At 46.6% G+C, this 60,948-nt stretch overlaps 1 protein-coding gene across 1 annotated transcript; it reads left to right on the forward strand.

Moving 5' to 3' along the window:
- Positions 1–21,967: 21,967 nt before the first annotated feature.
- C8B (complement C8 beta chain) lies at positions 21,968–60,582 on the forward strand. The gene is made up of 12 exons (XM_060626812.3): positions 21,968–22,155; positions 28,736–28,892; positions 32,208–32,349; positions 33,999–34,140; positions 36,722–36,854; positions 39,198–39,395; positions 42,975–43,215; positions 45,084–45,212; positions 47,900–48,063; positions 54,827–54,980; positions 57,025–57,093; positions 59,446–60,582. Exons 1-12 carry the CDS (start codon positions 22,064–22,066, stop codon positions 59,595–59,597), a joined length of 1,773 nt encoding a protein of 590 aa, XP_060482795.2. The 5' UTR covers positions 21,968–22,063; the 3' UTR covers positions 59,598–60,582.
- The last annotated feature ends 366 nt before the right edge of the window (positions 60,583–60,948 follow it).

The following is a 60,948-nucleotide window of genomic DNA, read 5'->3' on the forward strand; positions in this document are numbered from 1 at the left end:
CTTTTTGAAATGTTGCTGCACACTTTATATTTGCAATATTGCTAGTGGCCAAACATTTTTTAAATGCATACATTTTTGTAATAAATTCACATGAAAACAAGATAATTTTTGTCTCTCAAATTAGCAGTGACAAAAATGTATTTATCCCCAGGCTGGTAAGGATATGAGGATGCGGGCATCCTCAAATACTTGGAGTATTTGATTCAAAGAGATTTTTAAATCAAAATCTCTTTAAAAGGTGCATAATGTTCAACATGGTAATTCCATGCCTAAAACTGGAATTCATAAGATGAAAATTCCCATAGTAGTGAACAAACAGATATTAATAGGCCCTTCACTTATATAACGTATAATAGAGAAATACTGGAAGTCTAAATTACCAGTGCTATGAGAATGTCTAAATGTTATATCTGTAGAATGGGATGCTGTTCCCAAATGCCCAATGATAAGCTCCTTGAAGACAGGGGCCATATTTCTCATATTTATCTTTGCCAACAATAAGTAAGATTTATGAATGTGAACTATGCAATCATTAAAATAATGTTGTAGGGGTGCCTGGGTGGCTCAGTCGGTTGAGCGTCCGACTTCGGCTCAGGTCATGATCTCACGGCTTATGAGTTCGAGCCCCGCGTCAGGCTCTGTGCTGACGGCTCAGAGCCTGGAGCCTCTTCAGATTCTGTGTCTTTCTCTCTCTCTCTGCCCCTCCCCTGCCCACACTCTGTCTCTCTCTGTCTCTCAAAAATAAATAAACATTAAAAAGAAAAAAATTTTTTAAATAATGTTGTAGAACCTGTATTTTATCCCAGGGTTTCCTATGCCACTTTTTTTTTTTCAAGTTATTTATTTATTTACAGAAAGAGAGAGATCACGCATGAGCAGGTAAGGGGGAGAGAGAGAGAGAGAGAGAGAGAGAGAGAAAGAATCCCAAGCAGGATCCTCACTGTCAGCATGGAGCCCTACAGAGGGCTTAAACTCGTGAACTGTGAGATCATGACCTGAGCGGAAATCAAGTGTTGGACGCTAGCCTAACTGACTGAGCTGCCCGGGAGCCCTATCTCCATGCCACGTTTTTATTAACAATTCAGTATAGCAGAATATAAAGTCATCTATACATTATGATTCTAATTTGGTTATATAAATATATGCATTCACATACATTCATACAAAAAACCTACCAAAACCCAGGGAATAGGATTACATATGACTTCCATTTTATTCTTTGTGCTGAATGTTATTTTGTTTTAAATTTTCCCTATGATGAATATCTATTGACTATTTCATATTTATTTATTTTTGAAAAAGAGAAAGAGAGAGAGAGAGCACAAGCAGGGGAGGGGCAGAGAGAGTGGGAGTCACAGAATCCAAAGCAGGCTCCAAGCTCTGAGCTGTCAGCACAGAACCCAACATAGGGCTCAAACCCACGAACTGTGAGTCATGACCCGAGCCGAAGTTGGATGCTTAACCAACTGAGCCACCCAAGCACCCTAATATCTATTACCTTTTTAGGCATAAAGAAATAAACTTTATTTTAGGAAACAAGGAGCTATTAGACACATATGTCCAATGCAGATAGCATCATAATAGATAATATTTGTTGAGTTTTTCATTTGTGGCCAGATACTGTGTGAAATGCTTTACTTAAATCATTGCAATTCATCATCCTCACTACAGTTCTGTGAGGCTCAAACTGTTACTGTTCCCATTTTGCAAACTATGACACTAGGTTTAGAAAGCACCCAGGTCACAGAAGCAGCTGCTGGAAGGGCCGAGATTGACACCACGGTCTGACTCCAGAACCTGGGTTCTTACTTACACCAGGTTGACTCCACACTGAGCATCAGTACAGTGCCCACTGGACCTTCCAGAGGTGATTTGGTGATGTTGGATGACGGAGAGAGAGAAGAGGGTTTGGAATGAACACAACGGGCTCAAACACGTAAGTAGTGTTTCCCTCTATGCTTCAAACGACCCTGGTGAAGCAGTCGCTAGAGATCTCTTGATCCCCTTCTCAAAGGAAGCCAGTCTTTGGACCCATTTTGAATGAGTTGCTATCATCCTCCAAACAGGTTCACAGAGGACTTAGGAAAGACCCGGCACCCTGCCCCGCATGCATTCTTGGAAAAGGTGGGAACAGCGTGGGGAGGCCTGGGCCGCAGTGCATCTTGCACAGCCAGTGCATGCTGGCTCAGCGGGCACGACGTTCCTCTGGGGAACACCAAAGACGTTTTAGAGATGGCAGCAGCTGGGGAGTTGAAAGAGGGCCCACGGGTTCCTGTTCCCAAGCAGCCGCAATCTGCCTTTCTTCTCACGGCTATGGCAATACCATCACCACCCGCCTCCCCTTGCCTCAAAAAGCCATGATCAAGGGAAACCATCTAAGTCAGTCTATGAAACCCATAATTCATGATTCACAATTTCTAACGACACTTTCTTTATTTAGCATATACTTCTTATGTTAGCAAATATAAAAATTAAAAACACGGGGGGGGGATAAAATATAAAAGGTAAAATATATAAATATAAAGCTTTCCTAAGCTTGCTTCTAACTCTGATATCTCTGCTACCCCGTTTTGCCATTCGTTTTTGGATCATCTTGCTATGCTACAGCAATTATAAATACATTTGCTATATTTATATTTGCTATTTATAAGCACAGCTTGTATAGCTAAGCTATAGCATAGCACTTATAAATAGCAATACCACAGCAATTATAAATACAGTGTTAATATGACAACTTTAATATTACAGAGAAAACTAACTCTTGACCATGCCCTTCCGTCCTTGTTCCTTTCCTAGAGAAAACCAATGAGGCATTCAGGCTACTCTCCTAGAGTCTTCTAGGTATTGACACTCACAAAGGTTTACTACAAGAATACATAGTTTTATCTCTTGATGTTTGCTTTTTTAATACATAAATAGTATGCTGGGCATGTAAGTTGTTTGTCTTCACTGAACCATGGATTTGGAATATCACCCTTCATGTACACGTAGATCGATATAGATAAATGTGTACATACATGCGTGTCTCTAAAGCGGAGGCACAGTGTCCCTACAGTAAAGTGCACAAGTCTTCAGTGTGCAGTTCAAATCCCAGCTGCTCAGTTCTGTCACCTCCTGGCTCTGTGACATTGGGTGAGTTAACTTCTCTGAGCTACCATAGGCTCATCTGTAAAACACAGATGAGACTATCTTTGTAATGAGGAATAAGTGAGCCAGCATTCATAAAGTGCCTAGCATCTGTAAACTCTGCATTCGTGTCTCTTAAGTATTAATGACGTGTTGGAGGTCCACGGCCAGTGAGGAGCCGAGGCAGATTTTCTCTGGCAGGCCTACGTGGCTGCTGGTGCTCTTTATGCTCCATTAAAATCCTCTTTTGGAAGCAGGAGTGATCACCCAGCCCACCCTTCCAATGGGAAGCAGAGACCCGACAGACAAGTGGCTTAAAATTCAGCTCTGGAATGAGCTGGTGGGACTTCTCCTTCCCTCCCTTCCAAGGCTCTGCCTCAGCCACCCCACATGACTAGAGTGTCTCACCCTTTCTTCCAACCCCAGTGGGCTTCTCCACTGCAGGGAAGAGTAAGGTGGGTGTAGTATCCCGGCCTTTCTGCCGTCGAGTACCTGACTCGAGGGGCAAGGGAAGAAGTGCCACATGATGCATCGTCCAACCCCCCTTCCCCAGCCTTTACAAGACAATTTTGACAATTCCACCTTGAGCACGTATGTCCCTTCTCCATTCCACTGCTACTGCAGGTTAAGCCTTCTAAGTGGTCACCTTGACTTTCCTTTTAAACAATGTCTGATAAATACCCAACACAACTCTGCACTTACTCCATTCCTCTAAGAGCTTCCATGGTTCCATGTTACCTGTAGAATTAAGTCTGGATGACTCGAATATTTCCCCCCCGGGGCTTTCAAACAGACAAGGAAGGCTTAAACTTACAATGAGTGGCAAGGTTTCTAGAATTTCATCGTGAAGCTACACCCTGAGTGGTTGCTGAGTCTCCTCCAGAGGTCCCGGAAGCCTCCTCAAAGTCAGCACCACCCTGTTCGTCCCTGAGCCAGGTCTGACCACAGAGGCAGTTCATTAGCAGTCACGTGCCCACCCGCAAGCGGGGTTCCAAGCTGGCTTTGCTGTCCCAGTCAGAATGGATCTCCTCAGCCCCTTTCTGGTTAGATCCTGGCAGGGAGCACCCAATCCCACTATTCGGGTTTTAGTTCCAGTATTTGGTGGCTATCCCAGTGCTGCAAGGAGACTGGGGTCCTGCCAGAGTGCCAGCAGGCCTGCTTGGGGTTCTGACATGCTTACCTGAGCCAGGCCTCTGATTCCCCCCTGATATTCTGGATTCCATCCTATCAGGATGGAGGCCTACTTCAAGTCTCTCCTCAGTCTCCCAGAAATCTCCCTCTGACTCTTACTGAGCTAGGGCACACCCAGTTGCCCACTCCCCCTAGACATGGTTATTTGACCTTGGCCACCAGGCCCTTCGAGCTCCTCCCTTTTCCCCAGGCCCCCCTTCTCCACTTCTCCTATGACCAGGTCCTTTTCATAGATGCTGGTGTTTGCGGTGGGGGTTAGCCTATCCGCATGTTTGCTTTGTTGTCACACAGCCCTATGAGATAAGTATTCTCACTAGCATTTTATGAAGAAGAAACTGCAATTCAGGGGCAGGAAACACGCTCTGCAGATAAATAGGGCAGCCAGAATTTGAACACTGACCCACAGACTCCAAATCTTGCTCCTTCTCTACTCTCTGCTTCCTGGAGAAAGTGAAAGTGGGGTGACTGTCCTCCCCTTTCCACTTGGGACCCACCTGACTTTCAGGAGGCTCCTAGGCCACAGTTGGCTATGATACCTTTCTCTAGTTCTTTCCCTGTTTACTTGAGCAGAGGATGGAAAGATAATTATCTGTTACATTAATGTGTGAGACTCACCACTAACAATGCCATGTTATCTCAATGGAAACATCTGGCTTATGGATCATGAGGAACAGGTTTTTATCAAGCTCCGCATAAGCTTACCCCAAAAATAATATTCTACAAAGCCATCCATGCTCTATACTGATGACATTTTCGGTAGAGCAAGGATTGCATTTTGCAAACGGTGCAATAATTTGCAAACCAAGTGCTGCACTGGAAACCATCATCTCAAGAAAAATGTGCTTTAGCAGATTTGTTCTCCACTAAAAGAAAGCTAGCATTGCCAGAGGCCCCAAGAAAGGGGCCAATAGAAATATCTCTGTAATTGGGCCAGATTCAAGTTAATTTCATTATGGATGCTAGCACTAACCCAACGAATAGTGAGGAGTGTGGCAGCGGGGATTTGTGGGCCTGGAAACTAGAGTAGGGAGTCTCTATCAAGAAAGCAAGAGACAGATTGAGAAGAGCCTCAAGATCACACAAGAAAGCCTGAGGACAGGGGCGCCTTGGCGGTTCGGGCAGTTAAGCATCCAACTCTGGGTTTCAGCTCACATCGTGATCTCCCAGTTCGTGAGTTTGAACTTGCGTCAGTGCAGAGCCTTCCTGGGATTCTGTGTCTCCATCTCTCTCTCTCTCTCTCTCTCTCTCTCTCTCTCTCAAATAAATAAATAAACATTAAAAAAGAAAAAAAAAAAAAAAACAGAAAGCCTGGGCACAAAATGCCAGGAGGAAGAGTCAGACAGACTCCAAAACAGGGGTGAGCAGAGGGCAGAATGTGGACAGAAACAGCTGTCAAAGCCAGAGTACAAGGCGTAGGTTTCAGAATCAGGGGCATAAGGCAGCTCAACGCAAGTGAGAACAGAGCAGTGTACCTGAAGGAACATTAGTTGGCATCTGTGACCCGTTCTCAGGAGATGGTCGGTACCCTAGTGAATCAGTGGGGCTTATGTTCTCATGGGTGGTTTAGATGATGTCTTTGCTTTCCTACTCGGACTGTAAACCCCTGTAGAGTGGGAACCATGGCATGCTAATCCCATTTCCCTGCATAAAGCACAGTGCCCAGCACATAGTCGGTGAGGAGCAAGGCCTTACTGAACAACTAGGACTGAGAGAAAAGCACAGGACTGAGGTAGGAGTCCTAGAGTTGAGTGGGTCTGCATTGCTGGGTAGCCTTGGGTAAATTACTTTACCTCTCTGAGCTCCAGTTTCTAACTTAAGTGAAGAGGCTGGATGATAAATGTAATGTCTTTCCTATACTGTAAAATAATACGAGTCTATGAATAAGTAAATCAGTGACTAATAAAGGCTGTTTTAACAGGATTACTACCATTCTTACCAACAAGGCGGTATCCAAATAGGACTTCTCTACAGGTGTTCAGGATATCAAATGAATAACACAGCCCTCCCCTTGAAAGGGTGCACACTGGGGCGCCTGGGTGTCTCAGTCGGTTAGGTGTCCGACTTCGGCTCAGGTCATGATCTCACAGTCTGTGAGTTCCAGCCCCGCGTCGGGCTCTACACTGACAGCTCAGAGCCTGGAGCCTGCTTCAGATTCCGTGTCTCCCTCTCTCTCTGGCCCTCCCCCATTCATGCTCTGCTTCTCTCTGTCTCAAAAATAAGCATTAAAAAAAAAAAAAAAGGAAGTGTGCACAGGTGGAGGAAGATGAGGGAACAGGTAGCCAAGGAATTATAATTCGGTGTCACAAATTCTGTCGTAGAGATAGTGCTGTGGGTCCAGAACAGGAAGTGGCTTCTTTTCTTGGGATAGTCAGGGAAGGCTTTGCAAAGGAGGTGACATTTGAGGTGGATCATGCAGAAATGAACATAAGTTCCCCAGACAGAGAATGAAGAACTGAGCAGAAAGTCCAGGAATGACATGTACCAAGTACTACAAGTCAGGAAACGTAGGATTTATCACTGGAGACCCAGGATTTGACCCAGAAGATAATGCCTTTCTCACAGAAAGAAAGGAAAGGAAAGGAAGGGAGAGGAGAGGAGAGAAGGGGAGATGGGAGGAGGGCAGGGGAAAGGAAATGCACTTTGAGACTGGGGATACATCTGTTTCTGACCCCCGTTGTTGAGTAAGGTTCAGAGCGAATACAAAAAGCTGTGAGACAGCATGGCAGTGCGTTTCAGCTCTGGAGTGCTACAGCTATAGAATGTGAGTTCCAGAAGAAATTTCAGAGTCATCCAAACTAAGATTTCCTAACATGAGCATTTCTTCTATGCGTCCTCCTGCTGTTTCCTTCTTCCCCACTCTCGTTTCTGAGATTGGAAATGGGGTATGGAATTTAAATTGTTTTTTTTGTCTTTGTTTTTGTTTTTGTTTTTGTTTTTTAGTTTCTAGCTAAATTTGGGCTGGGGAACACAAATTATAGGTGAACATTCTCATTTTATGTCTTAAATTTTAAGTTTGTTTATGTATGTATGTATGTATGTATGTATTTAGAGAGAGTGCAAGGGGGGGATGGGCAAAGAGAGAGGGAGAGACAGAGAATCCCAAGCAGGCTCTGCACTGTTAGCACAGAGCCTGATGTGGGGCTCGAACTCACAAACTGTGAGACCATGACCTGAGCCGAAATCGAGTCCAGTGCTTAACCATCTGAGCCACCTAGACTTCCCTGAATGCTCTCATTTTAAAAATCAGAAAGCTGAGGCCCGGGTAAAGGAGACTACTCTCTCATGGCCTCAGAGCTAGTGAGTGGCATGGCTGGAAATAAAGTCTCAGTCCCTCCGCTTTCTGGTCTCAAGGCAATTACCCGGGTAACTTTTCCAAGCTACAGTGAGAACATCTGCATGCCAACCCATTGGCGTTTCATCAGCAGGACACAGGTATGGGCAGGATGCCTCCAGGGTCTGGAACTGTACCACCGTGTGCCAGTTTCCACACCCCTGGCTGGAATCCTGCTCTAGAAAGACTCAAGAGTGCTGCTATCATGAGGCTCTCACTCTTTACTCTCAGCCTTAAAAGAGACTTCCCAGTGTTCACCTGAACAGCCTTGGTTTATGTGTCATTCCCTGGGATTTTAAACTTTAGAGAAAGAAACAAGAGAGAGGGAAAGAAAAGGCAGACCCTAATTTTCCCACCAGCAGAGGAGAACTAGGGTTTGGCATAAAGCCCTTGGCGTAAATCCTCCCTTTATCATATAACTAAGATTATTATTAATTATAATAGCTAACATTTGTTAAACCTTTCCTTGGTGCCAGGCACAGTTCAGGGGGTTTACCCACTTCATCTTTAATCCTTACAAAATCTCAGGAAGGTTGCATCATCTGTTTTGTTTGTAAAGAAAAGGACCGTGGGGTGCATACACCCCTCAGCCAAGGTTACACAGCGGCAACTTGACCACTTCAGGATTTAAGTACAGCTCACCCCGACTCCACACCTTATTTTTAAGAGTTGTGTGACCTTGAGCGATACAGGTTCCTCATCTGTGACACAGTGGGTAATAATAAAAATTCATGTTGTGGAAAGACTCAGAATAAATAAATCAAAGTAAATAAAATAACTCCTGCCTATCAGGGTTGCTGTTGGAATTAAATGAGTTGATATGGGAAAGTGCTTTGTAAACTGCAATACACCATACAAATTTTATCATTATTATTATTTCCAAAAAATATGGCTTCTCCTATACAATAAAACAGTCCCTGGCATGTATTTATGACAACATGCCTAAGAAACAATTTCCATTCTGATGGGTTGCCTCCCTATCATGTTATTAAAAGGTTAAGGAAAATGAACAACGGAGGATTAAGATTAGATCTTTCACACATGAAACCACAAAATCAATAGAGCCCCCGTAATCCATCCAGTGATAGGAAGAAATATACCTGAGGCGCCTGGACCGATTACTCAGAGAAATGTCAACAGGTATTGACAAGAAACCTGGCAAGGCAGCCTTGGCCGGGACTCAGCCGCTGCCTCCCTCACTCAAGCGCCCTCCTGGCAACCGGAGACTGGATTTCGAGAAGGTGGAGCAGTGAGGGGACTTGGGGGAGCAGAGAGGGGGTTCGGGAGAGGGGTGCTTTTCCTTCTGCCAAAGTTCTGCAGCACCAATGTTTCTGCAACTGGGTCAGAGCTGCTTGAAAAACAATGATAGCCTCAGAAGCACTGTGGGGACCTCATGCGATTATACCTTTTTGTAGTCAACACGAAGCCTAGTTTTTGAAACCCGCTGTGATTATCCTTACGCTTTGTTGGTCATGATCACTGTCATTCTTCTTCAGCATTTATAGGATGCCGACTCTCTTCCCGGACACCTGTGGGATTGGGAGCCATGGCTGGAAACTCAAAGCAGTGAGTGGGTTCTCCTCAGAGGGTTTCTTCTTCCTGCCCAGCCGGAAAGGGATGCCTCGAGATGTCAGGAGAAGACACGGTTCTGGTGAGTGTTCTGGTCAGGCTTCCTAACAAAAGTTTGAGATTTGACTCAGGGCAGATTGAAGCCTGGCCCTGGGGTACCCTAAGATCGAATGACCTATTGATTAACTTACATGGTTTGATGATTCCACATCTGTGTGAGTGCCCTCCCATGGCCTGGCCATGGACAAGCTACAGGCATTGTGGAGGGTGAGACAGTAATAGTTCCAGGGTACCGAATGTCTGCCGCGTGTAGAGCACTGTGCAGAAGTTGACGCGTATTGCCTCTAATCCTGGCAACTGCTGTACTTGTCCTCGCTGCTTTATAATGGAGAGGGTCAGAGACGCAAAGAAGCCTGCCCACAGTCAGTAAGGGATAGAAGTGAGGTTCAAGCTCAGACCGCTGTTCCTCCGATGCCCACCCTCTGCCCACTCTTTGGCATTGCCTCTCAAAAGGACAGATCCTCAAAACAGAAGCGAGGGGGCCGCCTGGGTGGCTCAGTCGGTTAAGCGTCCGACTTCAGCTCAGGACGTGATCTCGCGGTCCGTGAGTTAGAGCCCCGTGTTGGTCTCTGTGCTGACAGCTCAGAGTCTGGAGCCTGTTTCAGATTCTGTGTCTCCCTCTCTCTGACCCTCCCCCATTCATGCTCTGTCTGTCTCTGTCTCAAAAATAAATAAATGTTTTAAAAAAATTAAAAAAAAAAACAAAACAGAAGCAAGGGCTGTGATGGGGCTTCAAACATCGGACAGAACTACCCTCCTACCAAAGGGACAGCATGGAAGTAACAGGAGCAGATACCAAAAAGAGCAGAGGATCAGAGGACGCTGGAGAGACCTGGGAAGGTTCTCGTGGGCTTGGAAAGAAACTCTACCGGCAAGGTCTGCGTGGGAAGGACAGGGAAGACTCAGGGGGCGGGTTAGTGTCCCTCAGAGCCCATCAAAGGCTGCCCTCCCAGCCTCTGAGAACGTAGGCTGTGGTATAAGATACTCCAGCCACTCACTCTGCAAGCATCTGAACCCAAGACAACTGGGGCCAGCCTCTTTAAGAGTTTGTGCCCTGTTTCTAGTAGCTGGGCTCCAGGCATCACCTACCTTCAGGTTTCTAAGGGAATCCAGGGGACTCTGACTTGAATGCCGGGTACCTCGGCTTGCCCCACCTCAGCGAGTCTGCCTGGATCTGAAAAGCCCAGGTGCCCTGTGCATAGGACATGTGTACGTATTCTGCAGGTGAGGACCTGAGACTCAGAAAGGACACACAAAAGTGGCATGCACGTAGCAGGAATGAGTCCTGAGCCCCATCCTCTAGTGGGAATCCCAGGACTTTCCCTCCTACTCCATTCTGCCTCATAGAAGAGTCTCAAAACTGCAGCCAGCCTCTAGGGATCAAGTGGAACTCTACATCCTGAAAAAGGCCACCACTCTGTCCCTTTCACACTTCTCCAGGGAAGTCCTTGGAGTCAGAGTCAGGGTCCAGAAAGGGGGAGGTGTGAGGCCTGGAATAAACCCCCATACTTGGTAAAGAAACTGATTGATAATAGTGACTAATGTCTATAAAAGCTACTCCCCATGTGCCATGAATTGTTCCAAATATTTTCTGCAATCTTAACTCATTAACCCTCATAAAAGCCCTATGAGGTAAATGTGATTAGCCCCATATTCCAGACAGGAAAACTGAAGGTGAGGGGCATAGCTTGTAAGCTCAGGAGCCCACTGCCACAGGCAGAATGTTTGTGCCCCCCACCCCCAAAAAGTCGTATGCCGAAAGCTAATCCTCAGTGCGATGGTATTTGCAGCTGGAGCCTCTGGGAGGCGGAGGGGGGTTAGGTCACGAGGGTGGAGCCTTCAGGAATGAGATTAGTGCCCTTGTAAAAGAGACCCCAGAGGGTTTCCTTGTCTTTCCACCATGCGGGGACCGTGAAGCTGGAATATGGCAGTCTGGGATCCAGGAAGGGGGCCCTCATCAGCCCCTGAATCTGCTACCACTTGACCTCAGGCTGTAGTATCAGCGTAGAGCAGCCCGAATAGACTAGGCCCGCCCCTTCCTTTTGCACCAGGCAGAGACCTGCCCCTTCCTTTTGCGCCAGGCAGAGGTACTGCAGAGTCTCCCATCCCCCTGCCCCACTGACGTCCCTCGCGGGAGACAGGAAATGCCCCCAGACCCGGCTCACATGCAGAGATTGTGACATCATCGACCGGGATAAAGAGATCCTGGAGCAATTGCACACCTCAGCAAATAAACTTATTCAAACATGGCTCCAGAACTCAGAGACTAATGCACTCAGGAAACCTAGAAACTTGCAAAGTAATACCTTGAATAAAAATCAAAACTGTCTATCTGCGTTCACGTGGGACTCCTAAAATATCCAGTTTGGACATCAAACAACATAAAAAATGTTTCTTCGTGGGTTGATCAGTCAGTATGACTTAGATACCCAGGTGATTCAGCCTTGACATCGACGCTGCTGTTTATCAACCCTGTGCAGCAAGCCAAGCTCAGGAGGCCAGGGTTTTCCTCTCCAGCAAAGGCCACACGGTTGTATACTGGATGCACATTGACAGATATCAACGGTCCCTCCTGGAAAGAGGGCTATTATTCTCTTTTTGCCCCTCTGGCTGCCAAAATGCTCACATCAGTAGGCAGATACGGTAGCCCGTACCCAAGCCAAATATCGAGCTGGAAAGATGTATAAATGGGAAATTATGAAATTAACAATATGAGCAAGAGCATTAACGTTATTAATAGTTAACATTTTCAAAATCCTGGTGCATATGCAGTGCTGTGCTAAGTACCTTGGCAATCCTGAACAGAAAATTTAAGTAACTTGACCCAAAGTAAGGCCACTTTTCTAGCACGTAGAAGAGGCAGACATCATAATCAGACATTCTGACTGTAGAGCCTGCTCTCTTAACATGTATAGAAGCTGAGCCTAGTGTCATATTTTTTTGTCTACCACACAGTTAAGCAGAAATATGTAGAGCAAACTATGGGAATGCTAGGCTGGGGTTCTGATGTCAGAGTTGACATCTTCCTCGGCCAAGGGGATAGTCTCTGTCCAGGTAGGACCAGGTCTCCTGCCTTGTTTTGTTTGCAATCTGTGGATCCACTTCTGAATGTCCCTGTTCTTCTCTCTCATGCCCTGTCTCAAAATTGCATCATTTCCACGTATCAGGGTCTTTAAACCCTTTGAAGGAATATCTTGGCCTTTGCACCTGCCGCTTCTCAAAGTCCATTGTAAGTCTTGAGGCTTGATCCCAAATGAGGCTGGAGACGGTGCTTCCCCGTGGGTAGTACTACAGTGATATTCTGGGCTGGCCCTGTGGCTCACTTCAACTGGTAGTATGTGGTAGAAGCAGCACACTCCCTCCAGCTCCAGGCTAGAGCCTGAAGAAGTTCTGGAAGCTTCTGCTTTTGTGCTCTTGGGAGCCCTGAGCTGCCATGTAAGAAGTGCAGCCACCCTGTGGAGAGGCCTTGTGGAGTGACCACCTGGAAAGGAAGAGGCCCTGCGGAGCACCAAGGTGGCAGTCACAGGGTCCCAGCCACCCCCCGAGTTGTCCAGCTCTTCAGCTGAGTCAACGAACATCTGAGTGGTCATCTCGGCCATTCTTATTGCGTCCCTTCAAATTCTTGACCTGCAGAATTGTGAGTAATGGTAACATAATTGATGTTTTAAGCCACTAGTGTTGGGGTGGTTCTTTGTGGCAACACCAGATAGCAGAAATGCTGTGTGATACTGCATGGCATCGGTATCGCATTAGCAACTCAAACATCTGACAGTTCAGTCGCTTCACCCTTTGATTTGGGACGTTTTTTTCTTTTCTTTTTTTTTTTTTTTTTTTACTTCTTTTTAAGTTTTATTTATTTATCCTTGAGAGAGAGAGAGAGCGAGCATGCACACACCAGCAGGAAAGGAGCAGAAAGAGAGGGAGAGAAAGAATCCCAAGCAGGCTCCACCCTGTCCACCACCCCCAGAGCCCGTTGTGGGGCTCGAACTCACAAACCGTGAACCCATGACCTGAGCCGAAATCAAGAGTCAGATGCTTAACTGACTGAGCCACCCAGGCACCCCTGGTTTGGGGCTTTCAAGCGCAGGGGAATTTCCCCGCCCCCAGCCAACCCCCAATGACCTCAGAATAGTATATGCTTTTACTACTTAAAGGTACTCAAATCATCATGGTAGACAGAAGTGTAATTGATTCCTTGTGTTTATTTCCTCTGGGAAACCGGAAGCTCCACATGGACAGGGAGCCAAGAGTTGTATTTACTACTTGCTGTGTCTCCCACATTAGCACACTAGGCATTGAAAAAAAAGAAAAAAAAAAAAAAATATATATATATATTTGAATAAATGAATTGCTGTGAAGTTCAGAGTAGCTGAAGCAGACAGATTTAGAAATCACTTATGTAGCAGGGTGAGGAGTCTACATGTGATCCACTGCGAGTGAATGAACAGATGAGCAGGGTGGCTTAGATTTCCTGTTTGCCACAGTTAATCCACAATATCAATGCAACTACATAATCCATCAAGTTGTTAAAAGTCCCCCAGGTAATTCATTTCCTGGCACATTGCCAGGTGGAATCCCATTTCCCCTCCTCACACATTTCTAGTGTTCCTGGAAATATCTGACATAGAAAAGGAATACTCAACATTTTTATTTCTGAGGAATTGCCTGTACTTTAATGTAAAAACATTTATAAAAACGAGCCGCTCTGAGTTGAACTCCAGATGTTTCCTTGCCTGTGCCAGTGATGATAATGAGCATCGTGAGGTCAGTAAAATATCCTAAGACTGTGGGACTCAAAAGAGTCTAAGAGAAAATACAATGGGGGCACCTGGGTGGCTCAGTTGGTTAAACATCCGACTCTTGATTTCAACTCGGGTCACGATGCCAGGGTCGTGGGATCGAGCTCCACCTCGGGCTCTGCGCTGAGCATGGCATTAACATTCTCTCTCTCTCTCTCTCTCTCTCTCTCTCTCTCCCTCCCTCCCTCCCTCCCCTTGCCCCCCTCAAAAAAAAAGTAAAAAGAAAGAAAGAAAAAATATGATGTACTATGCTCCATTATTAAACAGGTAATTATGCACAGACCCTGGGAATCACTGACTGGCCTAGAAGTCATCTTCCTTGTCCACATGTGAGTCCTCAACACGCTGTTGCTTCATGGTCCCTGTCTGAAAGTGTTCCCAAACTGGGGACTCCCCTAAAGGCATAATTTTCCTCACTGCCATGGCCCACCCGTCTTCTAGCGTTTCTTCTTTGCCTCTTCTCCTCACACACACTGCCGGGTCCTCTCTGATCAGCACTCTGGTCAATGACCAGGAGCCGAGCAACATGCCCGCTCTCGGCCCTAAATCGCTAGAACCAAATCAAGTTGTTCCTAAAGGGCTCTCCCCCCGGTCTCCTGGTTGTATTTGGCGATTGCGTCCCAAATAATGGAGGCAAAACCCGCAAAGTCACTTCTCCTCTCGGCACACTGGCCGACCATCACCTTGGAGCACGCCGCAGGCCACATCTGCCTACCTGCTCTTTGTAGCGCTGGCCTTCATCATTAGTGTTGCCCAGATGTTCTTGGTAGACTTCCTATGTACGGTAACAGGAAGACACTGGAATCTCAGCAGCTGGAACCCAAGAGAAGTTTCCTTCTCACTGAGGCTTAGTGTAATCAGCAGGGAGTGTGGAAGATTCTGCTCCATGTGGTCACACGGGAGCCCAGGCTGCCCGCTGTGCAGCCCTCTTCAACAGTGGCTTCCAAGGTCATATTCAGCAGGCAGATGCGGGGCAGGAGAGCGGGGCAGATTGCACGTGGGACGGTGTAAGGGCACGCCTGTATTCCATGTGCCTTTAGTCACAGAGCCAAGCAGGGTCACAAAGGTGCTGGGAAGTGCAGCGTAGCTGGGTGCTCCGTGGAGGGCACAGGGATCCGTGAACAGCTGGTCTCTTTGCCACAAAAGGATGAGACTCTTCATTTTGCTAGCTAGCTTTTTTTCCCTTTCCTTATTCTTCTAGTTGGAAATAGAGCCATCTCCTTTTCTCCTTCGGGTGGTTTGTCCCCAGGCAGTCCTCCAGAGACCTCACTGCCCACTCAGCCCAGCTGCACTTTTTCTGGTCCACCTTTGAACCTTGGTGGGGCTCCTACCCTGCCGTGGGGAAGGAGCTCCAGGGAGCGTAACCTCCTCCAGGGATGCACTTCCCACAGATGTCTGCCAAGGGTCTTTTAAATCAGGCCTCCAGGGCCTCAGGGAAAACCCTGGACATCAGACACTGATTAGGACTCTGGGACAGTAGGAGAAGATAAAGTCTTCCTTCGCCCATCCCCAGGGTCCAGGGAAGGTGAGCCTGGAAGACAAGGAACTCACCTGATGGTAGCCAAGCGTGCGCCCTTGAATCCACAGGACCATGAGTGATAAAGAAGGAAATGGATGCCGAGCGGAGCCAGGGTGCTCTGGGCAGCTGACAAGCTCAGCCCAGGGGACTTAACATACCTTCCTTAACACAGAACCATAATCTCCGTCATAATGACCCCACCTTGTGCCCAGCAGCATGGTTTACAAAGTCCTTTACAAATAGTGTGTTATTGGGCGCCCGGGTGGCTCATTTGGTTAAGTGTCCGACTCTTGATTTCAGCTCAGGTCATGATCTCACAGTCCATGAGTTCGAGCCCTGCACTGGGCTCTGCGATGACAGCGCGGAGCCTGCTTGGGATTCTTTCTCTGTCCCTCTCTCTCTGTTCCTACCCCCACCTGTGCTTTCTCTCTCTCTCAAAATAAATCAACTTAAAACTTAAAAGTAAATAGTGTGCTATTTACTTCTCTCCACAACAGAATGAACACATTGTGTCCATGCCTCCTCTCTGACTGTTACCACCGCCCTGCTTCGGGCATCCGTCTCTCTCAGTGGACTGTTGGAACACACCCCCGGCCAGACTCTCTGCTCTAATTTCCCTCCCGCCGGTCCATCCTCTACACTGCAGCAAGAGTAATCTCTCCCACAAAGAAAGCTGTCCTCTCCCTTCCCCTCCAAAGCCTTCAGTAGGTCCCCTTGCACTTAGGACACAAGTCCTGATCATTAGCACTGCCCACCAGGCCCTTCATGATATGACTCCTGCCTGCCTCCAGTGCCATTTCTTCCCACTACTCATGCTGAACTCTGTGCCCCTGAAATACCAAATGGCTTTCGATTCCCCAACTTCTGTGCGGGGTCCCACCCTTGTATCTTGAATTTGCTGCCCTCTCCCAGTGATAGCACGTGCTCTCCCTTTGGTCCTTTGGTTTCTTGACTCCTCCTCACCCCTGAGGGGCCAGCTCAAGCATCACTTCTGAGAAACCTTTCCCAATGATCACACACACACATGCACACACACACCTGTGTGCACACTCACACGCATGTGCACATACACATGTGTGTGCACAAACACACTTTGCACACACTTGTGCACATACACACGCACATGCAGTACTCATGCATGCACACTCACACATACACACTTGTGCACTCACGCATGTGCAACACAGAATGCTCACACGCACACTCTCTTGTGCTTGCGTGCACATGCTTGTGTGTATGCACTCACACATGCACACTTGTGCACACACTATGCACACACACATGTGTGCACACTCGCAGCTGCACACAACTGTGCACCTACACGCACACACACAATACTCATGTGCATGCACACGCACGCATACACTTGTGCACACACGTGTGTGCAACACAACAGTGTGCACCCTCTTGTGCTTGCGTGCACGCGTGTGTGCATACACACATACACACACTTGTGCACACACTGTACACACACATACTTGTGCACACTCTGACATATGCATGCACACATGTAAACACTTACATGCACACACACATTTGGCTGTGCCCAGATTGTGCTCTGAAGGCTCCATCACTGCACTCACCACACTGTACTGCCATGATGTATTATAGTGTCTGTTTATCTCACCAGATTGTCCGCTCTTATGTGGAAGGTTTATTACACATTCATCTTTATACTCCAGCACCTAGCATTGTGCCTGACATGTAGTAGGCTTGCAATAAATGATTATTGAAGCATTATTTCAACAAGCCTGCATTTTAAACCAGGGAAACTACTGCTCAGAGGGCTTAAGGGATTTGTCCAGGATATAAACTAATAAATGGGAGAAATGAAATGCTAATCTAGGTCTGTCTGATGCCTCAGACACTTCCAACTACTCCACACCACCTTCAAAGCGAAAAACCCAGAATTCTGTGAGCTGAAAAAGTTACATCTCCTGAGGGAATTTTTTCTATTTCGTTTTGTTTTTACTTCTTTTGAATCACAGATATTTTTTAATCTGAGGGGAAATATGGGCTTTTTCCCCAGAAACATGTACATACACAACAAATTTTGTGTGAAACATTAGAATATAACTAGTCAGAATAGAGTAGCTATTGCTGCAGTAACATATAAACCACAAAATCTCAATGACATAACAAAAGTTTAATTCTTAGTCATATAAAGTTCTCTGTGAGTCCACAGGGGCTCTTTTTTTAAAGAATTTTTAAATTTATTTTGAGAGAGAGAGCGAGAGAGAGAGTATGAGCAGGGGAAGGGCAGAGAGAGAGGGAGAGAGAGAATCCCAAGCAGGCCCCATGCTGTCAGCACAGAGCCCAATATGGGACACGATCTCATGAACCATGAGATCATGACGTGAGCCAAAATCAAGAGTCAGACACTTAACAGACTGAGCCACCCAGGAGCCCCAGCAGGGCCTGTTCTCCATCCAGCAAGTCAGAGCTATAGGCTCTATCAACCATAAGCCACTATTATCTCAACACACACTATGAAATCACAAGGACGGGAGAAGAGAGAAATGAAGGAGGCACACTGAGCTTTAACTGCTTTTGTGAAAGTGGTGCATATCTGTGGTAAATCCCAAAATACCCACAAATTCCTTGCAACCTTATACGCACACCCCTTTGCAAAGGGACTCTGCTGTTCCTTCTATCAGTAGGTATGATTTGTGTCTCTGTCTCTTGAGTGTGGGTTTGGCCATTGCTTTGGCCAGTGGGACATTAAGAAACATGATTCAAGCAGAGGCTTAAAAGGCACTTCTGCCTTGGAGCCTGTCCTTTCTTGCTGTTCTTTGGAACCATGAAATCACCTTGAAGAAGACTGAGTCTGTTTGGAGAACTGTGGCCCACTGACCCCATCACTTCAGTCAACAGTCAGCACTGATAGACAGACAGAATGAATCCTCAAGTAGACAAGGCAATGCTGTATCAGCCAGCCCCCTCCCAACCCACCAGCTGGCTGAGGTTGCATGAGTGAACCCAGCAAGACCAGCAGAATGACCCAGCTTAGCCCAGACCTATTTGATAACCCAAAGAATTTTGAGTTAGTAAATGACTACTAAGTTTAGGAATTTTTGTTATGCAGCAAAAGCTAACTAATACAAAAATAGGTACCAGGGGGAGAGTATTGATTGCCATAACAAAACCTAAAATGTGTGGGATTAATTATGGAAATGGAGGATAGAAAATTAGTTATCAAAGGCTGAAAAAAACAATGAACTCTTGGTGGATCCATAGGCATACAGTTATGAGTTTCTTTGTACAATTTAAAGGCCTGGAGACATATGATCATTTTCTAAAACCTACTCTTAGAGAAGAGAGCTATGGCCAGAGAGTGGTGAGGTGTGATAATTGTGCTATACCTGAATCCATCCTGGAACTTCTAAAAGGAGGGTAAAGCCTTGGAATTACAAACAGAAGACTTTGGGAGTCAGGAAAAAAACAAAAAAATAACAACATAAAATCCATACCTGATTGTAGGTTTCCTCGTGGACTCAGTTATGGAACCCCATGTCAGAGGCATGGAGAATGACAGTTATTAGCTTATCGTCAAGATCAAACAAGATGACATATGGGAAAGCCTGTTAAATTGCTAAGAACTCCCCACGAAAAATCTGTTTTATCACTGCTGCCTGAGGCTGCCATCCTCCTGGCATAACCTCAGGTGAGCAGCACTGTAAGCCACCAGGGGGCAAAGGACCCCAGGAGAGTCATTTGGGAAGGTAACGTTAGTATGAAACACAAACAACGAATTCTGTTTAACCAAGTGGCACATATTCTGGGTAGAGAGAACAGCATGCGCAAAAAATCTGGCGAGAGAGCACCTGAGTCATTCATGTAACTGGCCGCTAAAAATTGCAGGGTCCTCCATGAGTCCATCGGGTTGAGGAGGTGGAAGGGGAGCCTTGTCTTGCAAGGATGTGGCTTCTCTTAAACGCACGCAGGTGCGCGAGAGAACATGGATCTTTCTTGAAATGCAATTTTCTGCTTGTTTACAAATGATTAACTACCACAATCAATTGTGGCAAAGTTCAGGTCGCTGCATCCTTTGGGACAGCAGTGAGATAGTGCCTTGTGCTTGGGATAATGATAACTGGGATGCACACAGGATGGTCTGACAGCAGAGTTTGTGTTCTGTGTTCTGGGCCCAATTAACGCGAAGGGATGGCCGCCCTCCATGGCCTTCCATCCATCCCCTTGCCGCTCTTGCTTATCTGCCTTCCCAGCCCTAGCCCGGCCCCTCTGGCACATGTGGCAGGATGGGGTGCCGGCTGACACTCAAGAGTACTCCACCCTACGAGGGGAGCTAGGTTAAGGGCTTAATGTGTTCTATATCCACTCCCCAGAATAACCTTGATGAGTTGTTATCTCCATTTTTCAGAATAGAAAACAGAGAAATGAGGTCGCTTGTTTAAGGAAATGCTATGCAGTCTTCCTCCCAACGCATCGCCAAGCTGCCTGCTGCCTCCCCCCACCCCGGGTCCCCTCGTCTACACCTGCAGCATTAACAGCAACAGGACCGTCTTCCGCCATGTTTATACAGCCCTTAATGCCCTGCAGGTTGGTTTCATAAATGCAAGGTTAGTGCAGTTTGGACTTTAATTTGTTGATTCTGAGGAGTCAGTGGTGGTTTGCAGAGAGGTGTGTTTGGGATCGTTGGCCACTTGCACATTGCCTTTGAGTCTGTGCTATGCTTCCTCCAACCCCACGCCAGTGCCCCCCCACCACAGGGACGGCACGTGCCGTCTCCAGCTGAGAAGTGGGGCTGACACTGTGTCAGCCGGAACTGAAAATGTGAACACGTCCATCCGACACCCAGTCACGGGTCCTCTGGGAATCATTTCTAGACGTAATGAGTTGAACATTTGCTTGGATTACGCCCTTGCAAGAGAGTCTCATGTGACATTTTCCTTTAATCCCGTTTAAGGGGGACGCCACATCAAAATGGCACAGCAATGGGCATGCTACTCGGAATAATGAAAAGTCGAAGGAAAATCCCTCTTCCAGACTCAAGTTTATTCACCATACATGAGTGGCACCTGCCTTTGCTGTGTTCACCCCTAGAGGAAAGAGAGAGTCCCTCTGACCTGCAATGTGGGAGACATGGTAGGTGGAAGGCAATGGTGTTGACTGAACTCTTTTCAGGTTGCTACCACGTGGGGTTTTGTAGGGTCACTAGCAAATATGGGAGACGCATGTTCAATCTACCACTACCAATCACCTAGTACACTTTCTGGCAAGGTCAGGAAAGCTCTCTGTTTTTCCCCAAACCGTGGTGAAGTTCCATGTAAGTTACATAATAACAAACAACACAGATTTGGATAATTACTCTTTCACAGTTATTTTTTTTTAAGTGTATTTGTTTGTTTTGAGAGAGAAAGAGAGCACACAGGCAGGAGAGGGGCAAAGAGAGAGAGAGAGAGAGAGAGAGAGAGAGAGAATCCCAAGCAGGCTCCTCACTGTCAGCACAGAGCCCGACGTCTCAATCCCACAAACTGTGAGATCATGACCTGAGCCGAAATCAAGAGTGGGATGCTTAACCAACGGAGCCACTCAGGTGCCCCTACAGTTATTGCTTTTACGATGCCTATTTATGAAGCACTTTCACAGTTAGTAGCCCAGTGACTCTCCCAACCCTGAGTGACGGGTAAGCCTAACTCTCCAAATTTCGTGGACGAGGGAACAGAATCAGAGAAAGTCAATAAAAGATAGCAGGTCACTTACAGAGAGGGCACGTAGAACGTGCCAGGCACCCTTCAAAGTGTTTTAAATATTTCAGTTGATTTGGTCTTCACATCAGCCTTGTGAGTTGGGCACTATTATTCTCGTTTTATAGATGAGGAAAGAGGCTCCCAGAGGTTAATGATTTGCCACAGGTCACACAACTAGTGAAACATACCAAGAGAATTCTAACTCGGGTAGACAGGTTCTAGAGCTCAGCGGCCCCTCATTGACTTGCTCAAAGTCACACGGCTAGAAAGAGGCAAAACGCAAAGCTTGGTTTGACTTCCCACGCTGCCTTCCACTTCGTAGTAATAGCTCCCACGTGCGAGTGTTTCCCGTGGGCCTGTCCTCGTCGCCTTACTTAGGTTACTTTCCGTAAACCTCACCACCTTGCAAGCGAGGAAACCGAGGCCTAGAGGTAAAGTGACTTGCCAAAGGTGACAAAGCAGAGAAAGGATTTGAACCCAGGCAGTCTGGACCTAGAGCCCACGGTCCCCACTGACAGCCTGTCCTCTCGGCTGCTTCCCCGGATAGTCTGTGTCGTGTGCTGCACAGTTTTCCATGTTCTCATTGGTGTCTGGGGTCATAGGCACGGTTCTGTCCGTGCAAAGTCTAAGGGGTTTCCAGGCACCACTGGCTTTCTGTTTACTTTGCTGAACTGTTTGCTCTGTGGGGACAGAAGCTCCCTGTGCAGACTTTTCATGGACCTCGGAGCCTCAGCTGAAGCTCCATCACGTAGAGACAATGAAGATATCGGTGCCGTGGGCTCGGAGGACACCATCAGAACTGATTCTTCTCTCTGCTGCCCTCGGCTGCCTCAGTTTGCCCGGCTCCAGGTAAGTGATGGTGACAAGTGATTCGCCAGTCAATAATGTGACAGGGAGTACGAAGCCACAAAATGCTGACCGCCTCTTTGTCGTGCATCTATTGAATAAGGAGCATCTCCTCGAGCAATTTGCATGCATTTGATAAAATAATATCAACAACTGTCTTCAGATTATTATGGAACCAAGCGTCTGACTTCAACACAAGTTCCCCTGAGAAACTGACATGTTTAAATGTATTTTGTCACGCTGAGAATAGGATACTTGTTCTGTGTTCTGAACAAAGCTTCTTTGCGCAAAAGAAGGCCTGTCATGTATGGAAAAAAGAGCCAATTCACATCAGTGACTTTAATGTCTGAGTGGGACCCACTCTACCTGCTCATCAACCCAAATTCTGTGGGTTCTCAGGTTCTCTCTCTCTCTCTCTCTGTCTCTCTCTCTCTCTCTCTCTCTCTCTCTCTCTCACACACACACACACACACACACACACACACTCCTGTATGTTCCCAGCAGTTAAGTTCTAACTGATTTACTTCATTATTTTTGGTATTGTTAATAGGATACAAGGCAGGCTAAAGAAAATATCTTAGTGAAAGCTCAAACGTGGGCTCCAGTGAAAGATGTGCCAGTGACTTGGCAATTAGGAGATCCTCCTGGTACGTGAGAAGCCCTTCCATGATGCTGAAATGCTCAGGTATCCCAGGCCTCCTTGTGAGCAGGCCTTCCCTGTGGGAAGAAGGGCTGTTTGTGCCATTCCTTTTGTTGATTCCATAAATGCTGTCTGAGCACAACCTCCCACTTAATGTGAGGAGTACCAGTGCCCATTGGACACAACCCCCGGTCTCACCTCTTCCCACCACTCAGCTGCCACTGGGCACCACCCCTAAGACCAGAACGGAGAGGTTCACTACCCATTGGGCACTCAACAAATAATAGCTATTATGATTATCAAGAATCTCAACTTGGCCCCACGAAGAACCAAGCTGCCAAGGCCTGCCTTATATGCATGTACTATGTATACACAGAGAAGGGTTAAAGACCCAGGGATATGTGTCTGGAATGGAGGTTGAAGGGGCTCATAGCAACCCGACCCCCTGCAAATAGGAGTGACCCCTTTGCAAGACCCCTTGTCAGGCTCTAAGGATACAGAGATGAGTAAGACACAGAGAGCTTGTGTTCTCATGGAAAAAGCCACCATGTGGGCACACACTCTAGGTACAGTTGCAAGAGATGATACAGGGACAGGTGAGAAGCAAGAGAGGGAGTGACCAGCTCTACTGGGCATTCAGTAAGTCTGGAAAGTCTTCTTGAAAAGGATGGTATTTGAGCTGAATCTTTATATAAGAATAGATGTTCGCCAAATGGCCCAGGGGGTGGGGAGTGTTCAAGGCAAAGGAAGCATCATAGACAAAGGCATGGAAATACGAGAAGCCTGGCTTGTTCCTGAAGCTTCAAGTCTATTTCAGGAGGCCTCGAGCACGGGCCAAGGCGAGGCACTAGCAAAGACGAGATCAAGTGGGAGTCAGCAGGATCAGAGTGGGTGGAGTGGAGGAGTACTAGGGTGGGAGCTAAGGACCTTGAACCTTACCCTCTAGCAATGGGGAGCCATTGCAGGGTTCTAAGCCAAGGAGCAGCACGATCATATTTATATATTCGGAAGTTCACTCCGACATGGAAAGTGGAGGTAGGCGTGGTAGATAAGTAGAGTGTCTTGTTTAATCCTCCAGCCATGCCATGAGATGGATATTATCTCTTATTCACACTATGTTAGAAAAGCAAAAGGGTCCTCAGAGAGGAGAAGAGACTCACTCATGTTGTCAGTCTCAAACCCCCACCAGGTTTGGTGTTCTGGCCTCTACCCGTGAGTTCCAGTGGGCGGTCCTGAACACAGCAGGTATTTGAGTTCCATACTTGAAGTGGATGAACAGCCTTCAGTTCTGGCGCAGGAGAAACTGAGACCTCCCTCATGTTAGCTCCCAAGAAAGGTTTTTGTTTAGTTCTTATAATCATGTCAGATGAAATAATCACATCGTCCTAAGACCTATTGTTTATTTATCGCTGCTCTGTGCCAGCCACTTGGATGCATTAGCTCTAAGCCCTCACAGCTATTGGAGGTAAGTTTTATTGCTTACGGTGTTACAGAGAGGGAAACTAAGATTGGTAGATAAGGTAAATGTCACAAAGCTACTCACTTACTATGTAACAGAATATGGATTCAAATCCAATTGTTTTTTGTTTTGTTTTGTTTTGTTTTGTTTTGTTTTGTTTTGTTTTGTTTTGTTTCTGGTTCCAGAGCTCCTTTGTATCCCTGTACTATCCTACCTCTCAAATGCATTATCCCCTCTCCAGCTGCATTGTGTATCTGACATGCTGGGCCCCCATGTCATTTCTCTATCTCTGGGCCACACATTTGTTGCCTTGAGATGTTGCTTTAAATTTCATGTCTACAACAGCAAATGACAGAGAGAGGAGAAATTGAAAATCTGCCACCCAGAAGCTGCCTCTTCCAGCAAAGAGGAAGGATGCTATTTGCAAAGGGAATGTAGCTGCCTAACAAATTGTGTGTGACAGAGAGTTGTTGTGTCAGGGCATTTCTACAGAAAGCCAAAATATATTGACACACCCCATCTCTATAAGTTGATGGCTTGCAATTTACTGCTGACCTAATCCTGCCTTCCTCGATGGATCCATCTTTATTTTGATCAGAAACTCCTGTTAGAAAGAGAGTAGGAGACAGGAACCCAGTGAAATATATCCTGATGTTGGCAATTGCATTCTGTACACCTCAAGGAAAGGCACATCCTTGCCATTCCTTATGTAGAGGGATATGTTACAAGGACTTGTAGAAGCATATTTATTGTAGCGTTCTTTGCAATGGCAAAACATTGGGAAAATATAAATGTCTTTCAAAAAGAAAAAGAAAACGTTGAATGCAACTTATGTCCTCTGATGGGACATCAGAGGTAAAGAAATGAACTAGATCTCTTTATGAATCAACATGGAGAGGGCTCAGAAGTAGAGCATTGATTGACAAAAGCAAGTTGCACAATAATATGTATAGTATGAGTAAAGCACACAGATACAATGTTATATGTTGTGCGTATATAATATGTAAAAATATATATATATATTTTTTTTTTTTTTTATTTATTTTTGGGGCAGAGAGAGACAGAGCATGAACGGGGGAGGGGCAGAGAGAGAGGGAGACACAGAATCGGAAACAGGCTCCAGGCTCCGAGCCATCAGCCCAGAGCCTGACGCGGGGCTCGAACTCACGGACCGCGAGATCGTGACCTGGCTGAAGTCGGACGCTTAACCAACTGCGCCACCCAGGCGCCCCTAATATGTAAAAATATTTAAAGGGCTCAAGGGATACATGTAAATCCCCGACAATAGTTCCCTCTGAGAAGGAGGAGAGGGGAATGTATCTGGGGCTGGTATCCAATGCAGATGTGTAATGTATAGGGTTATTTTCTATTAAAAAAAAAATTGAAGGAAATATACCAAAATGTTAATAATTGCCAATCATGGGTTATGACTACATGAGTGTTTATTATTTTACTTTCTGTACTTCTCCGGGCATGTTTAAAAACATAGAGAGGATTTTGAATGACAGAGTCATTTCAGTTGGTCAAAAGGTCCATCTGGTCTGTTTCCGTAAAAATCCATGGGCATGAAATGAATGTGCTGTATCCCTACACAGAGGCCAGGATTTAAAGATGCAATTTAATGCCAGCCTTTCTTTCCAATTTGCATTTTGTAGTACTAATAAACCACACACATCCTAACTGATGTAATTTACAAACATACTATTTATTCAGCTGATTACTTCATTATACTGCCACCTCCATAATGAAAATGGGGTGCAAAAATGAGAGACCTGGTGGCTATAACTACTTTTTACCAAGTTCCTTCTGTAAACGATCATCTCGCCTATTAACAGGCTTTCAAATCTAAGAGAAGAAAATAATTGTGACTCTTAATACAGTGCGTGTACATTACCCATCCACTCAGTCTCAACTGTGCCCAGAATTGCCTTGATGGTTGCTAAAAACACAATGTAACCATTTCTTAGTTGAAACAGGAAGACGGTACCCTGCCGAGCTGTCAAATATATACTTAGGAGAAGCCGAATCACAGACAATATTGTTTTGTCAAACCCCAGCAAATTAGTAGATATAAGAACACATTCTGAGCCCCGCTCCTGGGGTGCAGCATCCTGCCTCAAGTAACCATTTTAAAAGTATCCACCTGTGGTTTCCAGGAGAGTCTTTGACCTTTCCTTAAAGATCCAACTTTACTAGGCAATTGATTTTTGCTGGTCTCTGGGGCGGTTTTGGAGATGGATTTCACTGTAGTTAATATTATCCTCGTTTTAGGACTTTTGCCAAGTGAGAATGTATTGTTAATGCCCTTGTCTGGAGTGATGTACTATGTATTTGAGACAGTGGAAACTGTGTGATGCTCTCACTAATGACTCAATCTTGGACACAGAGATGAAAGAGACCTTGCATAGAGACAGAGGGCACTGGTAGAGTGGATGCTGTTCCTGGCACCCTTCCAGGCAGCATGGGGGAAATGGATAAAGAGGCATTAGAGTCCAACAGACCTCAGCTCAGACCCCCAGGACCACTGCATACCAGCTACGTGACTTTCAGTCATTTCCCTCATCTGCCCAAGAGGCAATGTCCTCTCACATTGCCGTGAGGATTCAAGGAGATGGCCCAGGTAAAACACCTCACACGGAGCTTGACATGTCCTGGGTGCTCAGAAAATCTTTGTTTTTCTTTCTCATCTCTTTTGCCTTGAAAAGGAACACAGGTTGCAAGATTATGTTCTCGCCGGTGGAGGAAGGGTAAAATCTAAATGCACCCGTCATGGTTTTTTTTGTTTGTTTGTTTTGTTTTGTTTTTTGATTTTTTTAATTTATTTATTATTTATTTTTTTAATATATGAAATTTATTGTCAAATTGGTTTCCATACAACACCCAGTGCTCATCCCAAAAGATGCCCTCTTCAATACCCATCACCTACTCTCCCCTCCCTCCCACCCCCCTCACCCGTCATGTTACACACGGAGTTAACTGGAGGCCTAGACAGATTCAATACCACGTTTGTTTATCCACTCTTTTACTGAATATCCCACTGAATGCCAGGAACTCCACAAAAAGCGTCACCTTACTTTCTACACATAGTTCATGTTGTTTGACAGCTCTATAGATGTGACACTGTCTGCCCCTTCCACCCACCCGCCCTGCCCTCACCTACATCTCCTTATATTCTCTGTCTGCTCTGGACTGGCAGGGCACCATTCTCTCTTGGACTGCTGGTGGTGTTGCTGTCCCTCAAGGACTTCTGTCTGGCCTGCTTCTCCTCTCAATAACAGTCTTATGCTTTCCCATAGCTTCTCAGGATCAGCTCTGTATCTCTAGCAAAAATCTCTCTTCAGAGTACCAAACCCACTTAGGAACTAGTTGCTGAATACTCTACATGGGTGTTCCGTGAGCTCCTGGGACTCAGCATGCCTGCCCACATCCTCTCCAACAAGCTCTTTTTCTCCTGTGTCCCCCACTCACGCACACACGCAAACTAGAACTAAGCATCAACCTGAACCCCTTCCTGTCTAACCTCTTCCTCTCATTTTCTATCCGTTCCACTGGAGCAACATCTTGTATACCTGCCCCCCGCCCCCCGCCATGTGTTCTCCCCTAGACATTGCCATGGTTCAAGTTCACATCACTCATTGATGCTACTGCATGAGCCTCCTGCCTGCTTGTCCCCACCTCCAGGCTCTCCTCACCCTGGCCCAGCCTCCACACTACAGTGACGTCCTAAGGCAAACTCTGGCCCTGGAGCCTGCGTGCTTACAAACCTTGCCTAGTGGATGAGTCCCAAAGAGCTAAGATATGAGACATGTTTCTCTTCTCCTGTTCTAAGATAGACGTGAGCTCCAGAAGGCAGAACCTGTGTTTTATATTTCCCTGTATATCCTGTAGCACAGTACCCTGAATGTTGTTCGTTCTCAGCAAATGTTTCATGGACTCTTAACATGGGAGAGTGCCTTAAAGACCATCTAGTCCAAACCTCTCCTTTCCCTGGGTGTAACACAGAGGCCCCCGGTGAGGAAGGAATTGCTTCAAGTCGTACATCTAGCTGTGGTTATATTCCCTGCTTATCTGTAGCAGTTTAGCGTTTATAAAGTACTCTCACGTGTACTTTCTCAGTGAATCCCAGGAATAGCCTTGGGAGGGAGGCATGATTCTCCCATTACATGGATGAGAAAAGTGGAACTCACACAGGTCGAAAAGGCAAGTCAGATCCCCCAGGTGCCGATGGACTGTCTTCTGCTCTTGAGTTCGGTACTCTTTCGACGATAGCTGGCCAAAATGGAAGGCACTTATGGGTGTTCGATAACTGTTTGCCGGATGAATTAACCTATACTTGAATGATAAACTAATAGCCTCACGCAAATGAGCAAATATATATATATATATATATATATATATATATATTGAACGGATGGGTAGGTGGTTGCATGCATACTTAATTCTTTTTTGACACTTGATTCTGTTCTCTCATGATGGCCATTTAGAGGTGAAAGGCCACAGTCTCTTGAGTCAAGTGCAGTCAACGAGAGCCTCGCCAAGAGCAGACACACACGGAATGTGGATGTCTCACTGATGCCTATTGATTGTGAACTTTCCAGCTGGTCCTCCTGGACCACGTGTGATCCCTGTCAGAAGAAAAGGGTAAGTACTCTGGCCTTGGGGGAGCTCTAAGCTTCCAGAAGCCCTAACTCTCAGCAAGAGTGGTGAAGGCACTGCTGACAGTGCCTGGCAAATAGTAGGATCTCATTGAACATTGGCTCACTTGATGAAGTCTGTTCCTCAGTGTTTCCACGTAGTAGATCCTTTCTTCAACCTTCCAGCTACTTGCCTAGCATACTTATCCTTGCTCAGGTTAATAGCTTCCTAATCAGACTTCCTGCTTCCAAACTTGCTCTTTCAGTCCATCTTCATGGTACAACCAGGGGAGCTATTGAAAATGCAAGCGTGGCCTGTCTTTTCCCAGCCTGAAACCCGTTCAAAGTCTACACATGGCTCTTGAGATCAGATCCAGACTCACGGTCTTCAAGGCCCCCATGACGTTGACCTGGCCGACATCTCCATAAGGCATCCCCCACTCTGGCCCACAGAACACTTGTCTCTCTCTGACCATTTCACACTCTCTCTCTGCCTTTATTCATGCTGCTTTCTGAGGCTGGAGTGACCTTTCCCACTTGCATTGCTGGCGAACACCTACTCATTATTTGAAACTCTGCCTACAGGCTACCTCTTTGGAGCCCTTCGTTGACTTCTCAGCCCTATGTGCTATTAGATAGCCAACCTTCCAACACCTGTAATAGCTCCCTGTCCTTCCTGTCATTTACTTTTCCTTAATTACTTACCTTTCCATTAAGTGGTAAGCTGTTGAAGGTTTATTCAATTCTGTACCTACAATGTAGGCCAATTTCTGGAACATAACAAGAGCGCCATAAATAGGTATTGTTTGATTGTGTGATATTTTCTGGCACCTCCATAAGGAAGGGAAGGGAGCAGTTGCACTTTCTGTTAGGCAAATAGGTAAACAGAGACTCAGAGCGGGCGGTTTGTCAGGTTCACCTAGCAGCAGATAAAGGCCTTGAATTTGGGCTGCTGGCTTCTTGTCTAGTGTTGTCCCACAAACAAACGAATGAACGAACAAATAAACAAACAAAAACCACCATAGTCCCTGCCGTATTTGTGCTTCAGGTTCCCCTGTCATACGAGGGCTGACGCGGGATCCCAGCTCTGAGAACAGAGAGCTGAGAGAAAAGAGAAAAGAAAAGGGTTGTGTGAGAACCCTGTGAGAAGAAAAGGGATGTGAGAGAAAAAAGAAAAGGGTTGCCATTTCCCCAGCTCCTCAGGATATCAAAGCAGCCACGGGCTAAGACCCTAACGAGGCTGTAAAAGTGGACCCAGGACATTTACACAGTTAACTGGATCTTTGTGGAGAGCCAAGCAGGATCATTCAGTTCCCAAAGTGAGCTTTATTGCTGAAATTATCAGCATTGATCCAATTATCTGTACAATTGTTTCATCTGCAGCATAAACCAGGAAGACTCAGCATGAGCCAGCCAGCCAGCCAGCACTCTTCACTCAGAGTTTGTTACGCACTGGCCCTCAGTGGACATCATCACTCTCTGCAGGGTCACTGGCTGCAGGGTTATCAAAACCTTTCAACCGGAATTTTGAGATGCCTCTCACCCATCATTTCCACACCCCTCAATCCCATTTTGTCTTTGGTGCCTGGGGCTGGTCTTCTAACAATCTTCTTTGCAGACCTCATCCCTGTCCTGCCAGTCTCTGCCTTCCAGGACAAAAGACCCTCTGGGGTCCCATGCAAAGGAGCATGGGTGAATGGTTGTCTGTATTTTTTTTTTTTTTTTTTTTTTTGGCAGGAAGAGGTGGGGAGGGGTGTCCAGATGCCATACAAATAATAACTATGGTTGGTTAACATGTCATTCTGCAAAGGGCCTGCTGCCCTGGCTTGTATGATTTTGTCGCACCAAACTCTTGCCTACAACTAGTGTTTGGAAGCCACCCAGATGGGATCACTTTCCCCCCTATAATTGTTTCTCATTGCCTCATAGTAAAATACTAAATCTAACCTGAGACCTGGGGAGCCCTCCCTTACTTGCCCCTGGCTATGTTTCCCTCCAGCTCTGGCCACCGCCCTCCTGTATTCTTCTCTCTGGCCAAGATGAACATCTTTTTGTTTTCTGGAACAAGGCACGCTCTTGCTAGTCTCTCAGGTTTGGTAGAGTAACTTTCTCCCCACAGATTACTCTTCTCTGCCCTCCTCACGCCGCCTCTTCCTGTTTGCCTGACACCTCGTTTCACCTTTGGAACCTCAGCTCGCTTGTCACTTACTGGCTCCCAAGTTTGTATCAGTGAGGCCTCTATCAATTCACAGAGCACTGTGCCCTTCCTCAATATGGCGGCCATCACACTGCGTTGTCCCTGCCTGGCGCTCACCATCACCACCCCCACCATCTGCAGCGACCTCCTTGAGGGCAGGCCAGAGGGCACGATTATGATTAGAAACACACAAGCAAGCCCTTATGGAGTGAATAAGTCATGGGGATGGAGGTACAGCCTGGGGAATATAGTCAATGGTATTGTCATCTTGTAGTATGGTGCACTTGCGGTGAGCACAGCATAATGTACAGAGCTGTGGAATCACCGTGTTGTGCACCCTAAACTAATGTAACACTGTGTCACCTGTACTTCGATTAAAAAAGAACCAAGCAAGCATCAATACCGACCTTGTTCAACATCGAGTGGCTCAGTGTTTTGGAAATCCAATATTTCTGGAATAAACGAATAGGAAGTTAGAGATAGAGAAATATTGCCTGGTAAAGATTAAAAATAAAAATACCACTATATGTCAACCAACGGGAATTTAAAAGTGATAACAATAAAGAAAAATAAGTACAAGAAATTGTGTGCCTACTAGGTACCGGACAACATGAGATTTCATATTTAGATCCTCTATATAGTTGAAACTCCATAACCGTACATTTAGGTTAATTCATTACCCCTATTTCATAGGTTACCAAATTGAGATCACAGAGGTTAAGTAACTTGCCAACATCACGTAACTAGAAAGTATCAGAGTCAGATGTGTCTCCAATGTGCTCGCTTTTTGATTTATAAGATAGTGAGTAAATGAGAATAATTGAATCAACCCATTGGAGTAATCAAGCTGAGAGATTGTGGTGTTGTGTTACTGAACTGGCCACATCAGTCTACTTAATACCTTTTGACTCTGAAGCCCGAGCTTTTCCCACATTCAGCAAATCTTTATTGATCGCGGCAGCTGCAGAGATCAAAGGCCAGGTCTCTGCCCTCAGAGAGCTCAGAGTCTAGTTGAAATAGTCGAGCAAACAGGCACTTGCAACATGGACCCTTCAGTGTATATCCCTCAGTTCCCGAGGTCCCTGAGGCTCCGCCCTTGGTTCACCTTCCTCCTCTCTGCCACAGTACAGACATGCCTACTTGCTCCGGCCCTCTCAGTTCAATGGGGAACCATGTAACTTCTCTGACAAGGAAGTTGAAGACTGTGTTACCAGCAGACCATGCAGAAGTCAAGTGCAATGTGAAGGCTTTGTGTGTGCACAGACAGGTATAAAGGGATGCAGGAGTGGGAGGGGATATCTAGCAAACGGGGTGATGGGGGCACTGGCCATTACCTGCTGCTCAAGGTCAGGGTCATGGGTCAGGCCGGGAGCCCTCCTTGTCCTCTCTTCCCGTGTATTATTTCACAAAAACAGCCCTATAAAATAGGCATCAATATTATCCCCATTTTACAAATTGACAAATTAAGACTTGGGGAAGTTACTTGCCCAAGATCACGCAGCAGCCAAGTAGAAAAGCGGCAGTTAGAAATTTGGAAATGCAAATCACATTCACAGGCATTAAGGACAACAAAAACACGTACATGTGCTGGGATCAGAAACCTCGAGCCAGGTCTTATTTTGACGTTGTGACCTAGGAGAAGTCACTTAGCCTTTCTGCATGTCGGTTCTCTTAACAGAAAATCGGAAGTGACGTTAATACCTTACAAGCATACTAGAAGCATCAGGTGACACAGTGGGAATGAAAGCTCTTTGCAGACTCTGAGCCCTGCTGGCTCTCTCAGAGGCCTGGGGCTGAGGACAACATGGAAAGCCTACAGCCGTTCCATCGGGTGTTTAGACCACTTACCTCTGAAAAATGTTTGCAGAAGTAGCTCTTGACGTTTGCATTTCTGCATAACCAAGTATAGTGGAACCCCTAATGCATGAGAGTCAGTAAAAAGTTTTGATTAAAGGAACGAAGGGAGGAGCGTACAATACTCATCTACTGCAGAACTAAGTAAACACTTGTCTTTTCAACTCACATCTAGTTAATTCAAGCAAGCACATGTCTCTCTATTTCGCCACTTCCCCAGCAAACGTAAGAGTATTTTGACCCAAGATGATCTAGATGGGAATTGCAACCTCTCTACGTTCCCTGTACCCATGTGGACCGGGCGTGCTTCAGGATTTTTCAAGAATGGGTTAGAGATTTTCAGAGCGATTTCCAGGGCTTATTGCAAATGCAAGAATTCTGTCTAATAAATCTGAAAGACTTTTATAGTGTGTCCATGGACTCATTATGGCCAGTGTTCCATGATTCCGACCAGAACCATAATGGTCATTCAGGCAGGCTTTAGTTTAAGTGCCTTGTAAGAAACATTTGAAGACCAAATTGAATTCTTCTGCTTTTGATATTGGTTAAAAATGATCAGACATCTCTAAGGAAACAGGGTCACCTGTCTTATAGGCTTAACCCCTAAGAATATGCAAACAAGAAAGGGAGTCAAGTCAGAGGGGAAAGCATTCAAAGGAAGCAAAAGTGCCAACAGCCCTGGAAGGGAAGGGGAGATGACTTCCCTGTTTTAGAGACAAGAAGATCGAGGCAGGTTAGGTAGCCCGTGGAAGGTCACACAGCTAGTGCTACCCACAGGACCCACCAAACCCACCTCTCCTCACCAGCCTCAGGGAGAGAAGTATAGATTTGCCTCCGGTCTGGCCACTTTGACCCCGGCCACATAGACACTTCCCTTTTCCCCACCCTTAATAATCTCCCCTCAAAGTGGGTTCAGAAATACAACACTGGCCTCTTTGGGGGAATAAAGTGTTTACACCAGATAAAGGCCCAGCCAAATATCTGGCACATAGTAGGTGCTCATCCCCGTCGTTTCCCTCTCGGCAGCCACGTGCCTAAGGGTAACACCCTTTCTCCTTCCAGGGAGGTGTGTAAACCGCAGGCTTCTCTGCAACGGGGACAACGACTGTGGAGACCAGTCAGATGAAGCCAACTGTAGGAGGATTTATAAAAAATGTCAGCATGAAATGGACCAGTACTGGGCAATTGGCCGTCTGGCCAGTGGGTGAGTTACTGTCCTTCTGTTGTGTAGATGGGACAGCACAGAATTCAGTGAAATTCTGGAGGAGAGGAAGGGAGCTGATATTAACACAGTGGCTCCTTTCTTCTTTTCCAAAAAAAAAAGACGTCATATAAGTGGATGCTTGTAGCTACTCTCTGAACACAGCTCCGGGGAGCTCCAGGGACATGTCCTGTGGCTAGACACGGGCCGTGCAGAGGGCTGGGTCAGGAACACCAGAGACGGAGCTGTGCTCGGAGACCACACGGGCCTCACACCAGGGCTGGGGGTGCATGTTTACTCAGCACCTGCCGTGTGACTGTGCTCCGTGCATTACCTCTGAATCCTACTGACAACTTGTGGGGGAGGTTTAGCTGCTTCTCTAGCTCTAGGCCCCAGCATAGGGCCTGGCCCAGAGGGTAGGCTCCTAAGTAGTTAGTGAAAAAGTGGGTTTCTGAGGGTGCCTGGGTGGCTCGGTCGGTTAAGCGTCCGACTTCAGCTCAGGTCAGGATCTCATGGTCCATGAGTTCAAGCCCCACGTCGGGCTCTGTGCTGACAGCTCAGAGCCTGGAGCCTGCTTCAGATTCTGTGTCTCCCTCTCTCTGACCCTCCCCTGTTCATGCTCTGTCTCTCTCTGTCTCAAAAATAAATAAACGTTAAAAAAAAATTAAAAAAAAAACACACACAAAAAATCAAATCTCGCTCCCCAAAGGTTGTCATTAAGGAAAGAGACTTCTCACGCGAGGAAGACTTGCTCTCAGCACCACTTTATAAGCTGGTTATTATAGTCCCCGCCTCCTCAATAAGGAAACTGAGGTCTGCAAAAGTTAAGAGAGTTCCTAGGGGTCACAGGGCTAAGAGGGTGACCGAGTAGGCATTGCAAGCCAGCAGTAGGGCCAGACTGGACCCTGTAGGAGGGGACAGAATGACAGCTCGCTGGTCGTGGGACCTCCGGTGAGGCACGTATCTATGTGGGGCTTCAGTTTTGTCATCTGTAGCAAGCAGTGAATAATAACTTTCTCTCAAGTTCTGTGAGGATCAAATAAGCTAATATGATTATTGAGGACAAGCCAGTAGGCAGCAGCTTGTGTGGGGGAAGGACGCAGGCTGGCAGTGAGACCTCGGGCAGGTCAGTTACCTTCTGTGCCTTACTTCCCTGCTCCGTAAAGTGGACATCATCACCATGATAGCTATCTCAAGGATTAATCTTCTTAAGGATTACATGAGCCAATACGTGTAAATCGATAAGAAGAGTCGCCTCCACAAAGTGAGCACCACATTGCGTTAAAGAAAATAAACACTTAGGCGTTCTTATGATGCGTGGACCTCTGTCACAGCAAAGAGAGCCTATGACAATTCTGTTAGGAACAGAACTGAGGCCAGTGCACAGAGGCTGAGAGAACACAGAGCTCCTTTCAACAAGAAAAGAGCTTTCAGTAGTCGTCAGAGCTGGTCAGGAACGGAAGCCTGCCTTAGGAGGCAGGGAGAAATAAGGCTACACACTGATTTTCATCCCTTCTAACTACACACAGTGATATCTACTGCCCAGGGATTGGGGGACGGGGGGATGCTATAGAAGGTGATCCGTATGTGGAGTCACACCCTGCTCTGTTTCTAGACATAGTCTAGACATAGTCTGTCTCAGCAAATGACAATTATTTGGTGTCTCGTGATGGAGATCATACAGAAATTAAGAATAAATTTTCCTTGGGGGTGCCTGGGTGGCTCAGTCGGTTAAGCGTCCGACTTCGGCTCAGGTCATGATCTCACACTCTGTGAGTTCGAGCCCCGCGTCGGGCTCTGTGCTGACAGCTCAGAGCCTGGAGCCTGTTTCGGATTCTGTGTCTCCCTCTCTCTCTGCCCCTCCCCTATTCATGCTCTGTCTCTCTATGTCTCAAAAATAAAAAAAATAAAATAAAAAAAATAAAAAAAAGAACCACACCATGTTAAGGGGTTCACTTCACTTTATAAAAAAAAAAAAAAAAAAAAAAAAAAAAAAAGAATAAATTTTCCTTGTCCCCATCTTACAGATGCAGAGACCAAGGTACAGAGAGGCAAGCTGGCTTGCCTGAGATCACATTACTAGTAAATGGCAGAGCAGGGATTTGACCCCAGGCATCTGACTCCAGAGTCTGTTTTCTTATCTATTTTGCTAAACCATTCTCATAAGGTAACTGTGAAAATAGAGAACAGTAGCTACTTGAGGGGCAAGCAAGGGGTCTTAGGAGGGCCTCTAGCTTAGCATGGCAAATGATAGTGAAGGCTTCCCACAAAGAAGATAAGGAAAAAAGAGATACAACAGTGAGTGGCTGGAATGGCATTCTGGGTACAGGGAACAGCACTGACCCAACAGAGAAGGAGCAGAGTGGATTGGAAGAGGAACAAGCATCTCCCAGTGGCTGGGACTAGGTATATGATTGTGGTCCAGAAGGGCCACACAGGAAGCTGAAAAGCTGGTTTGGACCAGATACTCAGGTTCTTGGACACTGTACCCAGGAGCTTCGGTTCCACTCATTAGGGTCTGCCAGCTGAGCTAACGTAAACTGATCACCCTAACCTCTTCCCCCTGTCCATGCCTTCCCTGCAGGATCAATCTGTTCACAAACAGCTTCGAGGGCCCCGTCCTCGATCACAGGTATTACGCCGGTGGATGCTCCCCCCATTACATACTGAACACGAGATTTAGGAAGCCATACAATGTGGAAAGCTACACCCCACAGGTATGTGGCAGGCAGGAAGCCACTGCAGGGCAACGGGGGGAACGCACACTAAGGAGCCAGCTAGCACAGAGTTGAGGCCCAACCCTGTGAGCCGCTGCATCAGCTTGGATGTATTGCTGTTTTCTCTTCGAGCTTCAGTTTTTTGTTTTTTTTTTTTTATTTTTTTAATGTTTATTTATTTTTAAGAGAGAGAGAGAGAGAGAGACAGAGCATGAGCAGGCAGGGGAGGGGCAGAGAGAGAAGGAGACACAGAATCCAAAGCAGGCTCCAGGCTCTGAGCTGTCAGCGCAGAGCCCAATGTAGGGCTCAAACCCATGGACCATGAGATCATGACCTGAGCCGGAGTCAGATGCTTACCCGGCTGAGCCACCCAGACACCCCACATTTTTTATTATTTTTAATCTAAATTTTAGTTAGTTAATATACACTGCAATATTGTAGAATTCATTGATTCATCACTTACATGTGACACCCAGTGCTCATCCCAACAAATGCACTCAATACCCATCACCCATCTAGCCCATCCCCCCCACCCACCTCCCTCTGTCAACCCATAGTTTGTTCTCTGTCATTAATTATGCAGTTCCAAGGGTTAGGTTACGACCTTCTCCTCCTCCTCCTCCCCTTCTTCTCTCCACATGTACGTATTGGCTAAAAAAGAAAAAATAAAAATAAATGAGCCATGGACAGACACAACCTCCCCCGCGGTGCCCACTGGCACCCCTGGGGCCTCTACCTTCAAGGGAGGATCTCAGAGCAGCTAAGTTACCATCCCAGTTAAAATAGCCCCTGACCTGGCAGGACATACATGGTAAGTCTCTCTGCATAGCCAGTGCTTTTGGAGTGCTGTGTCAGGCCCTGTGTGATGTTGTATCCATACAGACTCAATCCTCAGAACAAGTCCAATGGGAGGGACAAACATCGTCTCTATTTGACACATGAAGAAACTGAGGCAGGGGGGCCTGGGAGGCTCAGTCCATTAAGCGTCGACCCTTGATCTCAGCTCAGGTCATAATTTCACAGTTCGTGGGTTGAAGCCCTGCATCGGGTGCTGGGCTGACGGCACAGAGCCTACTTGGGATTCTGTTTGTCTCCCTCTTTCCCTCCCCCTCCCCTGCTCTCTCTCTCTCTCTCTCTCTCTCTCTCAAAATAAATAAAAATAAACTTAAAAAAAAAAAAAAAAGAGGGGCACCTGGGTGGCTCGGTCAGTTAAGCGTCCGACTTCGACTCAGGTCACCATCTCACAGTCCGTGAGTTCGAGCCCCGCATCGGGCTCTGGGCTGATGGCTCAGAGCCTGGAGCCTGCTTCCGATTCTGTGTCTCCCTCTCTCTCTGCCCCTCCCCCGTTCATGCTCTGTCTCTCTCTGTCTCAAAAATAAATAAACGTTAAAAAAAATTTTTTTTTAAAAATTTAAAAAAAGACATTGAGCATACAGAGGTTCAGCCTGTTGTCGAAGGTTGCTCAACTAGAAAATGGCAGGGGCGCGTTCCACCTCAAGCAACCTTACCCCAGGCCACAGTCGGACTCACCTCAGCTCCCTTCCTCAGCATCTTAGTGTTATGGGAACTGCAGGCAACCAGAAGCCAATATGTGAGGGCAGAGACCATTGGGACTGGTGCCTCCAAGGACATCGAGGCAGTACCTTGGGCACAGAACGAGAACTGATTTTTGAGCAAACAGTTCTAAGTTCTCCGGGAGGCACTTCCCTGCCCCTGTCACTTTGTCCCCACTGCGCCGCCTTTGACCACACCTCATCAGCTGTCAGCTGCTCTCCCCTTACAACCTTCTCACCAGCCTGTCTCTCTGACTCCAGATTCAGCCCTTCCAGTCCAACCACCGTGCTGTCCCAAAATGATCTTCTGGAGGCTCAGCTACATCCATGTTGGCTCATCTTGGATTGAGTCCAAATTTCGGACCAAGTAATACAGAAACCTCAGTGTTTTGATGACAGCACATTCCCTCACGACCCCTGTCCCTTCCCCTCACTGTTGCATCTTCGTGGTCAGCTACCCTAGAATCCCTTTACTTCGTAGAGTACATCCTGTTCTTTTCCACCCGTGTGCCTTTGCCTAAGCCGAGTCCCCAGTCCAGAACGCCCTCCTGCATTTCTGCCAGTTGAAACCCAAATCACGCACTCACCTCTGAGTATCACCCACAGTCTGACTCTCCTACTGGATTAGGAGCCCTGGGGCTGGGCACACAGTTGGCTCTGAGGTTCCTGTATCCAGAGGCTCTAGTTGAGAGCCCAGCACATGTTAAGAGTTCAGTGGGTACCTGTTGACTTGTACGGAACTGAGGTGAGTCAAAGCAAGTAAGAAACCTTTTCTTTTTTATTCCCTTAGACCCAAGGCAAATATGAATTTGTGCTGACAGAATATGAGTCGTACTCAGATTTTGAACGTAGCATCACGGAGAGAGGAAAAAGCATGTCTAGTTCCGGCTTTGGTTTTAAAATACCTGGAATATTTGAAGTTGGCATTAGCAGCACGAGTGCTAACGGCAAACATTTTATTCGCAGAATCAAACGATTCTCTCACACCGTAAGTACCCTTTGCTGGCCTTCAGTTCCCATGCATCCATTTCGATTTTCATGCCCAGCTGTGTCTGTATTCCCCACTACTGCTAGGCCTAGCAACCAGCCTGTATTTCCGTGGTCCTGAAAATCTGTTCACCAGAAAACAGGGTGGTCTTCCTTGAACTGACTTTTTAGAAAGACCGGGCAGTGTGGCATATCATTATTTTCTTCTTTTATGTTTACATTCTCTCATTTTCCAATGAACTTTATCTTGTGGTTTTCCTTAAACTTGAGCAGGTAGCTTTTCCAGACCATATCCACTCTGGAGACGTTTCAGCCTCTAGCGATCTAACTTCTGTCCTAAACATTCAGCTGAAGTTCCCCCTCCAGGATGTCACCCAAGACCCTTCTTGTCGGATGGCTTGGGGCCTCTGCTGGAGTCGGCCACACCATCATGCACCTGTTCCTCCCACTTGCTTTCTGCTCCTCATCACTTTCCTTTCTGGGGTCTAATCTCCCCACCTGTTCTTTATTTAATTCGTGGCCATCTTCTCTTCTTACCCTTCAGCTACCCCAGTTGACCTCTGTTCATTCTCCCTCCCCACCCCCCCCCCCACTGCCCCCACCCCACCCCGCCACCAGGGCAAGCCACACACCTTCATTATTGCTTCTGACCTTTCTGTTACACTTTGTCCTGCACAGCACACTCTTATGGGCATCATTACCTGGATGCCTCGCTGACACTCCAAGCAGGCTCTTCCTCCTACATTTTCTGTGCTAAATAGCATTTGTTTCCTTCTGGTTTTCCAACCTAAGCATTTCAGAATCCTGTTTCGCTCTCTTCTCATCTCCACATTTTTTGGCCACCAGATCCTTCAGTGTCACATTCCAATATTTCTTAATCTAACTCTGATTACATCTTAAGTAGCCCGGACCCTTGCACCTCCTGCGTGGCCCCCGCCTTAGGGGTCTCCTGTCTCCCAACTTGCCCCTGAGATTTATGTGCTGCCAGAAAGACGTTTCCATGATACTAATCTAATCATGCCGCCTGTTCCCCCTGGCCCGTAAGATGAAGGTCAAAGCCCGTGAGTTGGTAGAAGAGGAGTAATTGGACTGGGAAGTATTGGGATATGATGTTGGAGAAGCAGGTGACAGGCAGCCTTGAGGAACCTTGAGTTCCCGAGCAAGGAAGGTGCATTTTATTCTCCAGCCACTAAGCGTTTTCAACTTGGGTGAAATGTGTTAGAAAATTAATCTGAGTGGAACCTGGAGACCAGGTCGTCTCTAATGATTCATAGGAGGAGAAAGTGGTGAGGGGCTCAGAAAGGGCTCTGCTGCTGAAATACCAACCAGGAGAAAATGAGTAGTAAATGCTAATGGGTCTGTTACTGTCTTGGTTTTTCCTTCTAGGCTCTGAGCAACTTGGAGGCAGAGGCTGTTTCTTCCATCTTTAGACTTAGAATGGCACCTAGTAGGTGGTTAAGACTGAAATACAGTGATGAAGGGTGGTATTAATGAAAAGGATCATACTTTGTTGGGGAGAAAATGAAGAAAAGAGAAAATGCCATCTGTTTACTCCTTCCCTTTCTCCTGCTTAGCCCCTCCCTCCCTGCCTCCCTGACTCAAATATCCAGTGATAGCGTGCTTACAGTGTTCTGGGCACTATAGTAGGCTTGGGGTACAGAGACAAATACAACCTGATTCTTGCCTTCGAGCTCACAGTCTAGGAGGGGAGGCAAACGTGTATGCAGTCAACTAATTCTTAATTTTTTTATATCAGTTGTAATGCAGCCTGGTTTGTGCTATAAAGGAAATATAAGCAAAGTGCAATGCAGTCCTGGAAAATGGTGTGTGTGTGTCTGGGAAATTCAGGGATGGTGTCACATAGGCAGCAACAGCTAAGGAGTATTAAAATATTAGTAGACACGTGTCGAGCCGAAAAGGGAGAGAAGAGCATTTAAGGCAAAAGGAACAGCATGTGCAAAATTGTATTATGAAAAGAATAGATTTGGCAAACAGTGAGAAGTTGGATTAGGGCTGGAGTGTGGTGTGGGGGGCAGAAAGTGGTAAGGTATGGGGAGGAACGCTTCACTACCAGGGGACAGGGCGTGAGTTCTTATATTCACCGTAAGGGAATAGATTTTATTCAGGAGACAATAGAGAGCCAATGCAGGCTTTTGTTTTAAGCCCAGAGGGGCATTATGATAGAGGCATCCCTCAGAGATATCGCAGGTTTAGCTCAAGAACACTACGATAAAGTGAATTCACAATAAAGTGAGTCCTATGAATTTTTTGGTTTCCCTGTGCATACAAAAGTTATGTTTACACTATAGTCTATTAAGCGTGCAGTAGCATTATGTCTAAAATAACAATGTACATACCTTAATTAAAAATACTTTGTTACTAAAAATGCTGACCATCATGTGAGATTTCGGCAGGGTATAATCACTGATCACCATAACAAATATAATAGCAATGCAAAAGTTGAAGTATTGCCAGAATTACCAGAATGGGGCACAGGCACACAAAGTGAGCCAATGCTATTGGAAAATGGTGCCAGTCGACGTGCTCAACGTAGGGTTGCCACAAACGTTCAATTTCTAAAAATCACGGTATCCGTGAAGTGCCATAAAACAAGGCATGTCTGTAATACCATCAGGGTTTTAAGACGCCAGCTCTGATTGGAACATTGACGGCAGGCTAGAGAACAGAGGGAGATGAGCGGGAAGGTTTTATCCAAACCCGAGCAGGAAAAGAAACTTACAGTATTTAGAAAAGTCGTGAACAGAGCACTGCTTAGCTTGGAAGGGAGAGTCATGAGTCTTTGGGGCAGAACTAGAATGAGGTGAGAGTAAGGATAGGAAACTCTCACCTCAGATTATTCTTGCACATCAGGATGTTTGCACATCACCTCCCATCGCCATCTCTCAGCCTATCCCCCACACCAGGGGTCACCAAACTTTTTCTGTAAATGGCAAGATAGTAAGTACTTTAGGCCTTGTAGGACCATAGGGTCTCTGTCACAGCTACTCAGCTTTGCTGTGGTAGGGTGACAGCAGCTATGGACAGCGCACAAATGACAGAGCGTGGCTGCCTCCTAAAAAAAAGCTCTATTTATAACACCAGGCACCTGATGTGGCGTGCAGGCTTGTAGCTGGCTGACTCTTGCCATGCACTGTAATGCCTAGCCTTCCTAAGGCATCACTTTCACTCTTTCTTGAGCGGCCTTTCTTTGGAATTTAAAAAGCCCAAACAAAGAGGCTGCCTTTGCAGGCAGGCAGACCCTGTATCCCACCAGAGTGGTCCCAGAGTGCTCCTGCTGCTCCCTGCCATCTCTGCTCCTGGCCACCTACCCTTCTCGTTCCTTCTTTGCCGCCATAAGGAGGTGAGTTAAGAGCAAACTTTCCCAAGCTGAAAGGACATCGGAATATTTATGAGAAATGAAAGCTTGTCAAAGAGACCGTCTTCCCCCAAGTATCCTAAAGGAATCATAAGAGTGACGACCCCAGGCCAGGAACATCGGATGGTATTTGTAAAGTTCATCCTCTTGTTCCAGATTCCTAACTTTAAAGGTCTGCTTTTCCCATGTTGGTATTTCATTTAGAAAAGCACATTTCTGCACGCGCGCTCTGACCTTGAAGTAGCACGTTACAAGCTGAAGCCCAGAAGCCTCATGCTCCATTACGAACTCCTTCAGAGAGTCAAGCTGCTGCCCCTGGAGTACAGTTACGGGGAGTACAGAGATCTCTTCCGTGATTTCGGGACCCACTACATCACAGAGGCCGTGCTGGGGGGCATTTACGAATACACACTCATTATGAACAAAGAGGCCATGGAGAGAGCAGGTACGCTGCCCAGGGGACTCTGGCTCTCCTGCCGGGGCACACACGAGCTCTGTGAGGTGGTGGGAGGAGAGTTACGGGCTTTGCTCCTAGTTCCCTTCTCCCTCCCTGGCTGTAGTGTCATTTGCAGATCTCTCCTTTTTGTGACCTGTTAGTGGGTCCTCCTCCGCCCAGCCCTCTGTCTGGGCAGTCCTCTTTTCTACAACTATTTCCTCTAGACAACAGCATCCAGTCTCATGGCTTTAAATGTCTTCGATATGTGGAGAACTCCCAGTGTATGTTTCCCCCTGGATCTCTTCCCAGCACCCAAGAGCTCTCATCAGAATGTCCCCTTGACATCACCATTTGGATGCCCAACAAACATCACAACCTTACCATGTCCCAAAAGTCAGCTTTTGCTTTCCTTTCCCAAATTTGTGTCCTCCACAGTCATCCACATCTCAGAATGGTTTCACCATCCAACCAGTGGCTCAAGCCAAGAACCTAGGAGTCAACCTTGACTATATTTTTTTCCTTCTCGTTGATTAGCAAGTCCCCTCAGTAACTTTGAGGCGAAACCCAAGATTCTGCACAAGCTTTGACATGACGTCATTGCTGCTGATCCGTAAACCCCATTTTAAGTAGCAGGATCGCAGATTGTTACCGCAGCCACCTAACCAACATCCAACTCCCGATGCCCCTTGGCAATCTCTTCTCCCTGTGGATGTAATTACAGGACTTACCACTTGTAACCATCTGCAGGCCTAAGGTGTGATTCCTGCTTCCCAGTCCAGGGTTCTGGCACTTGCCACGTTAGGTGACCTGCCCTGGGCCACACTGTTCACAGTGGAGGACCCAGGGCTTGGTTATAAGGCCACTGCACTTGCAAGAGGATACGTGGTCTGTAATGTGTATAAATTTATGCCGGTGTGGCTTCATTCTCACTAAGGCCAAGGATACCTTCCTCCATACCACTGGTTTCCAGAGCACTTTTCTTATTTCCTCAAACTGCTTCCTGCAAAAGGATTCTGTTATCAAACAAACTGGGGAAACATATAATGGATCCCACTTTTAGCACCCCACGAGGCTACTGCCATAAAATGACCTGTCCACCTCCTCTGATACAACGCTGGTCACACTTACTTGACCAGGGAAGCACCTTTTCTTATAATACTTACTACTGCAAAAATTACAAGAGATGTTATCACGAAATTCATATTTCCAGGAACATGCTTGGAGGGAAAACGGATATACACTTAACACCACTGGAGAACTCCGTAGTCAGGACTGCTCTCCTCTCCTTGCCTGGCCTCAATGTACCGCGGAAGGTGCTGACCAAGTCACATCCAAGTTTGAGCAAGCCTAGGAGGAGAGCTTGCCTTGGGGAGAATTAGGGAGAAACAAGTGGGGAATGAGGCAAAAATGAAGAAGAAATAAGAGAAATCGGCCCCTTCTCTTTGCTAGGTCCTAGACCAGACACTTTAAATATATCACCTCAATTAATTAATGAACTTGCCCTCTCTACTCCAGCAAAGATTAAAGAAGAGTGGGTCAGGGGAAGGAGGACACACTACAGCAAACTGTACTTACTGGATTGACCCCTAGAGGCTCAGAAAACAACTCTGAGCACTTCCACTCTCGAGAGGGCAGCAAAGACCCTCAGAGCCTTTGAGGACCCTGAAGGGGGAAGGTTCTGTCGCCCTCTCATGAGGCCTCCCCCCTGATGTCATGGCTGCCTGCGTTGTTGGTCATCAGGCTGGCCACCCGTTGATTTGAACCTGAGTCACGCGACATGACATCCAGGAAGGGCAAGGCTTCTGGAATCGATGACAGGAAAAGGTGACAGGGTGAATTACGTTTAGGTCATGGGCCTCTTTTCTTGCTTCCTTCAGATTACTCCCTTAAGGACGTCCAAGCCTGTGCCAAGAATGATTTCAAAATCGGTGCTGCCATCGAGGTGGTCTACGTCAGTCTGGGTGTGTCCGTGGGCACATGCCAGGGTATTCTGAGGGAAATAAAAGGTAAGTGGCAGGGGCATGTGAAATCTGTGCTCATTATCTTTCCCTTCTTAGCATCCCCCCAAACCGAATCTTTCTTCAAGCTAAAGACTGGATATTCTAAGGAATTTCAATTAAAATCATAATTCACTCAATAAAAACTTACCTAGCTCCCACTATGTGCTGGGCATACAAAAGTGAATGAAATTGTGTTCCCACCCTCGTGGCGCTCACATGAAGTAGGCAAACAATTAAAGGATCAATGGCACCAAACCCAGTTTGGAGAATCAGGACCGGCTTCCTAAAGGAGGGCACATTGGAATTGTCACTCAGGGAGTAAAGCGGCAAGGTTGTTTTTAAGGCAGGAAAAAAATGACGATGGAAATTTACTCTGGGGGCCAGGAGCTGGCCTGGCTGGAGGCCGGTGGAGAAGGCGGGGGAGGCAGGTGAGGAGGCTGGTCCTTCTGAAACAATGGGCGGGGTAGAGACTGGAGAAGCAGGCAAAGCCATAAATCATGTAGCAGAGTCTGCAGGGCAGGGGAGACCAGACTGGAGGGGGCAGGTATCAAAGCCAAGTGTCCGGGAGCAGGGAACCTGGAGGTCATTCCAGGGAGCTGGGAATCAACCCAGCAAGTAGAGTAGGAAAGAGAGACCAATTAGCAGGGCCCCGGGCCCCGGCCTCTGCTGCACCTCAAAGAGCAGTCCCCACCGGCTCCACTTTACTAAGCTTGCACCGGGGATCGTACGTGGAGAAAGAGTTCCAACACCTGAAGGAAAACAAAATAAAACAACGACCAAAATGAACTGCTGGTCTAGAACCATCCCTTGCACTTTTGACTGATGTGTGATTGATACTGTTTATTTGCTCATTTTGGTGGGGCTGGGTTGGAAGATAAGTCCCATAAGGGAGACATGCACAGAACACAGGTGCTCTTTAATTTTGTGTTTTAAGTTTATTATTGAGAGAGACAGAGCATGAGCAGGGGAGAGGCACAGAGAGGGGCAGACGCAGAATCTGAAGCAGGCTCCAGGCTTCGAGCTGTCAGCACAGAGCCTGACGCGGGGCTCGAACTCACCAACTGTGATATCATGACCTGAGCTGAAGTCGGACGCTTAACCGACTGAACCACCCCGGTGCCCCTAGGTACTCTTTAAAGAAGACTCATAGGGAGCACCTTGGTGGCTCAGTTGGTTAACGTCCGACTCTTGATTTGGACTCAGGTCACGATCTCATGGTTTGTGGGATCGAGCCCCACATTGGGCTCTGCATTGACAGCACAGAACCTGCATGGGACTCTCTCTCTCCCTCTCTCTCTGCTCCTCTCCCATGTGTACATTCTCTCACTTTCGCTCTCTCTTTCTCTCTCACAAAAATAAATAAACTTAAAAAAATAAAAAGGAAATAAAGGAGATTTGTAAAGTGATCCCTTGCACAGGTCACTAGATGGGATATTGGGCAGGACCCTCATCACTTGCCAACTCCTCCCTCCCTTTTGGAGATAACACCATCCTCGCTTCTGTGTTAAACACATCCTTCCTTTCTTAATAGTTTTACCACCATGCGGATCACTAACCAACACGGCTCAGTGTTGCTTGTTTTTGAACTTTATATGGATGGAATATACTCTTTTCAGTTCTGGGTGGTGGTGGTGTTTTCGTTCACTGTCATGTGTGTATAACTACAGCTAGTTGCCATTGCTGCCTAGTATTTTAATGTATGAATATAATATTTTGTCCATTCCACTGTGGAATTTGAGTTATTTCCCGTTTCACGCAAGTGCAGTCGCTGCTGCTAGAGCATTCTTCTGTGCTTGTCTGGCACACGCATGCAAGTATTTTGCAAGGAATGCACCCAGGAGTAGAATTGGTGGGTTGTAGACTGTGTACTTTTTCTGGACTAGTGAATGCAAAGCTGTTTTCTAAAACGGTTGTACCGCTGTCCCCCTACCAGCAGTATACAAGACTCCTTTCTATGGTGCACAGGGTTGCGGGGTCAAAGCTAAGTGGTCACTTGACACAGTTCTTTTGGCATGGGGTAAATGGACAAATTAGAATGGGAAGGACTCATTGATATGATGGAGGGCTTTCTGGGAAACTCTACATAGATCAAAATAATAATCATGTTATAGTAGACGCTCTTTAGTGGATATCTATCACACACAAAGCCCAGCTTTTACAAATTTTCCCACCTCTGTTATCCCATACAAAGAAGAGATGTAGCTTAGAGCTTCAGCAAGGCTACCTGGATAAACCTTTTCACCCCTAGTGCCTGAGATTTCTTATCTGCAAAATGAGGATTATATAGTTCCTATTTCATTGTGAAGATTAAGTGAGTTAATACAACACTTAGATTACTGGCTGACACATTAATGATCCATAACCTATCTCCCTATCAACCTATTTATGTATCTATGACCTATCAATCTCTCCATATATATGAATATCCATCAGGTATCTATCTTCCATAGACTCAGTGACTGGCATTTATAGATGTCCCCTCCTTATCCTGCCCCCAACTTGTGTCCTATTTGATTGGGTGAGTTGCCTTTTGCCCTTTGCGTCGTGACTTCTTTGCTGGTGGGATTGCATCTTGTCTACTGGCACCTCCAGGATGAGCTTAGTGAATATCATGGTAACTAGGTTGGGTTGCAGCAAATTCCAGGGTGCCGAAGTGGATCCCCTGACATGCCAGGTCTCTGTGTCGATTCCAGACAGAAACAAGAGAGACACCATGGTGGATGACTTGGTGGTCCTTGTGCGAGGAGGGGCAAGTGAGCACATCACCGCCCTGGCGTATAAGGAGCTGCCGACCGCGGACCTGATGCAGGAGTGGGGAGACGCCGTGCAGTACAACCCAGACATCATCAAAATTAAGGTATATCTGGGGAGCTGCTCTCTCCACCCTTTCCTCTATTTAGTAAACAGCTTATGAGGGGCTACTAGGAGCCAGGCTGGGGGATACAGAGCTCAAGAAGACCCACACCCTAATCTCAAGGCACACACATTATAGTAGATAATGTATCTGGAGTGGACCGATTACAAAATAACTGTTGGGCACCAGCTAGAGACCCCTGACTCCCTCCCACTCAGGCCCCCAAGTTGCTAAAGGAAATCAACCATCAGCTTCTAGTTCCAGCCTTCTTAAATTGATACTGTTTCCATTTGGTCAGAGATTCTCTCCAGGCACTATTTGCCTATTTTAACATTCATTCAACCAACAAATAGTTGCTAAGTTCCTGCAGAGTGAAAGGAACTAAGCCGCTGGAGGAGAGGCAGAAAGATGCAAGTGTGAAACATACACTCTGTGCTAACCGGTAGGACCCGGGCAGCCATGACGGTCGTACAAGACAGGGTAATACTTCATGGTGATCAGTGACGTTTTGAGCACCTACTATATTCTTGACACTCTGCCAGGGTCTTTGGGCATGTTATTGCATCTAATCCTCAAATTGTGTGTGCTTACCTCCGTTTTGTGGCTGATGAAAATCGAGGTCACAGAGGGAGCATCCATCTGTGGCTGCTCAAGAGTCTCTGTTAGGTCTGGGCCCGAGACTTTGACCTCTTCCCTCCCCTCCAGACTTTCCTGTGGGTTTGGTGAATAAAAACTAATGATCCCAACCAACTGTCACCCACACAAGAGCAGTTTTGCAACCTTAAACTAAGAGGACGTTTGCTAGAACAGGACTGTCATACACATCAGCAGTAGTAGGTCCTTGCCTGTGGGGACTTCTGCACGGGGTCCGTGCTCCATCTCAGGCCATCCTCTCCTTGCTGTTGTCTGTACACTCACTGGTTGTTTGGCACCCACTCCACCCCACCCCCGGGACTTAGTCTTGCCACCAAGGAGGGGTGATGAGGGACCGAAGCTCTTCACGTGATGCTCTGCAGCTCCCAATCCTGGCAGTCGCCCAGTGTCTTAATTTGTATGTCAAATGCATAGTTTCTGCAGAACAGAAGGCTGCCATTCAAATCCTGTCCTCTGCTGTTTTCAGTAGTGACACTTAGGGTACAGCTGCTGACAAGCATCAAGGAGAATAAAGTCAGCTGTAGGTTGTAGGCAGCTCCAGAGAACTCTGGGGTTGGCTGATGGTGTGGTGACATTGCTTGGTATCACGGATGGGCATGGGAGTGAACAGAGCTCAGGGGAAAATAGATCCCTGGTCTTTACTTGTCACTTACAACTTACCTGAATTTTTTTTTTCCCCAAAACCGAGAATTAATGGAGTTTTCCCTGGTCACCTACCTGAATGGGTTGGATGTGCCAGAGCGGGCACTGGGAATGTCAAGTGTCAGGCATGTGATGTGATCTGGTGTGTGTGTGTGTGTGTGTGTGTGTGTGTGTGTGTGTGTGTGAAAAAGACAGAGAGAGGAAGGAAGAGAGGAAGACAGGTAGGGCAGGCCAGCATGCTAAGCATCTCAGGCCTGAACACGGTCTTAGGCATGGAGCACTTTACCAAAGGCACAGAGGCCCAGCATGTGTGTGATGTAGTAGAAAGTATCACACTGTCAGGTGTGTGGGCTGAAAGGGGGAAAAGGTGAAGGAAGCAGAGATGTTTTCAGGAGTTGGGGAGGTGAGGTTACTGAAGACTTTTAAGCCCTACCTTTTGTAAGTCCCTGCCGTGAGTTGGAAATGTATGTTCTGGACATCCCACTCTTCCATGCACTCTTTCCAGCAAGAGAAAACTGCAGATGCCTCCACATTATCTCACAATAATTCTTCTCTGCAGAGTCAGCCCGCCAGGTAGTTAGCGCGGCGATTGTTTTCCAGGATGGCAGAAGCCACTAGACAGGCAATTCCTAGACAGAGTGTTGGCTAGGGGTCGCATGCATAAAGCATTCTTGAGGATCAAGACCTGAAACACGATTGGCGTAGGAGCCAGGTGGGCGGGGAAGAAGAACACCGAAGAGCCCCCTCGCACTGTTCACTGATAGACTTTCGACACAGAGAAACAGCTCTTTGCCCAGAGTTAACAAATAGCCGTGGACACAGAAAGAGAACTCCAAACGCAAAAGATTGAAATTACCTTCAAGATTCAGAAGACAAGCCTACATCTAAAAGTGGAAAAATAGAAGTAAATTTTGGAATGCATTTGCCTTTTTATCGTAAGCTTTAAGCAAATGAGGAATTCAGGAAAGAAAAAAGAGATGCTGAGATATTAGACACTCATCAGATGCAAAAGGAAGTGGCTGACTACACGGAACCAAAGGCACAATAGCAGATGAAAGCCTACAGTGGAAACTGTAAAGAACAGAATTGACACTGCAGAAAATTGAGTCAGTGATGTGGGAAGGCGCCATAAAAACGTTCTCATAATGTAGCAGCGAAAGACAAAGAGATTAAAACAATGACGTAAAAGAAATATGATGGAAGAGAGTACAGAAGGAGAAATCTGAAACTCAAGGACTTCTTCCTGAGAAAGAGACAAGATTAAATTTGAAGACGGCATTCATCACGGACATAATAAGGGAAATGTCCCTGAGCTGATGACACAAAATGCAGAACTCATTGAAAAGTGGGCAAAAGTACTGAGAGCAAAACAATACAGAAACACATCCTATGATGTGATTTTTTTTTAACTTCTAGAAACAAACCTATTCTAAAAAAAATAAAGGTGGTTCTGGTCTTAGAATTCTTTGCAACATGAAGTGCCTGAAGGCAGTGTAGTGACAATGTCTTGAAGGAGAAGCTAGGGTCGTTAATGGATAAAAAAAATCCCAAAGACACTTTGCATTATTAAAGGAGTCACATAAAAATTGCCAGATTTGGCAAATGGAAAATATAGCACGTCTAGTTAAATTTGGATTTCAGACAAATAATGGATAATTTCCTAATATAAGCATACCCCAAATATTGCATGGGACATACTGGTATGACCAAATTATTTGTTGTTTATCTGAAATTCAGCTGTAACTGGGGAGATTCTGTGTTGGACTGGCAAACCTAGTCACAAACTCAACCACTCGTGAACATTTCTATAAGTAGCCAGGGTGGCTAGGTTGTCATCTGAGGTCCAAGCTGATGGAGAAGCTACTGTATAGAGCTCAGGCATTGCCCAGAGTAGAAGGAAAAGATATGGTTGTGAATGGTGTTCCCACAGAGGTCAGGAAGGCATTGGTTATGCTGCAGTGAAAAAATTTCCCAAATCTTAGGGACTGAGTACAACACAAGTTTATTTCTCAATCACACAACATGCCCAAAGTATATTGGGGAGGGGGCTTTTCACATTGCCACTCAGGGATCCAGGCCACAGAGGCTTGATGTGTTCATATGCTCCGAAGATCACCGCTGCATTGGTAAGGGAAGGGGATATGTCCCTTCACTCTGTCCTGAAGGCTTCACCCTGGAAAGGACGCCCCCTCTGCTCTCTTTCCACTGCTCAAAACAAGTCATGTTGCAAATCTGCCCTTTAGAACGTCAGGGAATTGCAGCCCTGCTATGGATCCAGAAAGAAAAGCAGCTGATCACTTGGTAAGCAGTGATAATCACACCTTTCTGAAGGTGTGACCACCGTACCTTTCTAAATCACTGTACTCAAAGATTCTCTAACGGCAAATTACTCTGACCAAGAGAAGGGTTAAAATACAGATGTTGTGGTAACATTGCCTGGTAAGATAATGTCAGACTCAAACCATTGGAGCTCACCCCCCAAAATAAATTCTGGATGTCAAATAAGGAAACCATGAATGTAATTAAATGACAGGTAACACACCCACAAGATAATTTTGCCACAAACAAAATCCTAAATGTATAAAGAATGATACAATTTCTAAGAAAGACACATTTCAAAGGAAATAGACAACTCTTAGCACTAAGATGACGAATAAATATGCAAAATGTTTAACTTTCCTAGGAATAAGAAATGAAAAAGTAACAACATGATATTTTTTTACCTATCAAATTGACAATGATTAAAAATCTATAATATTCAACAGGGTGCCTGGGTGGCTCAGTCGGTTGAGCATCCAACTCAGGTCATGATTCCCAGGTCATGCGATCAAGCCATGTGTAGGGCTCTGTGCTGGGAGTGGAGTCTGTTTGAGGTTCTCTCCCTCTCTCTCTCTCTTTCTCTCTCTCTCTCAAAAAAAAAAAAATTATAATACTCGATATCGTTGAGAGAAATGAGATGGGCACTTTCATAAAATGAGATGAGAATATAAATTGAAACAACACTTTATATAACCATCTATACCTAGGAAAATATTTGTATCAAAGAATATTGAGCAGCATGGGGAAATGCCTATCATATGCTATTAAGTGAGGCGAGTGGAAAATAAACTGCACTTTTCTCATGCCACTGCTTTGGTGTAAATACCTGTCCATTTAACTATCCAAAAATATTCACTGAAAGGACACAAACCGCAATGCTAACCGTTCGAATCCTTTTCTGCCACTTACTGACTGTGTGACTCTGGTCCATCTTTTTAACTTTTCTGTGCCACAGCTTTTTCATCTATCTGTAAAATGGGGATACAGAAGACTGTCTGCCTCAATAGGATTGTTGTAAAGATTAAATTAGATAATGTATGTATTTAGTTCAGCACCGGATTACTGCTACCATTCCAGTAATTTTTCGTTATCATTAAGAATGGTGATCACCAGGGTCCGTCACAAGGAAGGGCATGGAGTTTAATAAATAGCGAGGACCATCTCTCTGCAGCAATATGATAAATAAAATGTTCACAAGGGCAAGTGTGTGTAGGACCCAGTGGTCAATATGAGTAGTTAGGACTGTGTTTTGGGGGAAGAAATAAGGAAGAGAGATGGGGGAGAAAGGAAGAAGAGGAGAAAAGAGAGAAACGAACCAAAGAAGAACGGCCAGGGAACGAAAGAAGGGACAATCATGCCATATTAACTTAGAATTAAAAGGGAGCTATAGAGTCCTACGAGTTGCTGCTCAGTTCCAAGGCAAACCCCAGTCTGCAAAATTTGGGGAACGCTGGTATAGGAATTGGAAAATGGGAATAATGAAGCCATTTTTATCAATAATTATCACGAGCTCGTAAGAAAAACAAAAGCTTTGGGTTAGAGTCCTGGAAATACTATTTAATGAGCTCTTTGACTTTGTTCAGGTCACTTAACCTCATCTGAAAACGGGGCTGATAATTGCTACCTTGTGAGGACGGAGTGGGCTCACGTTTGTGAACCGTCAGCAAAGCTTCTGGCACACAACACATGGAGGAGGTTTATTCGGGTTCTGCCACTGACTTGCTCTCTGTCCTGGAGCGCATCTCCGTGCTGGTAGGAGAAGGCCTGGGGGGTTAAAGGCAGCCTTACAAGGTGCTCTGACAGGGAATACGGATTGTTGGAGGAGCTCATACTGGTACACAGCCAACCCCCCCTTCCCTCCCCCACGTGCGGCCAGCAGGCTGGACGCTTCTGCAAACCGCCTCTGGATCAATTCATTGACCACAAAACGGTGAGACAATGGGACCACCGAGGGGCCTTGCTTTGCCCACTGGAGCGAAGGTCAGCATCGGACGCATTAAGAAATGGAAGCAATTTTCTTCCCACTGGAGGCTTCTATTAGGTATGATTGCCTGCATTTAGACCCTAAACTCTCCAGAGCTGGATTAGGGCAGGAACAGAGACAAAATCTGGAGAGGAACCTGGCCCTGGAGCTGAAAGTAGGACCCAGAGTCTCCAAACATTTTTAACTACCTCTTTGCACTTCTTCCCAGGCTTTTCCTAGCCCACAGCCATCTGTGGCTTCCTCTGGTCGCACGCTGCCAGGTTCGCTGGTGACCAGCGGCTCGCTCTCTGTGGCTAGGTTTCTGTTTTCCGCCCCTCTCCTCCCAGCCAGCTGCCTTTGCCCTGATGAAGCCTCCCACCCCCTTTCATTGACCATCCACTTTTATTAGCTGTTCTCACTAAGCTTGGGGCTAGACCCTAGACTCTAGACCCCAGAGCTGAGCAGTATATAGTCCTGATCTCCAGCAACTTACCTTCTTAATTCAAGAAGGAAAAGAGATTTCAACACATAAAATAATAATAATAATAATGAATGACCACAAAGGAGCAAAGAGATGGAATTTGTATTGGGTAAAGAGACTTTGTATCAGATGAGCACTGGACAGTATTCTGAGCACTTCATAGTGGGAAGACATTCTGTGAACTTGGGAGCTGGGGAAAGGCTTCGTGATGGTGGTTCTTGCATGACGTGAATGCTTCTTGCCAAGTTGGGACGGGGGAGCCATGTTGGGACGAAACTTCTAGAACAGTTTCAAAGAGCTGCTTGAAAGTCACCTCCTCTCCCCAACCACAGGCAGGTTAACCAGCTTCTCCTCTGCCCGCATTCCACGTTTCCACTGTTTCCGGACCTGCTGTGCTGTAAGAATCTGTTACCATGTCTCTATCTCTGGATTCCGAGTTTCTTGAGAGTGTGGATTTTATCTTACTCATTACTCATGCTTCATGCCTGGCACTTAGGAGGTATTCAGTAAGAGCTGACCTGATCTCAGATGAGTTTATCTGTGGATATTGGATAGGATGGTTCAAACAGAGGATGGGGCATCCATCCGGTTTCAGATGAATCCACCCGTTTCCGTGCACCGACCCCTTGCTCATTCCTGTGGACCCTGCGTTATCCTTCTATTTGGTGAATATTTTCTGTTGAAATACATCCCTTTCCTCTCCCCAGGCAGAGCCTCTGTATGAACTGGTGACGGCCACAGACTTCGCCTACTCCAGCACAGTAAGGCAAAACATGAAGCGGGCCCTGGAGGAGTTTCAGAAGGAAGTCAGCTCTTGCCACTGTGCTCCTTGCCAAGGGAATGGAGTTCCTGTCCTGAAAGGTACCCTTTCCAGGCAGCTGGTGTCCCTGTGAAAGACATTATCTGGAGGGGCTGGTGCTGTGGCCAGAACACATCATCAAATCCATATGCCCTCCAGACTATCTCAAGAAGAGTTCTAGATCAATCCCTGGTCCTCTTCCTGAGGCCCCAGGGTCTGTCATGAAGTCCTCTTTGCTTTCTCAGGGGGACAAAAAGAGCCCCCTGGCCATTTGGAGCCTCGTAAACTGAGCTTCTCCATGTTGAACAGGCATTCAAGAGACCGAGAGCTACTGATGCTCGGGCCCCCACCTGGATCCTTGTGTAAGAATCTGGAGAAAGCTCCTCATCAGGAAGGGTAAACCCTCTACAGGTAGATCTAATCTGCAGCCAGGGTGTGGCTCACAACTGCTGAAGTCTCCGCCTCCTTGGAGCACAATGAGGTGGGATTGGACAGAGCCCGCCCCCCCCTCCCATCCCCGCCCCTACTCAGGTGCAGCTCATGGGCAAATAGCACGATGTTCCTCTAAGGCAGATCTCAGCCCGAGCTGCATGTGAGAATCACCCAGGGTGCTTTGCATAAACACAAAGCCCTGGGTCTCAGCCCGAACTAGTTAAAGTGAATCACTGGGGATCGGCCTTTGAAAAAGCCTACCAGATGATTACACTATGGCATCAGGGCTGCGAAGCTGATCCACAGCTTAATCCGCTGGCAGACAGGATCCATGATTCCACCAGTTTACAAACCAGTGGGAAAGCTGGACTTTCCCGCTGAAGTGTACTGACCAGTAGGACAAGTGTTAGCCTGTTTCCCAAGAAGTCAGAGTGTAGACAACTAGGTCATCTACCCTGGCCGCCGGAATGCCTTGGTTCCAGCCACAATGGACATGGCAGCTGGCAACATCACGCAACTGAAGTAGCAGGCCTAGGCTGTGCACATCCTGACCAACGCATGGTGAGAAGATGGGGGGATGGGGGAGCAGCAGCAAGGATGGGCCCCTTGAACTTGATTCCTAACTTCAAGGGCCATATCTGGGGCCACTGCAATCAGCAGGGCAAATTTTGGGTTGGCTGAGGTCTGGGATCTTGTGTTCCTGTCATGATGGCCAAGGAAGAGTCCAGTCCAGCATGAAGCCAAAAGAAGGTGTCAGGTGCAGTTGGGTCCAGCAGATCTGCACCCAGGGAGGGAGCCAGCTGGAGTTAGGGCAGAACCTCTGTGGACAGAGCCAGCTCAACCGGGCAGAGACAGGAGAAGACCTGTTCCAACTGAGGTTGGGGAGTATGTGTCTAGCTTCTTGGACAGGGTGGATGGGAGCAACGGAGACATAAGTGAAAGCCTAAGGCTGGAAAGTTCTGCTGTCAGGACAGAGACATCGAAGTGGGGAGGAAGTCAGCAAGAAATGGGATCTTCCCATCAGCTCAACGTCGTGATCCAGGGTTGCTGAATTCCCCTTGCCTTCATGTGAAATTTGGACCTAGAAACTGGAACCCACCTAAGGATGTGCACTAGTGTGAGAGAGAATACGAAGCCAGAGACAGGGTTGTTCATGGGCCTGACTTCTAAAGGATAATCCTGTGAAGGGACTCTGTGTGATCCAGATGTCACTCCAAGGTGACATGTTACAGAGCAACTTAAGGAATAACTTCCAAAGGGCCAGAATTGGCCAAAGGTGGGACGAGACATCTGAGGACAGTGAGTTCCCAATCACTGGAGTGTTCGAGCAGAGGCTGGACAATTAGATGGCTCGGGGTGAAATTGAGCACCAGTGACCGTTGGCTTCCGCGACCACCAATGTAGCTTCCAACACTGGAAACTCACACCGCTGGGTCAAACATGAGCTCACGAGTAATTCCCCTCAGCAACTCCGTATGGTTCCCCGTGACAGGCAGTAACCACCCTTCAGGAGCAAAAGACCCTCAGGGAAGGAGTAGGTATTCTTAGCATGGAACCTTCTTATCTTAAACCCTTCAACTAAATGTTTCCCCTATTTTAACCTAATGGCAAAGTGATGTGGAGGGCTGAACTCCAGGAATTCTGTTTCACACTCTGTCTGCATTGTCTTTTCAGAATCCCGCTGTGAGTGCATCTGTCCTGTTGGATTCCAGGGCCCAGCCTGCGAGGTCACCTCTGAGAAAAGTAAGGAATCTTGAGTCGGTTGGAAAAGGGAAATCTAGGCAGTTCTAGAGAATAATTGAAAAGGGCAAGAGCACAGGGGATGCTGGGTTGGGGGCCGGGTGCTATGAATTTGAGATCCATCCTGGCTCCTGACTTTATCTTTCATTATTTTCACACCTGAGAATGCTTCATGTTATAGGACTGTTAATGCACGGCATTTGCAAGTCATTTCTTTGAATCCTTCTGGAATGCTTACCTTTTTTCTTTCCTTTTTTTTTTTTAACTGAACTTTTATTCAGTCCTCAAAATCCAGCAGGGATGCCCCTTCTTCTGTAAAAGTTCTAACCCTCCACCCCTGAGTAAATTTAGTTAACTCTTCCTTTGTGTTCCTGTAGCACTTTGAACATATACCTAATATAGCTCTTAGCACATTATGTTTTGGGTTGTGTGTGTCTTTCTCCCCAGTGTGTGTGAGCAGAGATCATGTGCCATTTGTTTCTGAGTCCCCATGGCCCAGCCTAGTTGGTGCTCAGTGCTCTGGCCTGAATTAACAAAGGAAAGACTAGACTATCATTGGGATCCTTTCCAGCCCTCAAATTCTTTGGCCAGTTTATTATTAAGAGTTCTGAATATGCCCCCACCCTGACTCCTCCTTCCCTTTCCTTTCCTCTCTGTGGCTTTTGGATGATATCATTAAAAAAGGAAATGGCATGGGGCACCTGGGGTGGCTCAGTCGGTTAAGCATCCGACTTCAGCTCAGGTCATGATCTCACAGTTTGTGGGTTTGAGCCCTGCGTTGGGCTCTGTGCTGACAGCTCAGAGCCTGGAGCCTGCTTCAGTTTCTGCATCTCTCTCTCTCTCTCTCTCTCTCTCTCTCTCTCTCTCTCTCTCTGTCCCTCCCCTCCCTCCTTCCCCCGCCCAAAAGAATAAAAATAAAAAACAAACAGAAAAACAATGAGGCACTGTGCTACGTACGTATCAGGCACCTAGATGAGTGCTTGGACTCAGCTTGTGCTTGAGTTTCATCAGTAACTGTGACCTTGAGCAATTTACTTGACCTCTTTGTGCCTCAGTCTCCTCATCTGTAAAATGGAGCTGGTGGTATTAACTACCTCCTAGAGCTGTCTTGAGTTTCTCATGAAACCTCAAAGCGCTTGGAATAATGCCTAACACATGTAAGAGCAAAATAAGTGTTGGTTAATTTGTTTTAGAGCAAAACCAAGTGCATTTTACATAACACTAAATCTTTTTATCCTCACAACAACATGGCAAAGTAGGTACCATCAATATCCTCATTTTATTGATGAAGACACTAAAGTTCGGTGAGTCACTAACTTGACCAGAGGTCACACAGTAAGTGTAAGCCCAGGTTCGGGCTCAGTGGATCTTGCACTATCCATTCTCCTCCCCAGTGAAATGCTCACCTCCCACCGCCAGCACAAGCCCACACGGTCCTGTGCCCAGTGAGTGTGTAATCGCACAACCACAGGATTTCTCCTGGTTGGAGGAGACACTGGACATCTCCTGCTGTAGCCTTCTCGTTTCACCAGTGGGGCAGGCCCAGAGATACTAGGTGACGTATGCAGAACTATACTGCCCATCAGAGGCTCGACCAGACACCTGATGTATCAGGGTGGATGGAATCGGTTACTTGTCAGTCTCATCAACAACCACAGAATCCTCATGGGAAAGGCAAATGTCAGGGAGGGGAGAGTGCATTATTTGTTATTATTTCATATAACACGCAGTGCTTACGGTGTATAACAGAGTTCCTGCTTCGTACTTTGACAACAAGTAAACTAGCAGCATCCTATACCTGGGAGGTGACCCAGCTGGGAAGCACTCGTGCATTCATCCAAAGAATGTTTACTAAAGACCCCCTGGGTGCCAGCTTAGGTGCTAGGGTTCAGTGGCGAGCAAATCATATATAGATCCTGTCATCGTGGAGATTACTCTTTAGAGAGAAAGACCGACGTCATTTGAATTGTCCCAGAAATACATTTAAAGCTGTAATTGTCACTGCTATAAAATGCTCCAAGAGCTTAAAATATGATGGATTGGTGGGGAGTTAGAGGTCAGAGAAGGTTTCCCCGCAGAGATAATCCTTCAACTGAGATCCGGTGGGCGAATAGGATTAACCAGATAAACAGAGGAGGGAAGAGTATACTGGGCCAGGGAAACAGCATCTACAAAAGCTCTGTGGTAGAAGGGAATATGGCGAGTACCAAGGTTTGCAAAAAGGACAGCTGACTGGAGAGAGGAGATCTGAGCACACTCACCAAGCCTTTTGGCTTATACACCCCACCCCCAACCCCAGAGGGCACTAGGGTGTAACAAGGGTTGATTAACATTTGATGACCTTCTTCCTTACAGATGTCCCCATTGATGGGAAATGGAATTGCTGGTCAGACTGGTCTCCGTGTTCTGGAGGACAGAAAACAAGACAAAGGCAGTGTAACCATCCACCTCCTCAGAATGGAGGCAGCCCCTGCGTGGGCCCTGCTTCAGAAACACTTAACTGTTAAGGAAGGAAAAGCTTCTAGCACCTACTACTGTGGGCTGCACACTGCGAGAGCTCTGAGCCCTTAGGAACTCAGGCCAGGTTACCTCATACCAGCTCCCAGCTGGGGCCATCCCAAGGGTAGAGGGCCGTGCCACTCAGAGCGTTTGAAATAAAGATGTTATTTGCAAAACGCACGTTGATTTGAACAAATAGCTCAACGTCAACTACACGTTGCTTAAGGGCTTAAGAATCTCGGTAACCCTCCCTTTGCTCGTCTGTATAATTTTATCCCAGTCACGTGTATTATCAGCCAGAAACTGTGTTAGCAGTTGTTCACACTGAAGTCCCACTGTGTGAGGGGCACATAGTAGGTACCCAATGATGAATCAGTGACTAGCTATTAAGTTTTTCCTCCCTTGAGGACTGCATGGTCTTATTCAGTGACAATAGCAGTGAATATGTATCGAATGATTACTGTGCCAGCCTCGGTGCTCAGTGTGTTAATTCATTCCATCCTCATGACAGCCCTATGAGGTGGATGCCGTGTTAGCCCTATTCAGCAGCTGCAGAACTGAAGCTTAGAACAGTTAAGTGGCTTGTCCGGGGTTGCACAGTTAGGAGGTGGCAAAGCTGGGCTACAAACCCGGGCACTTGGGCTCCAGAGGTTTAGACTCTTAACTGTAATGCTCCCTTCCTCTCCATACATGGGCATTTCTTGACGATGAATTTTTTTCCGAAATTAAATGTAGGAGAAAGTAGGATGTGTGTGTGTGTGCGCATGTGTGCGTGCCTGTGTTATTGAGTCTCCACCCCCTGCATCCCGCGGAGAGTGGATCCTGGTTCCTCAGCTCCCTTTGATGCTGAGCAAAGGAGAGGCAAGGCTGTGCATGTCAGAAGCAGAGTTCCGGGGCGGAGCTGAATTGCTGTGACATGAGCAGGTGCCTAGAGAAGGCCCTGAGCTGGAGAAAAGAGCAAGGGAAATTGATAACTGAATGAGAGACAGACAGAGGAATGCAGGTAGGAGGTGGGGGGAGGGGGAGGGAGGGAAGGGAGGAAGAAAGGAAGGAAGGGAGGGAGGGAGGAAGGGAGGAAGGGGAGAGATATTGTGGTGGCTGGAAGAAAGAACACGGAGACACATGAAGAAGTTCAAGTTAATGGCTCTGGGGCAGTGTGCAGTGTGAACCTTCCCCGACCTCTGTATGTTTCACTTTGCTCACTCATGATTTTGTGCAAATCCCATCTGGAGCCTGGGGGGGAAGTTGCTTGAGGGCAGTCAATTGATCTTTAGGTTACTAAAAACCAGAATATTTGTACTGTTTAGATTGAGTCAAGTGATCATTTAGGCTCTATCGCTCTCATTCATTCCATCATAT

The sequence above is a fragment of the Panthera onca genome, chromosome C1 (assembly GCF_046562875.1).
Source record: "Panthera onca isolate mPanOnc1 chromosome C1, mPanOnc1 haplotype 2, whole genome shotgun sequence".
Lineage (NCBI taxonomy): Eukaryota > Metazoa > Chordata > Mammalia > Carnivora > Felidae > Panthera > Panthera onca.

Bases quoted from the DNA above. Each gene is read 5' to 3' on its own strand.
- C8B (XM_060626812.3), top strand. From the start codon at position 22,064: ATGAAGATATCGGTGCCGTGGGCTCGGAGGACACCATCAGAACTGATT. The intron at 32,350-33,998 runs GTATAAAGGGAT...TTCTCCTTCCAG, and splicing joins CTTTGTGTGTGCACAGACAG to GGAGGTGTGTAAACCGCAGG. The intron at 34,141-36,721 runs GTGAGTTACTGT...CCTTCCCTGCAG, and splicing joins ATTGGCCGTCTGGCCAGTGG to GATCAATCTGTTCACAAACA.